This window comes from Nelumbo lutea, chromosome 1, assembly GCF_056320005.1.
Source record: "Nelumbo lutea isolate HS-2025 chromosome 1, American lotus-T2T, whole genome shotgun sequence".
Lineage (NCBI taxonomy): Eukaryota > Viridiplantae > Streptophyta > Magnoliopsida > Proteales > Nelumbonaceae > Nelumbo > Nelumbo lutea.
Window position 1 is genome coordinate 21,115,761 of NC_142684.1, and position 60,948 is coordinate 21,176,708.

The 60,948-nt window shown below is 38.0% G+C and overlaps 2 protein-coding genes across 9 annotated transcripts in view; one reads left to right on the forward strand and one right to left on the reverse strand.

The window, feature by feature from the left end:
• Nucleotides 1-955, forward strand: part of LOC148873882 (F-box family protein) — a 9,080-nt gene extending 8,125 nt beyond the window's left edge. For all 8 annotated transcript variants that reach the window (XM_088964369.1, XM_088964367.1, XM_088964368.1 and 5 more), the window contains one exon: nucleotides 383-955. In XM_088964369.1, coding sequence (XP_088820495.1) covers nucleotides 383-398 — 16 coding nt within the window. In that variant the 3' untranslated portion in view covers nucleotides 399-955. The remainder of the gene's footprint in view (nucleotides 1-382) is intronic.
• A 29,766-nt stretch (nucleotides 956-30,721) lies between these two features.
• Nucleotides 30,722-60,624, reverse strand: LOC148873883 (protein transport protein SEC23 E-like). Its single transcript, XM_088964373.1, has 12 exons — nucleotides 59,549-60,624; nucleotides 59,177-59,350; nucleotides 57,494-57,655; nucleotides 52,421-52,563; nucleotides 41,299-41,374; nucleotides 40,950-41,122; nucleotides 40,770-40,851; nucleotides 40,145-40,222; nucleotides 38,407-38,568; nucleotides 38,058-38,321; nucleotides 37,142-37,246; nucleotides 30,722-31,458 (listed from the first exon to the last, which is right to left on the reverse strand). The coding sequence occupies exons 1-12, from the start codon at nucleotides 60,293-60,295 to the stop codon at nucleotides 31,312-31,314; spliced, it is 2,313 nt and encodes a 770-aa protein (XP_088820499.1). The 5' UTR covers nucleotides 60,296-60,624; the 3' UTR covers nucleotides 30,722-31,311.
• Nucleotides 60,625-60,948: the final 324 nt, after the last annotated feature.

Below are 60,948 nucleotides of genomic sequence, written 5' to 3' on the forward strand. Positions count from 1 at the left end.
TGGGAAATATTCAAGAAATTAGCAACTAGCAACTTTTAAAATATTTTGAGAAAAATAATGAATGAAGTTTTTTCCGTTAACTTGCTGAAAATGCAACTCAATTATTTCAGCAAAGATGCGCTTTTAGTTTTCATGATTCCTTTTTCCTTCTATCTTAATTTTACTCAATAATCTCCTGTGTAATATTAGAAACTTGGATGTCTCCTATGATTTAACTTTTCCCATGAAAAATGATGCTGCATTTCTACAGATGAATTCGGTAATAGAATGTTTATGCATTGTCGCCCTTTCTAGTTTTTAAAAATAGTGCTAACATATTCCCTTCCTAATGCCAATTACCGTACTATCCTCTAAGGTGTAGATCATGCTTTTTCTATGACAGGCAGCAATATTCATAGGATCATATAGGCCAAGAAGGTAGAGTACAGATTCAGTGTTTCCTGTACAGTTTCTGTGTTGATTCCATTGGGAAGGAACTGCATTCTCAGAAGCTCATCAGAAGTTAATAGTTTCAAGGTACAACAGCGTTATACATTCTTTAAGAGTCTTATCAGTGCGATGATTGGGATGGAATGATATATTCTCCAAAGATCTCCTTCAGCAGCTGATGTTTCAAAGGTACAAAAACATCTTTCATCCCAAAAGTGACAATAATTGGATTCTTCCCTCAGTGACTCACAGTGACCAAGTACACTGCACTTCTACCACCGATGTCAAGCAAGTTTCCCAGAACTCGTTTCGTAGTTTTCTTCAAAGTTAGATATTCATGTATGGGTTTGATTTTGATGTCAGATAGTCCTTGGATTAAACCTTAAGGTATATACATGAAAAAATAAACACTGGATGCTTTTGTCCCCAATAGCAAAGGATCAGCTCATACTTGGTGTGATACTAATGGAAGAAAAAACCTATGTAATTTGATCTAAATAAAGTTTGGCATTGTATTTTTATTAAAGTTGTCCAATTTTGTAGAATTGCTTATTGGCTTCAAATGGACCCTTTGCTCTTGCTGAGGAAACTGACTGTTAGACAAGTACGAGTTTCGTATTTCTTTTTACATTGTTTCGTGACCTCAAGTACCTATTATTTGGGTCTTTAGCATTAAGGCAGCAACTAGGGTTTACCACAACTGAATTGCTTAAATCAATTCATTTCATCTAAACTTAAAATGCAGGAAACACTCTACTAAGTTACTTTGCCATGCTATCATGTATTAACAACTTGTGAACCGTAATCACAGTACTGGGTATCATATGAGAATCATTGAGGCTTTTAACAGCATCTGAATCTGTTATAGTTTGTAAGTGCTAACACTTTTTTTTCTTGGTTCAGTCTCCGTTTCAGCAGGCACTGGTTGCAAACTTGGATCTTCTACCCACAAAGACGCTATCCACATGGGGAACATCTCCCCATGAGTGGCAACTGAGATGTTCCCGATGTGTGGCTTTAGTGTTCTCTGCGTAGGCTTGTGGGTAGCAGATGCGGACTCAGTGGTTGCACTTTACTAACTAGTAAAAGAAAGGAAGTCTGGTACCAAACAAGATATGATTGTGCCATGGATCATGACTAAGCTAGCCCTACTATGAGTCATGACTAAGCTACTAAACAAATGACTCAGACCTGTTAATGCATCAATTTCTTTCTTTGCATCAAAGAAAAAAGAAATCTCATTGTACTTTTTCCTTGTTATACTCCATATCCAAGTTCTCTCGGCCTCTGGACAGGGTTAAACATCAGATCTTTCCAGGAGTGAGCTATCACTGTGGTGGAGATTCCAGACACTCAGGTTATTTTTGGTTTGAAGGAAAATGTAGGGAAAGGAAGGGAAAAATCAGCGTAAGGTTGTGTGGTTTGAAGGAAAAGGTAGGGAAACCTACAGTGAGCTATCACCGTGGCGGAGACGCTAGACACTAAGGTAATGTTTTCTTTGCTACCCTGACGAGAAGAGAGAGAATAATACCCTGACGAGAAGGCAGGATAGTCAAAGAGCAGAAGTTGCCAATGGTCCAAGTTCAATGTTCCAGAACAAGATAACTTCGTTGCGTGTAATGATGAAAGTATGAAACACGGTAGTTGGAACGTTTAAAAGCGGGAATACTCTCACAGTTGGACAACCTCCAATAACTCTTGACAAAGATCAAATCAAACACTCAACAGGCTCCACGTCTTAGAGTGTAAATAGATCAAATTTAAACCAAATCAATTAACATCCGAAGATTAGAAATTTTAATATTTTAATTCGATTATATATATATATATATATATATATATATATATAAGAATCATATTTCATTCAAATTAAGAAATTTGTATGAACACAGGGAGTAATCACAGTGACAAGCAAAAGAAGCGCATATACAAGTCCTTAGAAATGTGGATAAAGGAGAAACTGGAGACATTCGGAACTATAACCGCTAGAACTGTATTGTATCCACTGGAACTGTTACTGTTGGAATTGTGACTGTCTTAATTATAACCACCAAAGTAATGTAATCGCTGGTGAAATACACTCTGGAAATAACCATTAATGGTGAAAGCCAAAGAAGCGATAAAGGCCACCACCCAACACCAAATTCTTCAAGGAAGAGTCAATCTCTTGTATCAAAATCCCTGCATAAAAGAACAAAAGATAAAGGAGAAGAATGGGTGAGAGGAAAGAACGAGAAGTGGAACAAGAAAATCAAGGAGAGAGACGGGTGAGGGAAAGTAAGAAGCAGAGAAGAGGGGGAGAGGGAGAAGAAAAGAAAGGGGGTAGGGGTAACTCCCCGAGGGGAGTCACCCAAAAACGACCGAAGATGGAAAAAGGATGATGGAGGGTGGACAAAGAGAAATAACCAAGGAAACCCTGAGATGAAGACTCTTAGAGTAGAGAGAGAGAGAGAGAGAGAGAGAGAGAGAGAGAGAGAGAGGGAAACTCTAGAAACCCAGAGAGAGAAACTCTAGAAACCCATCTTGAATTTGGTTGAATTTCGATATTCATCGAATTGAATCAAATCATATCTGAATTCGATTCAATTATGCCCATCCAACTTGTTCATGTTGGCTTTAATCGAATGTGAAACTCCACTTAGATATTTAAGAATCAGAACTTCTATGATAAAAAGAAGGTTCTTAAAATCGAAACGGACAACAAATTATTTAGGGGTCCGGTTCCTAGGTCGAACAGTCCGACCGTATGTACCGAACGGATGGCCCATTCTGACAAAAGAAATAAAAAAATTAAAAAACATCCAAAAACCGTTGGATGGTTCAAACAGTTCGACCACCTGGGTCAACGGTTTGCTAACAAAATCGACGTTTTTTGGCCAAAAAGACAATTTTGGGGTAAAACGGAACTAGTCACCTAGTTTTTCCAATCTGACCATCCGGTTCAGTCCGGTTTTGAAAACCATGCATAAAAAAGACAATGTTGTTTTAAGGGTGAAACCTAGGTTCAAAATTTTGATACAATGCACATCAAATTAAAGAGCTTGTCGTACAGGAAATGATGGGCTTTTGGGTTGTTTTGTCTTTTTGAGGGGGTAGATAGGTCTAAGACCGACCCCTTACTAGGGGTGGAAACAAGTCGAGCTTTTCACGAGCTGCTCAAGCTCGGCTCAACTTGATTTCAATCAAGCTCGAGCCTAATTCATTGGCTTGATTATTAAACGAGCCGAGCTTGAGCCTACTAGAGCTCGATTCGTGAGGCTCACGAGCTGGCTCAAATATAGACTTATACATATATATATGCGATATTTAATATATGTATACAATATATAATAAAATTATAGAAAATAATGTATATATATAATAATAAAAAAAATATTATAATTATTAATTATTATAATTCTTAATTTTTTAAATATCAAATAAAAAATATTTATATATATAATTTTTTATTTTTATAAAATATTTTTTCTCAAGATTGAGCTTGAGCTTATGAATTTTTTACTTGAGCCGAGCTCGAGCTAAAACCTTGTAGAACAGTCTTGAGCCGAGCTCGAGCTTGGTACTATTCGGCTCGAATCCACCCCTACCCCTGACCACTCTTGGGAAAAAAAAAAAGCTAGAAAAGAAAGTTTATGTGTATCAGTTGCATGGATACTTTGAATTTGTGCCAGAATACATCCCTACAAGGGATGGATTAGCTTAATATACATCACTTGCCAACAAAATGTCTCAACACCCTTCCAACATGATCCAACACTGACATCAAACCATGAGACTGAACCTATGATGTATGAGATTGAGATGTGCGGTGTCAGATCATGTTTGGAGGGTATTGGAATGTAATTGTTTGCAGGTGATTCAGACTCAGATTAACCCTTACTGAATGCTGACCACTAGCTGAATCAATAGGGCAAGGATTAGCTAAACACAATGTCTATTGAGTGGGCTGTAATACCAATGATAGTGTTCCGCACCAGTAATAAAATACACGGGACCCACACCTTTCATAGATCAGTCCTTTCTGCGTCCGACTGTATTGACTCCGGGGCTTCAACTCATGCGTGTAACTCATTGCAGGGGTTCAAGGTAAGCAGAAGGTTGAGTGAAAGAGAAGTTACACTCCACTTGGGGACTATTGCAACTGTTGCAGCCGTGGCCATAGGAACCGTGGAATTACTATTTAGAGAAGGAACAATTGTACTAAAAGATTGTCTTTATGTACAAAATTTAAGGAGAAATTTGATTTCTGTCTCAAAACTGTGTGCAGATGGTTATTCTGTATTCTTTAGTAATACGATTACTATTAAAAGAAATAACATATTCATCGCATACGGGGAACTGGAGAACGGTCTCTATGTTCTACATCCTTCTCTGGAATCTAACATAACCGAAACTATGTCGGATGAAATCCCCAAGAAGAGAGTCTGTGATACAGTTAATCCCACGTGTCTGTGGCATTACCAACTTGGCCACATCAGTGTTGACCGAATCACTAGGTTGGTAAAGGATAGTCCTTTGGATTTTCTAACTGTAGAAGATCTTCCCACCTGTGAGCCTTGCATACAAGGCAAGATGACAAAACGGCCATTTAACAGTAAGCCTGAAAGATGTACAGGCACACTTGACCTAATACATACTGATGTATGTGGTCCCCTGAGTGTTAGGACACGAAATCAACACGTGTATTTCATCACCTTCACAGATGATTTTTCACGATATGGTTACGTGTACCTAATGAGACACAAGTCTGAATCCTTTGAAAAGTTCAAAAGAGTTTATACAAGAGGTCAAGAAATAGTTAGGGAGAGAAATTAAAGCCCTTCGATCAGATCGAGGTGGCGAGTATCTCTCTGACGAATTCAGGGACTACTTAAAGGACAATGGGATAGTATCACAATTAGCTCATCCTGCTACACCACAACTTAATGATGTTTCAAAGAGGAGGAATAAGACCTTATTGGATATGGTCTGGTCACTTCTCATACACTCAGACCCACATCCTTTTGGGGTTACGCATTAGAGACTGCGATTTACGTGCTGAATCGGGTTCCAACCAAATCAGTTTTGAATACTCCATATGAACTTTGGACTGGAAAGAAACCAAGTGTTAGACACTTGAAGATTTGGGGTTGTCTAGCACACGTTAAAAGAACGAGTGCAAACAAGTTGGAATCCAAGACCAGGCGTTGCCTGTTTGTAGGCTACCCAAAAGGCTCTATAGGTTACCTATTCTACGACCCAAGTGAGCAGAAAGTATTCTGCAGTCGAAATGCACAATTCTTGGAAACCGATTTTATCCTGGACACCCATCGTCAAGAAGTTGTTCTTGATGAGGAGAGCTCAGGAGCAGTGGGAGATGTCTCACAAGTTCCAGGTAATGACCAACCTAGAAGATCCACTCGGGTATCTAGGCCACCAGTCCGTTATGGTTATGACCAGGATAGTTACCTGGTGGAAACCTTGACTAGTGAGGAGGATCCCGTGACTTACGCGGAAGCTATGTTGGACATAGATTCCTAGAACTGGGTGGAGGCCATGAGAGCAGAGATGGACTCAATGGAGACCAATAGAGTATGGACTCTAGTAGAACCACCCTCCAGGGTAAAAATAATCGGTTGCAAATGGATTTACAAGAGGAAGAAGGGCCCCGATGGTAGGGTTGAGACCTTCAAAGCTCGTCTGGTGGCGAAAGGGTACACTCAGAAAGAGGGCATCGATTATGAGGAAACATTTTCGCCTGTGGCCATGCTTAAATCCCTTAGGATCCTGCTAGCTGTATCAGCATACTATGATTATGAGATTTGACAGATGGATGTCAAAACTGCATTCTTGAATGGAGATCTTACTAAAGATATCTATATGCAGCAACCGCAAGGCTTCATTGTTGCAGGTCAGGAAAACATTGTATGTAAACTTAATAGATCCATTTATGGACTTAAGCAAGCTTCTAGAAGTTGGAACATCCGTTTTGACTTTGCTGTCAAATCGTTTGACTTCGAGCAGAATCCGAATGAACCCTGTGTCTACAGGAAGTACAGTGGAGATAAGGTTACCTTCTTGGTTCTATATGTAGATGACGTTCTACTCATTGGGAATTACGTAGGAATGTTAACTACGGTGAAAGTATGGCTTTCACAGCAATTCTCCATGAAAGATCTTGGAGAAGCCTTCTATATACTGGGTCTTCGACTCTATAGAGATAGATCGAAGCGGATAATAGAATTATCCCAATCTGCTTACATTGACAAAATAGTCAAAAGATACAGCATGGAGAACTCCAAGAAAGGAAATGTTCCTTTCGGGCACGGAGTCACTCTCTCCAAGAAGATGTCTCCCAATACTTCTGAGGAGATTGATGGCATGAAAGACGTTCCTTATGCCTCTACCGTAGGAAGCATCATGTATGCCATGCTGTGCACTCGTCTTGACATTGCACTGGCAGTGAGTGTAGTAAGCAGATTTCAGGCCAACCCAGGGCAGGAGCACTGGACTGCTATGAAAAACATACTTAAGTACCTTTCAATGACAAAAGAGTTTTGTCTAGTATTCGATGGTAGCTCACTATAGATCCAAGGGTATACAGATGCCAATTTCCAGTTGGATCCAGATGATAGAAAGTCTACATCTGGATATGTTTTCACGATAGGATCGTGTGCCGTTTGCTGGAAAAGCAACAAATAGGGGTCCACTGCAGATTCCATGATCGAGGTCGAGTACATTGCCGCAAGTGAGGCTGCCAAAGAAGCCGTGTGGATGAAAAAGTTCATTCACGAGTTGGGAGTAGTTCCGTCCAGCACATCACCCATCCCATTGTTGTGTGACAACCATGGAGCCGTTGATCAGGCTAAGGAGCCACGAGCCCATTCGAAGTCGAAGCACATCGAGAGGAAGTACCACGTACTGTGGGAGATTGTTGATAGAGGGACATCCTAATTCAAAAGGTAGCGTCAGCGAAAAATGTAGCAGACCCATTGACAAAGCCACTATCACAGAAAGTGTTTAAGAAACACGTGGAAAGCATGGGACTCCGGCTTGTACCTGATTGGACCTAAGTGCAAGTGGGAGCTGTTAGATTGTTTTGTATGCCCTTAGCTTCAATCAAGATGATGTACTTTATGAGTTTATTGTAAATGAATAAAAGTGCATATTTGATTCATGTTCCCTTGGTATGTTGTTGTGTAATACCCTAAAACTGGACACTTAATGAGACTCGTGTTAGTTAGAATGTTTACTGCCAATGGGTCGGTTTGGGAAGACCTATCCTGACAAGGCTGGCACTGTGGTGCCACCAAGTCGGTTGGGGTGGCCTGCCTCAACTGCCAGGGTGAGACCCTACGCACATACAGTGTAGGATTAATTGAATCTATGAACTGGACTAGATTTTCAGTATTGCCCTAGACCTTGGAGATTGATGGGCAAAACTGGAAAGTTACACCCGACCCCTAGACTCGATTATGATACTGCACTAGGTGTCAGATTGGGCTGTCTTTGATATACCAATCAGTGAGATACTTAATGAGGGTCAAAACTTGGGTATGTTGGGACAGTCTGAGAATTCATCTGAGTGGGTGATCATAGTGACAGGATCGGCCCTTTTATCGGACAAAGATAATGATCGGGGATGCACTCTCACTGATGGAAACCAAGACTGCCGACAGCCGATTTCAATCGTTGAGATTTGTTTTGCAAAATATATTTTATATAAGATATGAAAGTATATATGTTATGGTTTCAAAATGATATGCAAAAGGTTTCAATTCCCGAGATCCATTTAACCAGAGAGTGCAACACTGTTCCTTGTAGCCGAGGGAGAGGTCCTCTCTTGTCGGGCAGTGTATGATCATTATGGGCTGAGAGGTTAAGTGTAAGACCATTGAGGATAATACCTGATGGGCTAATCTTGCATCTGCCCACAGTCCCTGGGTGTTACAAGGTAGCTTGGCCTAAGGACCACTTAGGGTAAGTGTTGGGCCCATAGAGCCCATGAGATGGGTTTCAGGGGGTGCATTGTCCATAACAGTGTATTCGGCCAAGCCTTGTAACAAAGGCTGGGCTGAACCCATGTGGCTAATGTGTAGATCAATGTTTGGGTCCCATGCCATACAAGGAAGCCCAACCGGGCAGTAGTTTGGAAGGCTAAGTGAATACATAACCTTAAATGGGCCTTAAGCCCATTTCAAACTGGGCTAATTTGATTAGTCACTTAAAGGGGCGAATTCTGAGATGGATCAACTAATAGGATTGGACCCAAACCCTATCCACTTAGAGAGTCCAAGATCCAAATAAGATTTAGATCTAGAAGCCTCCTAATTAGATTAGGAGATGGCTGATCTGATCTACAGATAAGATAAGGGTTATCCCTTATCACTTAAAGGGACTTCTAATCCAAATATGATTTGGATCACCAACTCCTAATGGGATTAGGAGCTGATCCCTTTAAGATTATAAAAGGAGGGGGGGCGACAGCCTTTAGTCATGCAATACACAACTCTTGTCTTCAGAACTAAAATCATAAGAAGAGAGAATTTCTGCTCCCTGCGAATACTCTCTTGCCGCCCCCTTCCTGCAGTCGCCGCCTCCAACAGTTCGATCTCCTACTCTACAGGAGTAATCAAGATTTGATCTTGATACCAATCTTTTGGGGAAAAGATTGATTGGAACTGTACTCACAAGCCATCCTATTGATTCTTAAAAAGGGTCAAGTTTTTCGGAAGAACACGACTGATTCTGCTCTATCCTGCACTGTGCCATCTTCAGTGGGAGCAGATTTTGGATTCTTCCTTGGGCGTGAACACCTCCATTGGGAGATACTGTTTCTCTGTATCAGGTACATCATCTCCTACTCCTTTTGGTTCAGATCTGGTTCAGTTTATGGTTCAAGAATGATCTTTGAAAATATGATTTTCTAAGTAGGGAATGCAATTCCTAGTAGAAGGGAGAGAAAAAATTTTGAAATTCGCCCCCTTATTCCGCAATCTTTGGGCATCCATCTGATGGATATCCTATCCCTTCACTCAGTCACTCATTCTTCTATTTATCTTGAACCCCTGTAGTGAGTTACACGCATGAATTGAAGCCCCGGAGTCAATACACCAGGAAGCAGAAGTGACCAACAAATTGGTATCTATGACAAAAGAATTACCTTTCTTCTTAGTCTCCAGAAATTGAGAACAGTTCCTCTTCCAGTGGTCGGCCTGTTTGTAGAAGTGACAGGCATCCGATGCCTTATCCTTTTTCTACTTCTTAGTCTTGCTAATTTTCTTCTAAGCCTTCCCTTTAGCCTTCCTCTTTCTCTTGCCTGATTTGCCACCTTCAACAAGAATGGCTATCGGCCCATCCTTCTTAATCATTTCATCAACCCTCTACAACATATTGTTAAGTTCCTGAATGCTAACATTTAGCTTATTCATGTTATAGTTCACGATAAACTGATTGAAGGAGGGAGGCAGGGAATTGAGGACAACATCAATTTTGGTGTCATGGTCTAGCCCTAACTCGAGAGCCTCCGGTTCATTAATACAACCCATCATCTTTAGACAATGGTCATGAACCTGTTGGTTCTCGGTCATCTGTGCGGTCATAAACAACTTTAAGGCTTTCTGACGAGTAGAAGGGTTCTGCTCCTCATACATAGTCTTTAGACTATCCAATATATCCTTAGACACTTCGATCTTATCGAACTGTCGCTGTATCGGATTATCCAAAGAGGCTATAATATAACATCGGGCAAGAGAATTTTTCTCCTCCCATTCTTGATACTCTCTTCGTCAGGTCTCAGAAGCCCTATTACCTGGACGATCCGGAGCAGGGTTTTTAACAATTTTGTCCAATTTCTTGGACATTAGGACCAGCATAAGGTTTTGGAATCCATCAGCATAGTTAGGGCCCTTGAGTTTGTTATCATCCAACAGTTTGGTTTAGTTTCCGTTTGCCATTTCTAGTAAAAGGCAAGGCAGATTTGTAAGTCCACAACCTAATTGATTCATGTCATCACATAGATATGGCTTTTAATCTATGTTCCATTTCCATTTTGGGCATCTCTGAGATTCCCTCCAACCTCAGTGACGGAGACAGTTGTGTCTCTAGAAATGTGAAAAATCACATAGGGTGCATGGAGCCAATTGTTTCAGCTGCATAACCCCACCACCTTTTCTATGAAGGATCTTATCCACTCAACTTATGAGTTTTCCCTTTCGCCTTTGTTAGACAAGGTTCATAGCTATTTTAGGATAAACCCTTATGTCCAGTAAGTGCTCATCCATCATGTTCGTGAACGCCAAGGTACCGTGAGAGAGACTTCCATTTTAGGATAGACCCCTTCCACATCGGTCTATGAAGCACTATCATCTCATGAAGCAATTCAGCCAACTGCATTAGCAGATGGATAGCCCAATTTTATGGTGCATCCCCACCCATCAATACATTAAACCTTCATACTAATGATGGAAGGCCTTTAGAGAGTTCATCATATGAATCTCCCTATCACATGCACTTATATTTTTAGGAGGGAACGAATAATTACGCCCTAGTTTAGTTTAGGTCAAACCAAAGTGGCTCCCACTGGCTTTCATAAAGCCAAATTTAGATGGGCCCTAAACAGCTAGGGTTCTACATAGTTCCTCTTGGGAAGGAAGCTGATGTGGGGCCCACCACACTGGCAGATCATCCGATGATCTTAAGGACACCATGGCAATGATGTACATTCATCCATGGTGTTCGTAAGAGCCACTATCATATCAACATGGGCCAAGTGCTTATGGCCCATGAACGTAGCACATCACACATCCACACATCACATGCATGAAATCCATAATTGATCCAATCAATTAAATAATTATGAAACCCATATGAAAAGCCCATTTAATTTCAAAATATTACCAATTAATATTATCTAGGTATATGGGTTGAACTGCAAAGAGTAGTTTGGCCCATATAGCATTTATGCTGAAGGGTTTTACATATGTGGGTTGAATTGCATCTTGCAATTAATCATCAACTCCTGGACCCATATATGAAATTTTAGGGCTGAGAACAGCCCCTATCGAACCATATATTCAACCCAACTAGTTTGGTCCAATCTGGTTCGAATGGGTCTAGGGTTTGATTTTTAATTCAAGATTCAATTCAAGAAGATGATCTGAAATTAAATTACTGATGCAAGACAATCAAGAATCAGTAGGAGGGTTGTTCGTAGACTGCTACCCTGCAAAACAAAGATTAGATCGCAGTATGCAGTTTCCAAAACTGCAAATCGCAAATGGATGAACCCAAATTTGCGAAATTTTCTCCTCTGTGTTTTCCGCTTTATCATCGAATGAAATAAAATAGAAAACCTATTTTTCTATTAATATTACATCATATTTAAATTCCTATACATTCCATCTAAAATTAAAAAATAATTAATTACAGACCAAGAATGAATAGAACAACAGGTGCGCAGATTTCTTGCGCCATTAAAGAATCCGATCTCCACCATACAAACAGCCCAAAAATCAAGAAAAATATATAGAACAGTTCTAAACATTAATCAGATTTGTAAAGATTTAATTTCAGATCAATCGCCCAAAAATTGGGAACCAATTTCCCAAAAAAAAGTTAACTGCACAAATCAGGTAGAACGTCTTCTGCCAATTTGCACAGATCCAGATCTGGTTTAATTTGGTTCAAGATTTGAACCTGGCTCTGATACCACTGAAGGTGACATGGTGTGACATGAAGCTGAATCAGTAGGATAGCTCTTCAGCAAGAACCGAATTCTTCAACGAGAATGTGATGGAGGGCTAATGAGCACGACTTCATATTGCCTCTTCTACAAATTGCCTTTTCTAGCAAAATGAATATCAAGAACCTTTCTTGATCACTCCCACTGGTGGAGATCGAATTGGGTAGGGATGGCAAGAACAGGAAGAAAAAGAGCAAAAGACAGGTGCAGTAAAACTGTGTGTTGTCTTCTCTCTTGATTCAACAGACAGTGAATTGTGTTTTGGAGGTCCGCCCTACTCTCCTATTTATAGCCTTAAAGAGAGGTTCTCCTAATCCTATTTGGAGTTTTCTAATCCAAATCTTATATTTAGATCTAGAATCACTTTAAGAGATAAGGATAATCCCTTATCTTATCTGCAGATAAAAATCAACCTTTCTAATCGAATTAGGAGTTTCCTAATCCAAATCTTTATTTGGATCTGGACTCTTTGAGTGGATAGGGATAATCCCTTATCCTATCAGCTGATCTAAATCCCAAAACTGCCCCTTATTTAATTAATCTTATTAAGCCAATTCAAATTGGGCTTTAAGCCCATTAAGTCTAAGTGCTCACTTAACCTCTTAACCTACTGCCTAGTTGGCTATCATTGTATGGCGTGGGACCTAAACATTGATCTACACATCAGCCACATGGGTTCAGCCCAGCCTTTGTTACAAGGCCTGGCCGAATTCACTATAAGAGACAATGAACCCCTGAGTCCATCACCAGGGCTCTTAATGGGCCCAACATTTACACTAAATGGTCTTTGGTTGAAACCACCTTATGAAAACCCAAGGACTGTGGGCAGATGCAAGATTAGCCATTCAGGTATTACCCTCAATGGTCTTACACTTAACATCTCAGCCCATAATGATCAAACACTGCCCGACAAAAGATGACCTCTCCCCCGACTGCAACAAACAATGCTACACTCTCTACTCACATGGATCCTAGGAATTAAAACATTTTGCAAACATTTTGAAACCATAAATATATGTATGTATATATTTATATAAATATATTTTGCAAAACAAATTTCAATGGTTGAAATCAAGTACCGACAGTTTAGGTTTCCATCAGAGAGAGTGCATCCCCGATCATTCACTTTGTCCGACAAAGGGTATGATCCTATTACTATGATCACCCACTCAGATGAATTCTCGGACTGTCCCAACATACCCAGGTTTTGACCCCCTCTAAGGATCTCACTGATTGGCATATCAAAGACAACCCAATCCAATATCTAGTGCAGTATCATAATCGAGTCTAGGGGTCACGTGTAGCATTCCAGTTTTGCCCATCTATCTCCAAGAAAACCCACATTGCATGTACCTCAGGTCTCACCCTGGCAGCTGAGACAAGCCACCCCAACCAACTTGGCGGCACATCAGTGTCAGCCTTGGCAGGATAAATCTCCCCAGATCTATCCAATAGCTGTGAAGATTCTAAACTAACACGAGTCTCATAAGTGTCCAGTTTAAGGGTATTACCCAGAAACACACCACAATGACATGAATCAATTATGTACTTTATTCATTTACAATAAATGTCTAAAAGGTACATCAATCTGATTGGAGCTAAAGGGCATAATTGTCTAACACTTAGCCATCCTTAGACACTCGTAGATCAGATTGTGAACTCTTTCAAATTCTTTGTTTCACTTTTTGGGCAAAGTTTCAACCTTCCTTCCACCAAATATAACCAGCTACTGCAACTACAAAACATAATAGAAGTTTTCCATACAATTAGTATTTGTTTTTATGGAGAAGAAAATACACCTGTATAACGCTACTTGAGCTTTGTCCACAACAAGTGGATGAAGTGGTGGTGTATACGGCAATAAAACTTTCATTGCTTCAAGGTTGAAGATGACAAATTTTTTTTTCTAATTAATCTAATCCCAGATTTAATCGAAGGATATGTTAGTCATTTTTCTTCCTCCATTAGAGATAATGATTTATAATAACATTAGGGGAGGTATAAGTCCAATTTGAAAAAATAGGGAATGTTTTAGTATTTAATTAGGTGAAATCTCAAGGGTGGTTATATATATATAAGGCTCGAATAGGCTTGCAAGCCTCACTAGGCTCGAGCTTGGCTTGATTAGCAACAAGCCTATATATTGGGAGTCAAGCTTGAATAGTTCATGAAAAGCTCGATTCATTTCCACCCCTAGGAAGAAAACACAAAAAGGGACTATCTAATCTAAATCGGGCTTAGACTTGGAGGCTTTTTTACAATTCCTTATGGTAGCACATTTCTTGTGCCTAGAAAACAAGTTGGGTGCCTACTTATATGTTATAACATGTTCAGCCTCTAACATTCTCTTGTACATTTAACACTAACATGAATGTTGCAAGAGAATCGTTTGGTTTACTAAGTCAAGTTCCTCCCGATTGAAACTAGTGTCTCACTGATCAAGGATCTTATCACTTCATCATCTAATCTGCACTAGGAAAAATGGCCTATCATTGACCTAGTAAGAACAGGAAAAAGATCTAGTGAGTGTTCCAACATATTGAAAATCAACATGTGACCTATCCTCCATCAACATGTGACTTATCACATGGCCATTGGACTTTTCAACATATTGAAAATCAACAAAATGAGGCCCTATGGCCACTCTTCCAACATCTCCCACTTGGCCAGTTAGGCCTAAAATGAATACTTGCCCATCAATCCCATTGATTCTGTGTTACATAATCTAAAACCACAATGAGTTTTGTGAATGGGTCAACAATCATATCTTTTATGGGCACATAGTCTACCAAGATCTCATTTTATTTATAGATATCATATAAATATTGGTATTAGAGATCAATGTGTTTTCCTTTAGAACTGATCTCACCATTCTTTCTTGTCTTGATAGCTTCTTGGTTATCATTGCATAACATCATAGGTCTAATTAATGCATAAGGAATCTTGATCGATTTCTTCTAAAAACCTTTTAATCCAAACTGCTTTTAAGGTTGTATAGCTACATGCAATAAATTCAGCTTTCATAGTGAATTTAGCAACAAAAATTTGTTTTCTATCCATCCATGAGACAACTCTTAAGAAGAATATGTACCCAATCGTGGATTTTCTATCATTTAGGTTAGCTACAAAATTAGCATCACCCAATTTGTTCTCTTTTTATCTTGATTCCAAGTACATAACTACCATCACCCATGTCTTTCATTTCAAAGTTGGTTTTTAACTGATTATTTGTTTCATTGACTGTGAATACATCATTACTAGAAATAAGAATATCATCCATGTATAATGAAATAATAACAAATTCACAATTTAAAGTATAAACGCAGTGGCCAAAAGGGTTAAGAATAAATCCAATTTTTGATATTGCATCGTGAAATATATAATACCACATTCTAGATGACTGTTTTAAACTATAAAATGATTTCTTCAATCGATATATTTTATCTTGTCCTTTGACCCCATAACTTTTGATTTGAGACATTTTTTCATTTAGTTTCCCATTAGAGAAAACAGTTTTTACATCCAGCTAGCACAATTCTAAATCAAAAAATACAACTAAAGGCATTATGATTATAATTAAAGTAAGCTTACAGGTGGGAAGTAGGTATCCCCGTAATCAATCCCTTCATTTGAGTATATCTTTTTTGCAATGAGTCTCACGGTTAGTATCCTTTTGCACGTTATGGATTTTCTATTTTTGGGTAAATCAACTAATTCCCAAACTTGATTTTTATTTATTGAGTCTAATTTTTTTATGGCTCCACAACATCTTCTTTCTCATATGCTTTTATAGCATCTTCAAAATCAAGAGGATCATGAAAACATTCTTCATTAAAATAAGTGTATTAATTCTTTAACCTTGATGAGAGATATCTTTACCTTTGAATTCTAGTTAAGGTGTCATTGTTGGACAAATTTTTTCTTATAGATGAGTATTCACCATCAACATTTTCTTTAACAATTTCAAACAGGTTTGACAATTCTTTATTGTCCTAAATTTGGTCTTCAAGAAACAAAGCATCTCTACTTTCTATTAATTTAATTGTTTTATCAGATTTGTGGTTAATAAATCTATACCCTTTACTGCTTTCATTGTATCCTATGAAGGTGCTTCTTTACTGATTTCATAATGTAACATATACACTAAATTGTCACATTTTGATATCACTCAGAATTAGTTTTTTATAAATCATTCTTTCATGAGGTGACATGCTACTCATCTAGGTTAGAATTTTATTTAAAATATAAACAATTATATCTAGGGCTTCTCCTCAAAAGTGTGCCCCTAAGCTTGAGTAAGACTGCATTGATTTCACCATATGTAGTAGGTTCTATTCCAACATTTCCACTCCATTCTATTGTGGTGTAAAGAACATGGTGAGCTGTTGTAATATCACATTTTGGTTGCAGAAGTCATTAAACAAGTTGAAGATGTATTCTCCACCTCTATCACTCCTAAGAGTTTTGTTTCTTTTTTCTAAATGATTTTACACCAATACTTTTTGTTTTTTAAACTTCTCTAATACATTAATTTTTTTTTAATTAGATACGCATATCCAAAGCTAGAAAGATCATCAATAAATGTCAGAAAATATCTCATGCCCTTATGACTTTTTAATTTCAAGTTCTACACACATCTGAATGAATAATTGCTAGTAACTCCTCTAATTTTTTTCCTTTCTTAAATGGTAGATTAGACATTTTCACTAAGGCATGGTTCACAATATTTAAAATTCATTTACATTTTGGGTATCCGCCCCTTAAAACTCATTTTCATCGTTTTGTCTTTATTTACGTGACAAAGTCTTAAACATCATATGTAGCTATCATCATTCACATGACAAGCACAATCAAGATAACTAGAATGATCATTGACTTTATCACTAATAGTTAATTGGTACAAGCCATTAGATTTAACTCCCAACAACAACACTCTTCCATATTTTAAATGGTAATATTTTCACCTATAAAATGTATATTAAATCCTTTATCATCCAATAAAGAAGCAAACAATAGATTCTTCCTAAAATTAGGTGCAAACAATACATCATTAAGAATTAGATTTGTACTCTTATTTCCCATAAATATTTGGTATAGGTGTTATTTCCATAAAGACTCTATGTTCTCCTAGTTTTAATTCCTTAAATTCTAGGAATATCCCCTTGGATCTGCAAATATGCCTAGAGGAACATGAATAAATCATGCAAATTAGAATCAATACAAAAGATTTAGAAACCACACAAACAATATCTTTCTTTTAACATTACTTTTTCTATTATTTAATTTGCTCTTACTACAACTAGGGCAATTAAATATAGTATAGCCTTGTTTTCCGCAATTAAAGCAACACTTACTCTTGGTTTTCTTGAATTCTTTAATAAAATGATCTTTTTATTAAATGACCATTAAGGAAGATGATTGTGATTTTTTTTTCTTTCACTCAACCTCAAAACAAAGCAGTGTGAGGAGGTTTTTAATATTTATTTCCCTTCCAAATAGATTGGCGCAGTATAGAAACAAAACACGTTGAAAAAGGCTTCAAATAAAAGAGCAGAAGTCGAACTACCAAAAAGAAGAATTCTCCACTGAATAATTAAGAGAAAATTCAATATCAAAAACTATCTTAGCCTTCTCCTAGATACTCTTTATATAGGCATACACCCTTATGACTCCTACAAGAAAGTTTCCTAATCTATGAAAACAATCCATAATAGAATCCTACAAAAATTCCTCAAAAAAAAAGTCTTAATTGAACAATCCTAATCTAAGAAAACACTCCATAATAGAATCCTAATAAAACTTTTCAAAAAGAAAGTCCTAATTGAATACAAATTCGAAATATCACTATAACGCTAACTTGGTAATTACAAATTAAGATAGAAACTCTGTTATGGCACAAATTTGGTAAAAACAAACTAAGATAGAAATTTAGTGGTGATGCTATATCGGTAAATATTTACTAAGTTGGGTCGGTGGCATCATCTCTGCTTCTTATGTGTCTTGGAATGGTCCCAACTTGCATAGAACTTATTAGCTTCATTTTGTGCTGCATCATCCTCTCCCTATATGTACTAAGATGGGTCTTTGAAACCAACTTTGTAAATGTTTACTCAATTGGTCTGAATCCCGTACTGCATCATTCTCCCCGGGTTGAAGAGATTCCGTCCTTAGATACATGCTACCATGTGAGAATCCTCCAACATTATGTCTTGTGTTTCATTTATGCTTCTCTATTTTCAACTTTCTAATAGACAGCTGGTGGTGTAACCCTCTAATACGAATTGGATTGTCTTCATTACATCTCTTAACTTCTAAAACACGGTTATTGATCTTTAAATAATTTAGTTCTCACTTTACTGACAATTTTAAACATTGCAAAGATGATTGTCGATATGGATCATCATAGACTTGTATGAAGAAAATCATGGTGAAGGATAACATATTCTTGTTGAGCAATGAATTCTTCATCATAGATTGGAGGTTTGTTCCAATCAACATGTTGTTCTTCAATAGATGTTGTTGAGGAAAATGGTTACACAAGATTTTCGTAACAATCCTCAACAATATTAAAACAACCAACAAAGTCATAAGTTTTGATTTTACCTTCTGACTCTGAAACTGATAACTCCTCCATGGAATTCCAGTCTATGAATTCATTTGAGGATATACCTCCATTAAACTTTGGGAACTCAAACTTGAGATCTGTTTCCCATCGCTATTGTTCACCACTTGCAATTACATCTAGTTTGGTTGTTTGCCAAGTAGAGAAACATCCATGAAACTTTGGGATCTCAATATTGATACTCGTTTCCCATTGTTTCTGACCACCACCCGCAAATACAGCCGACTTGGATGCTTGCCTTAATGATGAAAATGAACGAGCGGAAACACTTGCATTGGATTTGCTATCCCCTCACAACAATTTCAACTCCTAAGCAAGTGCCTCGACTTGTCTACTCAACTCTGCTATCTCTCCTTGCGTTTTGTTGTTGGGTTCCTGTTCCATGATGTAAGCTACTTGTTTTTTCTTATGATCCATAATCCGAAGAATGATCAAATATGAGCTCTGATGTGAAATGGCATAGTACAGAAATGAAACACATTGGGAAAAGCTTCAAAGAAAATAGCAGAAGTCGAACTACTACAAAGAATAATTCTTCATTGAATAATTAAGAGAAAAATCAATATCAAAAACTGTCTTAGCATTCCGTTAGCTACTCTTTATATAGGCATACACCTTTATGATTCCTACAAGAAAGTTTCCTAATCTATGAAAATACTACATAATAGAATCCTACTAAAACTCCTCAAAAAGAAAGTCTTAATTGAACAATCCTAATCTAAGAAAACAATCCATAATAGAATCGTAATAAAACTTTTCAAAAAGAAAGTCCTAATTGAATACAAATTCGAAATCTCGCTATAACGCTAACTTGGTAATTATGAACTAAGATAGAAAGTCTGCGATGGCACAAATTTGGTAAAAATGAACTAAGATAGGAATTATGTGATAATGCTATATCGGTAAATATTTACTAAGTTGGGTCGGTGGTGTCATTTCTACTTCTTATGTGTCTTGGAATGGTAACAACTTGCATAGAACTTATTAGCTTCATTTTGTGCTCATCATCCTCTCCCTATAGGAACTAAGATGGCTCTTCGAAAACCAACTATGTAAATGCTTACTCAGTTGGTCCGAATCCTATACTACATCAAGGTTGTAACTACAATATTCCAAGAAGATTCCTAGCTATTTAGAATGGTTGATACTTGAATTTTCATAGGAATGGAGTTGTCTACAATTGTCAATTCTTTGGCAATTACATTCATTCTATTCACATTATCAATAACAAAATCATCATCTTTCATTTCACAACCATATTATTTTTCAATTAGTAGTTGAATATAGGTTCCAATTATCTTTCCATAAGTTTCATTAATTACTTCAAACATATCCTCATCATTTTTATATTCTTAAAAAATTTCTATGTCAGGTTTCGTGAAAGTTAATAGGTAAGTTCTAGCTTTCTTGTTATCCTTTTCCCATTTATTGTATTCTCGTACAACATGCAAAGCATCATCATCAAAAGGTTTAGAAGAAACTAGTTTATCTAATACATAATCAACATTTTCCATCCAAGATCCTCCTAATCGATCCATTACTAAGCTCTTGAGATAAAGCACATTTTGAAAAAATAAAAATGGGAATGAGAAATGCTTCATTGTTTAGAAGATTCAACCGTTTAGTTCTCTAAAACTCCCAATGTTTCTTTTAACCCAATTGCATCAGAAATGCTTTGTTGTTTAGAAGATTCAACCGTTTAGTTCTCTGAAACTCCCAATGTTTCTTTTAACCCAATTGCATCAGAAATTTATGCTTTTGTTTAGATTTAATCAGTTTTCAATAGCACGCCACATCAACAGCTTTTGCACCACAGCTTCAAATGCTCCTTAGAAGCACACAGTCTCGATTATGAAAGGATAAAACATTAAACATCACAAGGAGATCCAATAAAATAAAATATGCAGTAAATAATTAATTTAAGCAAGAATAAAAGAGATTCCTTAAATGATCTGGGAAAAATAAAAGCAACTATAAACTAAATCAGATTAGGAAAAAAAAAAGATCTTTAGTACACGATTTGTTTCTTGTATTGGTAATTGGTTCCTTGCTCTAATCTTCCACGCTTGTTAGATTAGTGTTCTAGAGATGGTTTTGGCTGAAAACCCTAAACTTATTTAGGGTTCCTCGCCATAAAAATTAAAAAAAAAATCAGTTCAATCTCCCAATGAACAGTAGTATGCAATAGAAAGGAGGTAGGTCGGTGCAGATCACTTTGTTAAGGCACTATTGATACTAAAGATCTTAATGTCCCAATAATCGTTGTTTTTTTAGATAAAAGGAACCTTTAAAAACATTAGGGATACATAATTAGCCCCCTATTACATGAGATAAAAAGAGAGTTAAGAGTTGTAGTGGGGTAAGATGTTGAAACAAAAGACCTACGTAATCTAGCTAGTCTTGCTATTATGGGCTTTAGTAACTCTAGCCCTACCAATACATAAGTTTTATACTAACAAAATATGAAAGAAGTTTAACACATGGTTTTCAAAACCGGACCAAACCGGACAGTCGGACTAGAAAAATTAGGAACCAGTCAGGTGTTTGGTTCCGTTTTTCACCAAAATCGGTTTTTTGTCAAAAAAACATTGATTTGGTCAACAAATCGCTGACCCGGGTGGTTGAACCTTTCAACAATTTTGATCATTTTTTTTGTCAGAACGAACTGACCTGTGGAAGCATAATTTGTACCTGGATCCCAGGATCCATCCACTATCACTATCAAATATTGCACGGTATCCAACACAGTGAGATCCATTGGAGTCTCTCCTAATCTGAACCTTGCTGACTTTGAGAGTTCAGTCCTTGTAATTTGTAGTATGAGTTTGCCAAATTAATGACTTTTAAAGGGACGGGTTTTCCTTGTCTGAACATGGCTTCATTCCTGATGCCTGGTCAGGTCAGTGGTTTGTTGTCCATCTGAGTTTAGTTTCAGTCGCTTCTCCACAAAGAGAACACTAAATGTCAATGATTAGTATGCAACTCCATGTTTTTGATTTGATTTTCACAGCATTGTGTAAAAATTTCCACATTAAGAGTTGACATCGAAAAGGGGCTCTAATCGACCAGTTCCTTGTCCATCTGATGCTTGGTGTCGAAGATTGTTCAAAACCCTGTGTGAATATCTTCCATGCTGATTTGACAGTGAAATCTCCATTGTTCATTGCCTTCCAGAGCATTAGGTCTTCTATTATAGAGCCATTAACTGGTATACTTGTTATTTCTGCCACTATTTCTTCATCAAATAATTCCTATAGAAACTCAAGATTCCAATTCCCATCGTCTGAGATAAAATTACTAACCTTATGTGATCTTTGGGGGTTGACTCCTCTTAGTTTGGGTATGTTGTCTGGAAATCCAGGGATCCATAGGTCTGTTGTGGCCTTAATTCAATCTCCCTTTCCAGCTCTCCAACATAAAGAAGACTTGATTTCTGCCAGCATTTTTAAGAAGCATTTCCACCACCAGGAGTCTGATGATTTTTTCTTGCATCCGAATATACTTTTTTTTTTTAAGTTTTTGCTTCTGACTTGTTGTATCCAGAGCTCCCCATCTCCTCTCAAAAACTTCCAAATCTGCTTAGTGAAGAGAGCTTTATTTAGAGCTCCTGAGGACCGCAAACCCAGTCCTCCTTTTTTGCTTCTACATATCAAATTCCAGCTTATATTATGTCCCCCCAATCTGTCTTTGCTGTTGTACCACCAAAAATTCCTTTGCATTCTATCTAACTCCTTACATAAAGCCATTTGGAAGGAGAGTGTTCATTATGTACATTGGAACACTTTGAGCAACAACCTTGATTAATGTCAACCGACCTACTTGTGATAAGAGTCTAACTTGCCATGTGGCCAGTCTCTTCTCTATCTTGTCAAGGATTTCACGATGAGTAGATACTTTACTCCTTCCTTCTGACAGTCAGCCTCCCAAATATTTTGAGTTGGAAATCATTATTTTCATACCCATTACTCTACTAAGTAATTTTTAGTGGACCATGTGAGTGTTGTTGCTGAATAGTATGCCTGATTTACCATAATTAATATGCTGCCCTGAAATCCTTTCAAATGACTTGAGGGTTTTCTTTACATTGAGAAGAGTTTCTGGATCCGCTCTGCAAAGAATGAGACAGTTGTCTGCAAACAACAAATGAGTGATCGGTTGAGTGTTCTTTGCAATCTTTACTCCATGGATCTTCCCACTCTGTTCTTCCTTGTTTAGTAAATCTGAGAGCACCTGCATTCCTATAATGAAAAAATATGGTGAAAAGGGATCTCCTTGTTGGAGTCCTCTTTTTGTTGTGAAGTGTTCATAAGAGCTCCCACTTAATTTAATGGAGGAGGTAGTGGAAATACACTACTAGATCAAAGGCCTTTTCCATGTCAATTTTTAGAGTTAGTCTATTTGGTCTTGCCTTTTTTGGATTTTAATTTATGGATAACCTCTCTTGCCATTATGATATTATTCACTATATCTCTCCCCTCAATGAATGTTGCCTAATTCACTTGAACTATATTTTTTAGAATGGGTTTCATTCTGTTGGCTAGCACTTTGGCAATGATTTTGTATAACACATTGTTTAGGCTGATGGGCCGAAAATGTTCAACTAACTCTGGACCAGTTTTTTTCGAATAAAAACTAGATTTGAATGATTTAATTGTTTTAGGATCCTCCTACTTCAAAAAAAAATTTGAACAATTGCAGTAATGTCATCACTTACCAGATTCCAATAATGTTGGGAGAAGAAAGCAGCTCTCTTAACCTCTTCTTTTTTAGGGATGTTAAGAAGAGATCTTTTTTCTTCCTCGGAGATGTTCTTGAACTACAATTCATCTAGACAGTTTTGGTCTGAGGACTCCACTAAGCCACCGATTTCAAGAATTAAGCTTTTGAAACAATCTGCAATTTTGTCTGGGCCAGTAATCCATTCACCTTGTTTATTCCTCAACCATTCAATACTGTTCCATCTCAAACTTTGTCAGTTAATGGAAGAACTTAGTATTCCTATCCCCATCCTTGAGCCAAAGTTTTCTAGATTTTAACCTCCACATTTGTTCTTCATACCTCAACCATTTGTTGTACTGTGATTCCAGATCTTTGAGTTTGTTGAGTTTGTGGGGATTTTCTGGAGATAGTTGCTCTACAGAGATTTGGGATTCCAAGTTTTTCAAGTTATTGGTGATATCACCAAAAACTTGCTTATTCCAAAGACTAATTTTCTTTTTAATGGCTTTTAATTTACTTACTACCTTGTAGGCCTTTGAACCATTCACTGTACCCTCCCAAGACTTTTGGATTATCTCATTACAGCTTTCATGTTCTGTCCACATTGGCAAGAAATGGAAAGATTTTTTCCCACCTTTTTGTTCGGAGTTTGTAACTAAGAGTAGAGTATTATGGTCTGAGTTGATTACAAGTAAAACATGGAGCTTGGCTTTCTGAAACCAATTTAACCATTGTGTCTTGGCATAGGCTCTATCTAATCTTTCTCTTACTCTTCTCCTACCAGCTTGATTATTGGACCATGTAAAGAAGGGCCCTAAGCATCTGAGGCCTGAGAGACCAAAATGATCCACAAAACTTCTCAGAGACTAGGAGACATGTACTCGGATACTAGATCCCACATAATATGAGTAGGATGTGATGTCATCAAAGTCTCCAATCATGATCCAAGGGGTATTTAGTAAACAGGTTTTGGTCAATGTAAGCGATTACTAGAAAGCATCTTTGTCCCCTCTACTTGGCTGCCTATACAATAACATGATGTTCCAGGTCATATTTTGGGGGTTAGATTCAACTATTAATTCTATATGTCTAGAAGAGAAATCCATTACCTTAATTGCTAACCCATTCTTCCAACCACAGAGAAGTCCTCCACTTAATCCTTGAGAGCTTATGGTTTTGAAGTTGTAGTAGTATGATCTTTTACAGAGGGTTGTTGAGTCATCTACACTCGTTTTGATCTCAGATAGGAAAATAATGTCCAGGTTCCATGTTTTGCACCAGTTCTTTAAAGTTCTATGAGTTTCCCTTCCTTCCCCCTTTATATTCCAAGATAGGATCCACATGTTGTACTTTAGAACAAAATATTGAGAACTAAAATAAAACAAACATAAATACTGGATTTTTATTATAATTAAAATGGATAACAATGAAGTCAGATTCTAACTTCTGTTGGATCTCCTTTTGTTGATGCATACTTTGGTCCATTTCAATATTTTTGGATTTTCCAGATGAATCTGGAGAGTGGGGATCCTTACTCTTGAGAGCCAAGATCCAACTCTTTATATATGATCCCTTTGAGGTGTCATCATTACTCAAAAAGTCCTCTTGGCGTAGCTTTCTCAGATAAATCATTTCTTTTCAAATAGTCCATTGTCAAAACCTTGTAGCGGGGTGGCCTTCCCCATCTTTTTCACCATTGGGGATATTAATTATACCATTGCCACTTGTGACAGTCAAAAAGATCTAGGTCTTTTCTTCCGTGATTTGCACTGACCGCACGTCTTGCTTCTACACATCCTTCGAAGACTTTCTTCTTCTTCTTTCCAGTTGAATCTTGAGTCGACTTAGGGCATGTTTGTTTTCTTTGAAGTCTGACATCTGAAAGTACAATAATTACATTAAGAGGTATATTGGTATTGGTGAATTTTTCTTTCCTCTGAACTCTGAATGAAGAGAATGTTGTTCTGAATTCTAAAAATGATCAAATATCCATTTTGACCCCATATATGAGAGTTTTGTTTGCCTTTTTGGGAGTATCATAGGAAAACAAAAAATTGTATGATTGCACTTTAAGAGATAAGAAGAAATAAACAATAATTTTTCTCTTAAAGTTAAAAGATTCCTCTTAGAAGATAAAAGTTAAGAGGAAACAAACAGGCCCTTAGTCTACTTTTGGTTCAAAGACTCGCAACATCCTGTGGGGTTGTTTTTTGTGTGATCACCGGTTCTTGGCCATGAACTCTCATTTCCCGGGGAGGACCTTCTAATAATCGTGGCATCTTTTCCATTGGTTTATCCTCCGAGTCTTTGCACTGACCGCATGTTGTAGGTGCACGCTGATAATCTAGGAACTTCAACAGCTTCTCGAACTTGAACTTCGCCCTTAACCAGTCGCTCGGAGCATCCAACTTCCAGTCCTTTAGCTCTTTAAGGTTCTCTTCATGGGAAGCTCTAACTGGGAGTTGCCTACATCTTTTCCAAGAGTGGCCCAGTATCCACAGAATATGCATAACTTGGTGAAGCTCTCATACGTGAACCTGAAAAGAGACCTTCATAGAAAATAACCCTGAAAAGAGACCTTCGTAGAAAAAACCCAAGAGTTGCTCTACCTACCCCTTGCAGGTTTGCCCGGCAATATAGGTTCGTTGGATTCCAAACTCTTCCAGGTGCATTGGCAAAGAGTTTACAATTGTGGTTTGAGATGTGGCTTCAAGGAACATTCAGTAGTTGCACCCAAACCTTTTGATGCCATATTTTTACCCTTTTCTCCCGTAACTCCATCTTTCCATTCAGGTATTAGCACTCAAGACTTTTGCAAGTCTTCTCTTTTGTCGAAGATGAAGACCCACCCTCCATTGTGCCTGTAGGATTCCATGATTTTTTAACGAAATCTTTGATGTTCTCCTCGTTAACTTGGATTCGAGGGAACACGTAGGGTTCTGGACACAACCTGGCCTCCAAAGCTTCATTTACTGGCTCTATATTTATTTCGTATACAGAGCCTGTTAAAGTTGCATGTTGCGCCAGCTCTTCTCCCAACGTAGCTATCTATTTATCCAGTAATGCCTTTTACGTATTCTCTTCCGTTGTGGTTCCTCAACTTGGTTTTTCTGCCATGATATATCAGTGAAGTAAATAACCTAGATCCGTCGTAGGAAGCTCACAGTGGTGAAAACTAAAAGTCTCTTCGATGAGAAAAGAGTTCGGATCCACCTGAGGATGCTAACAACTATGAGACCAGATGCCTCTAAACAATAGCAGCAGTATGTGAGTTCAGTAGTTGAAAAGAGAAGGCCATGGTTTCACCTCAAGAGAAAGTTATACCATATCTTTCCCATTGGTCGTTGCTGAAAAACGCTACACGATGTCTAGGGCTATGGGGTAAAAACGCGAGACTGCGAGAGAGAGAAAAAAAAAAAATTGATGTGATGAAAAGATGAGAGAAAAAAAATTGTAGGCAATTTTCTTGTATTGAAAATGAGTGAACGATGTTAGTTCAAGTGGAGAGGAAGGTGTTTCCATCCCCTGCAATCGGTGGTGAAGAGGGGCATTTGGCTGACAGAGTTAAGCCCCTCTAGATTAAGACAAATGTCTAATTAATCAAGTATCTTATCACTTAATCATTGTTTATACTAGACTTCCATTGACCTAGTAAGAGCAGGAAACTTATCACATGGTCATTGGATTTTCCAAGTTGAGGATCATAAAATGAGAGCCTATGGCCACTCTTCCAATAATTCAATGGTTCTGTTGGGTGAAGGTGAGAGAAGGGAAAATTGATAGTTATGAACAGCTTAAAAGGGAGAGATTTATGTCCTGCCCCTAGCATCAGAAGGCTATAGCTAATCCTTTTCCATCATTGTTTCCTAACTAACAATTTAGGGGCCTCCTTTTTTTTGGATTTTGAGAAGGGGGAGTTGGTCAATGGCAAAGAAACCCATGTTAATTTTTTAGATTTATGTGGGGACCAAGGAAAGTTTGTTTTCCTTGGTATCACTTACCCATCTCCTAGGTGGATAAATAATTTTCCCTTCTTGAATGGGACAAAAATGCCCCTTTTAGTAATGGATTTTATGGCTAACATGGTCATTGTCTTATTTACATGGGAAATAAAAAGAACATGGGTAAATGCATTTACTAGTAATTTACCGAAAAGCGAACAGGGCTTTAGGGGGCATTCGTTTTTGGGATTTTGAGAGGGGGACCAAGAAACCCATGTTCTTTTTTCAGATTTATGTAGAAACCAAGGAAAGTTTATTTTCCTACGTATCGGGTGTGTAAATTAACTTTCCCATCTTGGGAAAGTTGCCAACAATTGGATGGGACAAAAAAGCCCCTTTTGATAATGGAGTTTTTATGGCTAAAATGGTCATTATTTTATTTACCTAAAAAATAAAAGAAAATGGGACTTTGATAAATGATTTTTTATTGAAATAATCCATTTTCTAAAGCATTCTACTTTGAGATTTGACTACGTGAATAGACAAGCATTGGGGAAATGTAAATGGTCTTTTTATAGTCCATTTCAGAATTGTTTAATTAATTCCCCAAATGTATTTATCCCGACCCCCTATAAACACCATCCCCCATGAATTGGGAATCCCCCCCCCCCCACACACACACCTGAACGATAGAATTATGAATTTTTAGGGGGACTGAGACATTTCAACTTTCAAGAATCAAATGGACTAGTAGGGTTTAAAATTTAAATACTGTAGTGCATCGTTTGACCAAGAGTGGTCTTTATGGTGATGCCCCCCTCCACCCCTTTTTCTTTTGAAGCAATTCCCTTCTTGACTTTCTGATATTTTAGTTGTCAGGTCTAGTTCTTTTGCAAGGAACATGAGACTGTGAGAGGGGTAGGCCAATAGGACAGAGAACTGTAGGGTCTTTGGATAATGTATTTTTCCTTCCATAAACCTTATGGTCGTTTCACCAGATAAGAGGTTCCTTTTTTCTAAGTAGACAAATCACTTTTCCCATAGAGGGGGAGAAACTACCCAAATTGTTGGGGCACTAAAATGCCCCTGCCACTTTGCTAGCACACAAAAGGCAGGGCACAATTTGGTTGGTTTCATTGACTTGTGATTGGGTTTGAGAGTCAAGAATTCTTGAGACCATAAGACTTCTTGAGGGTGTCACTTTGCTGGTGGTGGTTTTCTAGAGAAGAAGAGCAGCAATTGATTGGAGAAGAACAGCAGGTAAGCCCATTAGTTCCCTTCACCCAAGAAAGGAAAAGAAAAATAGAAAAAAGCTTTCAAGAGCCAAATTGGAGAAAATAACATCAAGTTTCCTCTCAATAGAGCAAATATTGGTAGCAGGAACTTCTATAGTTATCAAGACCGTGTCAAAGCAACAAAGGACAATAGAGGATCGCCTACCTATTTTGTACATAGCGACAGCGTTAACAAAGACTTTTAAACCTGAAGAACTTATCAACATTATAATCTCTTCTTCCATCTTTTCCTTTCGTTTCTGTTTTTTTCTTTTCATGAATACATTGATTTTCTATATTTTTATATAAAATGTATACTTTATAGATAATTATCGACAAAATATAGCTATTGGTTGTTATAGAACTTAGGTAGGGATGAACTAATGGGTAGGTTGTCCTGAAACCATATGGAGCCAACCTTGAACCGACCCTACTCAAACTGTTACTAGGTAGGATCTGGTTCCAAATTCTTGGAGCCAATCCCCACCCAGGCCATTTTCAAGGTCTATCAGTTTATCTTACCCAAACTGGCCTGAAAAATCAACTTTTGTAAAAGTAGCCTTAAATTAAACTTGCCTTGAAATAAATCCCAATTTGGCTCTTGACAATTCTTGAACTATATTATTATTAGAGTAAATTGCTGAAACCTCCCCTGAAGTTTGGTGATTGCAATTACTTCCCCTAAATTTTCTTACATAGTTGCAAATAGACCCCCTCTGGTAGAATTTTCTAAAGAAATGCATAAAAATGTTCAAAATACCCATGCAATTTCTTTTAACAAAAAGGTTTGTTTTCCAAATTTTCTTTTCATATGAATCACTACCCCCAATCCTTTCAATCTCTTTTTTCTGAAATTGATTTATTTTCCACATTTGCGCTTCATATCAATCACTCTAAGGTAAAGCTGCAACTTTAAATTCTTTGTTTTTGTTGTTTATAAAGTTTGTATTGTTTTTTTATAAAAAAAAAAAGCCTCAATAGTAACTACATGGATATTTTAGACATTTTCATGCCTTTTTTAAAAGATTCTACCAGAAGGGATCTACTTGCAACTGTACTAGAAAGTTCAAGGGAGATGATTGCAATTACTAAACTTCAGGGGAGGTTTCAGCAACCATGTATTGATAGTAGTAGTAGTAGTAGTAATAGTAATAGTAAATTTAAAGAATAATCCCAGAATCCACTTGCAACCGTGTATTGAGAATATCTCCATACGTAAATTTTTTTAATTGATAGGGAGATATTCCCAATGCACAGCTGCAAGTGGCTGTGAGTAGTGTAAACACCGTTTTGTGAGGACTGAATCCCATCTCTCAATAAGCACCCATATGTTACTTTGTTCAAAGCAAAATAAAGAATCGCAATCTACGAATTCACATCTCCGCCCCACAGCACATCCCCACCGTATATTGAGAGCATCTCCCGATGATGACATCGTCGGTTCTAGTACCATCATCGGGAGATGCACCCAATACACGGCGAGGATGTGCTGTGGGGCATTGTGGGGCGGAGATGTGGTCTCGCTATCTACTGCCAAGTGAAGTGCCAAGTCTAACCCGAGTTCTAATCCTCAGCATCTCTACTCATGAGTCATTGAATCGTAATACTAGGCCTTTCCTTAAATGGTGTTTATGCAATTGTTGGATAATGGGCGCATGGAAAGACATTTCATGGGTCCCACCGTTTCTAAGGCACCAAAAACAGAGTTGAATATAGATGTTACTTGGCATTACTCCAATGAAAAGAAATTATGCCCCTCATCAGGCTCAGTTTGGAAGAAGTGCAAATACAAATATGTACAATGCAAAACCCTGTATTTTGTATTATTTTGTACATATGTGTACTGTATATTTGTGTTTGTACTCCTCCCAAACTGAGCATCAAGAAAAAGAAATAATAGAGAACTTGGTCCAAAAATGAAGAGAATAAACTAAAGACCCAAATTGAGCCAAACCCTAAACTAATTGCAAAAGATAATTTCTTAACCACGTCAAATAAATTGGATCAGAAGCCATTTATGAAGAATGAATAGCATTCTCAACAAGTGAGACAGAGAGGTATTCAAATGCAGCATTTCCACTTGGACAGTTTGAATTGAAATGCCATGAGAGACAAAATTAGATAGATGTACAGAGAATGGAGCAAGGGGGAGAAATAGAAACTAGAAAGAAATGGGAGAATATTGAACTTATGGACCTAAGAGCTTAAGCCCCATGTGTGAACTTAATTCAGATACACTAAAACATGTTTCCTCATTTGCTGGCTTACAAAAAGAAGAGAAAGAAACAACCAATTTGATATCCGCATCTGACTAGTCCTGCTGCTGAGGCAGCAAGACTTCTAACTTGCACCATATGCTCCTTCCTTTCAAAACAATCTGCTTTGTGTTGATCTTATTCTTCCAAGGAAAGCCAATGCCACCTCTCAAAACCCAAAAAAGAGGAAAAAAATTATATGCATTCCTTATTTTCAAAAATGTAGGCTGGCCTCTGATTTGAAGAACAAGAGAAAGAAAGGAAAAACAAATCGAGTGGTTTGAATATGCAATTCAGCCACATCATGGAATAAAACATAAGTATCAACACCTCAAAATCTCTTGTACGATCAAGACTGCACAGCTAGCCTCTGAAGATGCTCAATGAACACTTGGAGGCTTACATCGTCTGTGAATATCACATCTGATCCAGGAGCTATATCATGAGCTGAGTTGTATGTAGCTGATGGGTTCAATTTCGCAAGTAAAAATCTTGCCTGTAAAAAGAATTTCATTGAAAACAAATACGAGGAATAGTTCTTTGTTAATGCCAGACAAAATCTACAAAGCATGGTTAGTATCATCATTAGGATCGACTCTCTCTTTGCAATTCAAATGGAAAAAGAAAAAGTACAGTTAACTTTTTTATGCCAGGGAAGCAAGCACAAGCATTCACGCAAACATATATGAAGAAAAAGTCATAGTTACTGGTCTATATAAAATACCAGAAGACCATTAAAAACTTGGAATTCGCATTGACACCCCACAGCCCATCCCAGCCATGTATTGGGAAGTGGGAACATCTCCCCATGACAAGTTCGAGAGATGTCCCCAGTGCACACTGAGATGTGCATGTGGGGTGCCTGTGGCCTGTGAGCACGCTCTGGGACGCCAAACTGAACTCAAAAACTTGAAGGATCAAATACCATTGTGCCTAATTACAAAGGAACTTTCTTATGGATAAGAATCAAATGATTATTTTGAACATTACCATTTCCTACATGAAAACATCTAAAACACCAAACGAGCAAACCATCCAATTAATAGGGGATATAGGGAACAAAGTTCTTTTCAGTCCTTGAAAGAATAACTCCATAAAAAGCCTTTGCAACTCCTCTCAATTTAACAAGGAAAAGAATAGGGCAAACTCATATATATAGTAAGCTTTATCAAGGCCAAACAAGGATGTTCCATTACCTTCATTTGGTAATAAGACCATTTTATCTCAAGCAGCTCAGATTGATGTTGACAGATCAGGGCCGAGACACTTATGGGCCCATTTTTCTTTTGTTTATTATCAGTCATGTTTTTAGTGTAGTTATTGGGCCTAAGCCCACTAGTTGTTTTTTTCTTTTAAGTTGTGGTCCCTTTGTTATAACTGCCCTATTAAGGGCAAATTAGTCATGACAAACAATGTTTTACATCAGTTAAGTATAAAAACAAAGAGAAGAGGCAGTTAGATAATCTTTTGCCTCACTTCTCATTGTTCTCACACTTCCTCTCTTCTGTCTTGCTCTTTCTCTTTGCTGTTTATTCTTTTCTTGTTTATACAGCAATTTACTTTTATTTTCTGAATTTCTACTCGGTATCAGAGCCACTCTTTAGAGGATCTTTGACTAGATCCATGCAGCCCTATATCAGCCAACTGCATAGAAGAATAAAAGCCTACTTCCTGGAATTTTTGGTGGATTTCAGACTCCAGGTGAGTAATCTTGGATTGGTCGTCAAAATCAGGAAGAACTGGAGAGAGAATAAGAATCTTAGTTGCAATAGGACTCTTTGTTTTTGACCTGGAGGGAGGCAATCAGGATTTTTTGGGTCTCTAGGAGAATCCTGTGAAGGGTGGCTTAGTTTCTAGCTGTTTCTAGGGCTCCTAGTGAGATCAACGGCCTTTTCTCTTGCTTCTATTTCTATCAGCTTCCAGAAAAGAAGAAATCTCTCTGGGTAAGTGTTTTTTGTTTTCATATGTTTTATTTCATTGTCTAAAACAGATTGGCTGGGTTGTGGAGTTTTTTGGACAATCCATGTGGTGGTTTTCCTTCTCGATAAGGTTCTCAGACCCCCCCCCCCCGTAAGGTTTCTGTGTTACAGTTTTTGTGCTCAGTATCACATCAATCTGGCTAGGAGTCTTCCTACACTTCTTTTTGGGTGTTTTGGATTATTTGAAATAGTACAGATGCTAGTGGGACTGAACAAAAATCAATTGTTGATCCCAGGATGGGTTTAGATGGTACTGATAACCTTTAGAATGTTGCTTTTATTACTACAGCAAAAATCAGATGGTACTATACCTAGAATGGGCACAATCAGCACCTATGGTTATTGGTGCTCGGCATAAATTGGGATATATCATGGGGGAGAAAAGGAAACCAGAAGTTACCAATCCCTCTTGTGCTAGTTGGATACAAGAGAATTACATGGTCATGACATGGTTGTGTAATTATATGCTTTCCTATATTAAGTATTAACAAGAATTTCTTATGGGAAAATACTGCAAAAAAGATTTGGGATTGAGCTTCCAAGACCTATTCTCAGAATCAAAGTGTAGCTAAAGCCTATCAATTAAGGAATCTAGTGATTAATGCCTAAGAGGGAGACAACCTCTTTCAGTGTATTTCTTCTCACTGAAGAACTTATGGTAAGAAATAGATCGTTTGGAGATGGTGGAGTGGGAAAGCACTAAAGATGTTGCAACATATCAAAAGTTAGTTGAAAAGAACCAGGTGTTTGAGTTCTTGACTAGTTTGAACCCAAAGTATGATGTTGCTAGGTACCACATTTTGTCTCGTGATAGTGTGACTCTCTCACAAGCATATGCCTTTGTTTCTGAAGAGGACAGTAGGAAGAATGTTATGTTGAAGGGACAAATGATAGAAGCTTTTACTATGATCAATACTATAAAACCAAGACCTAGTGGAGGCAAGGGGGGGGGGTGGTGGTGGTGGTGGTGAAAACAAGGAGGATGAGAACATTTTTAGTGGCCATTGCAAGAAGCCTAAGCATACAAGAGATACATGTTGGAAACTTCATCCTCACTTGATCCCAGTCAAAGCTTAGAAACAAGAAAGGGAATGCAAATTCAGCAATAACAAAAATGAGCCTTCCGGACCCTTCCTCAGTATCACTAAGTCTATTGCCACCGCAGCTGCAGTTAGAGCAAAATTGGAGAAATATGGGCACTATCTTGGTCAGCAAGATACAACTAGTGGTAGTGTGTTAACAAGAGGACAACAAGGTAAAAAGCTTTGTAGAACCGGACAATCGACATCCTTTGCACATGCAAACAGTTCATATGCTACTGCCAATCTTGCTTCCACTTTAAGTAAGGAGGATCCTCCCTTGATTACAGATTCAGAAGCCCCAGAACATATGACTAGTCTATCTACCATTTTCTCTTCATGTCAGTTATGTTTTAGTAGGGATAGAGTCTCTACTGCAAATGGCTCACATATCCCCCCCTACTGCCAATCTTGCTTCCACTTTAAGTAAGGAGGGACCTCCCTTGAATACAGATTCAGAAGCCCCAGAACATATGACTAGTCTATCTACCATTTTCTCTTCATGTCAGTTATGTTTTAGTAGGGATAGAGCTCTACTGCAAATGGCTCACATACCCCCCCCCCAACAAGAAAAGGCATTGTTAAAGTGTCTAGCACGGTAACACCATTACTTTACATTTTGTCTTGCATGTTCCTAAGTTACATACTAAACTTTTATCTAAGAGTAGTTTGATAAAAATTTTGAATTGTTTTGTGACCTTTCTTCCTGATCGTTGTCTTTCGAGATCTAGAGTCAAGGAGAACGATTAGGAGTGGTCATGATGTGAATGGAATCAGGAATCTACATTGTAGATGTGCTTCCCAATTATCAAAGTCACCATGTGAGCAACAGTAGTAGTGGGTCAGCGTCTATGAGTCAAATTATGCTATGGAATAACTGTTTAAGACAATTGTCTTTTAGGTCTCTTACTTTTTAGTTTCCAACGTTATTCATTTAAGTCTATTGAGGTGTCTAGTCTAGAATGTGAGTTTTTTTTTTTTTTTGATAAACGATGTGAAAGTTGTCAACTTGCTAAACGTTGTATACATTCTTCTGCTTCAAGTAATTAAATAAGTGTTTCTGCTGTTGACCTTGTTCATAATGATGTTTGGGATCCCTACTTTGTTCCCTCTATGGGAGGTTATCAATATTTCCCTTTGTTTGCAGATGACCATACTTGGTTCTCTTGGATTCATCATATGGTTCTCACACTGTTTGGAGTGAAAACAAAATTTTTTAGATCAGATAATGCAAAAGAGTACATTCAAAAGGATTTAGCAACTTATTTGTTGGAACATGGGGTTATTCACCGAAGTAGTTGTGTATATTCTTCTCAGTAGAATGGAGTACCAGAAAGGAAGAACCAACATATACTTAAGGTGGCACGAAGTATCATGATATATGCATATGTTCTGGTTTGATTTTTAGGTGATTTTGTGTATATTGTTGTCTTCTTGATTGACTTCATGCCTTCATGTATTCTTGGATTTAAGACCCTGTATGGTCTTCTTTTTCTTGAGGGGGAGCTGTTTCATATTCACTCGAGGGTTTTTGGATGTACTTGTTTTTTCCACGTACTTGGTCCACATCGTAATAAGCTTGATCTTAAATCTAAGAAGTGTGTCTTCCTTGGGTATGCTAAAAACCAAAAGGGGTACTATTGATAATTTGCTATGATCCAATGTCAAGGAGTCGGTACGTTACCATGGATGTTACTTTCTTTGAGTCCACTCCTTTGTTCTCTGATGTTGTTCCTCAAGGGGGGTATTTTGGGGATGAGCATCTTGTTCCCCTTCCAATTCCCATCTTCTTCATTGCCCATTCCAACTCCTATTTCCTTGTGATCCACTATGCGTTGTCCCACACTTTTTCAAGCACCAAAGCATGAGGGTTGATTCTAATGCTCCTCATGCACCAATAGAAGAACCCATGCCACTTCCAATTTGAGGCTTCAGATTCACCAAATACAGATCCAGGTATGCCTTCTTTCACCCATTGATCATAAGCACAAAATTAGTGCGTTAGATGGTGAATTAGTTAAAGATATAGGGAGGTATCAGAGATTGATGGGCAAACTATTATATCTTTGTATGACATGTCCAGATAGGATCCTTGCTTACTTAAAGAAGCATCTTAGCAAAGGTGTGTTATTTGCTAACCAGAAACATATTAAACTAGAGCCATATACAAATGTAGATTGGATAAGATGCCTAGATGATAGGAGATCCACATCCAGCTTTCTAGTATAGATTGGAGGGAGTTCGGTTTTATTGAAAAGTAAGAAATAGACAGTGGTGGCTAGATCAAATGCAGAAGCATACAAGGTTCATGGCTCATGGTGTTTCAGAACTCCTCTAGCCCAGGTCTTTATTAAGTGAGATTAGAATTAATGCAAAACAATCTATGATGCTGTATCGTGACAATCAAGCTGTTATTAACATTGCACACAATCTAATTCAGCATGATAACCAAGCACATCAAGGTTGATATACACTTTATTAGGGAAAGAGTGTCCTCAAGAGAGGTGTGCTTACCATATATCACATCAGAGTTGCAACTGGCATATAACTTCACCAAAAGGATTGCGAAAAACAAGCTGGAACATGGCTTACACAAGTTGGGAATGATTGACATTTACTCCCCAACTTGAGGGGGAGTGTTGATAGATCAGGGCTGAGACATTTATTGGCCCACTTTTCTTTTGTTTATTATTAGTTATGTTTTTAGTGTAGTTATTGGGCCGAAGCCCACTAGTTGTTGTTCCTTTTTTTTTTTAAGTTGTGGTCCCTTTGTTATAGCCCCCTATTAAGGGCAAATTAGTCATTGAATAACAATGTTTTACATCAATTAAGTATAAATACAAAGAGAAGAGGCGGCTAGATATTCTTTTGCCTCTTTCTCATTGTTCTCTCACTTCCTCTCTTCTTTCTCTTTGCTGTTCATTCTTTTCAATTTACTTTTACTTCCTGAATTTCTACTACTGAAAAGGCACTCAAATATTTCACTGACAGAAAGGGCACAGAATAATGATTCAACTTCAGGTTTTCATCAAGATTGGGGTCATGTTTTTATATTTGAATCATCAACCATCAGAGACAGTGCTTGCATTTAAAGGGATGCATTCAATGCAAAACAACTGACCTGGGAGCCATGCTGATCACAAACCACCAATCGTGGGATAGGGAATCGATCCCGGATTATCATTTGGGCATCATCATGAGGAGCCTGTAATAGCTGGGCAAAGGCCTGAAGAAAGAAATAAACACATATACGGAAATTATTACATAAAAATAATGTACATAAGCTTAAAAAAAGCATCAGGAATAATAGAACCCTGTCCTTGCACAAATGTCAAAAATACATTCAAATTGTGCAAGTAACCACTTCATAGAGTACAGAGAGTCAAAGACATGTAAGAACCAGCATCTGCAATAAGACCTACAAATATTAAATGTGGCGAAGAAGGCTCACACACACCCATATGCAAGAATAACAGGACGAGAAAGCTAATAGTAAGAGGATATATTAAGTACGACTTACATCTATGGTGCACTCAAGGGGCCATTACTTGGTGTAATGGTAAAACCTCATGCTGTCAAGCATGAGAACACAGGTTTGAGTCTCAGAACAGCCAATTTGAGCAAAAAAAAAACACAAAGGTTAGGACTGTATCCAGCTCACCCCTCCAAAGACCCCAGATAACAGGGCCAGCATTGGGCAATGGCCTTTATATGTCTATGGTGCACTCAAGGCAGTCATTCTTAAAGAAGTTTCATGCTTTCACTCTAATCAATTTAAATTTGTGATGACAAGGATTAGAGTATCAGTATAAAAAACATCAACTGCAGAACATTGTTCCATGTGGGAGATACACCAGCACCAATAAACACACATAAACAGAGACACAAATTTCACAATGCTTAGGTATCATACACATAAATCAGGATGATCAAATATTCAAAGCCACTGGATTTCAATGCCTTTGAATGAGGACCTAGATCGAGCATCTTCGTAAGATCTAAAGCAAGAACTTGACAAGAATGATACAGATACTAACCCGGTGTTCTGGCTGATTCTGGTAACCAGCATTTCGCCACTGAGCTATTGTCATTCCATGGAAAATAACTACACTGAAATATGCATCCAGCAAGAGAATTTGCTCAGATGAAATAGAAGCTACATCCAACAATGCAGGCTTAGGTAGTGAATGGAATGAATATGCAATCAATGACGGCTGTATCATGACCACGGAGTTGAGGATATTCTCCCGATTTAACAACATACGAAAATAGGCAGTCTCATCTGGACTATTGTTAAAAACCTGCAAATAAGTAAAATAAATGAATATTCAAATAAAAAGATAAGGAAAAACTTAGCTCCCAGTCCTGAATACCATAATTCAATACCTGTACAAATTGTGACCGCCGTAGATTAAACATAAATTGAGGAAATAATGAGAAACTAGTGTTCAATGTAAATGAAGAAGGATCATCCTTCCTGTAGTCACCAAATCTGGAACATAGACGGATGAGGGATCTATCCAACCATCTCGTTGCATCAAACTCTTCCTGAGTGAAAAAGTAATAAAAAAAGGTTAATCATTTAAGGTGTGATAACTTACACTCAACTAATAAGATAAACAAGCAAGAAGATATATATAATTCCTGCTCTATCATCTCCATTGTCTGGCTACTTAAACCAAACAAAAAAAAAAAAAAAAACAGAAATTTTATTCTGATGAACCAATAAGAAAACACTAGATGAATCACTGTGCAGACAAAAATTTAATTAAGAAAAAGAAAAGGCTTCAGCATTTAGATTTGGGATTTCAATCATGTCAGAATAAATGTACTCATGCCTTTAACCAAAATATAGAAATACCAAGTACAGATGTTTATAATATTTTCATGAAGTTATAAATGTACTCAGGTGCGCTATAGGCATTTAGCTTTCAAAAATCCTGTTTAGCCGGGCAAAATCAAGTACAAATGTTTATAATATTTTCATGGAGTTATATGCACGGACAGAGGGGTGTTTCCACTTCAGTATCCTATCTTTCCTATGCAGTAACTATGTGCTTAAAACTTTTAATAAACATCTTAATCTCCAGAAACCCAATGCAAAAAAAAAAAAAAAGAAAAAAAGAAAGAAAAATCAAGTACAAACACTGACTTAAAACATCGCAATAAGCATTGTTTGATTGCTGCAGCCGTTTTCCAAGGATTTAAGTCCAGGTGAATGGTGTCCCATTTTTAGAAGTCTAAATGTCTGGGAGGTGGGGCAGTGGATGGAACTGATGCAAATGTTCGGCAATTTCATGCCTAATCAGTCAAGAAGAGATAAAGGGGTACGGTTGCTGAAAAAGTTAGGATTATTTTCAGTCAGATCTTTCTACAACAGATTGAATGAAAATGAAGGGGAGTTGGAAAGCTTTCCAGAGGCCAGAGTGTGGAATATTGCCCCTCCTAAAGTTGCCTTTTTGATGTAGGTTGCAGCTATGTGGAAGTGTTTAAAAGCAGATGTTTTGGCAAGAAAAGGATTGACGGTGGAACCCAGCAGATGTATGTGTAGGAAGCTTCCGAAGATCTGAATCATCTTCTTATTCATTGCAGATTGGCTAGAAGTTTATGGGCAAGACTACTAGGTCTATTTGAAGCTCAGATTTGTTTCCCAAAAAATTCTGGCTGCCTAAATATGGAGTTGGCAGCTGAAAGGTTTATGTAAAGAAGGTAAGGTGACATGAGAAGTAGGGCCTGCAACAGTGGAGTGGATTATATGGATGAAAAGAAATTGGAGGCTGTCTGAAGACAAACATGGCTCAGAAGATGCCCTGCTGAAAGAATTTTAGGGTAAATCGTATTCTTGGATCGAACACACAAACATTTTAGGAACAAACCTTATAGTTCTTTTTTCAAGTACAGGTCTCTTTTTGTATCTATGCACACAGGATAGAAATGTATAGAAAAGACTTGGACCACTGCACAGTGCCTCGTTGTGCCGCATGGTATATTTTGCTTTTACTTTGAGTAATACAATACTTTACCTTTCTCTCAAAAGAAAAACACCATGTATAATGCTACACTAGATGATAAATGGTGAAAAACCTGGTTTTCAATGACAGGATCTGTGAAATCTTGAGAATACCTCCATCTCCATTTTCAAAGAAGTCAATCTTGCCATTACAACAGCAGCAGTCTCTTGATCAAATCCATCAACAAATTCCTGCAAAATTTAATCACACTCCATCCATGTCAGGAATTAAATTTGTAATACCTCCAAAGTCAAATTCAAGAAGAATAATGATATCACAAAATACAATTCTGATCTGTCAAAAACGTGAATATGATAACAGTTGATGGATAGGTAGAGGAAACAAGATCTTAATGTCAGATGGCCATAAACCGCAAGAGAATAAAAACTTAACCTTCATAACATCCAAGCAAGTACAAAAAAAGGCACTTAACAAGAAATTTGTTATAATTACATTGATTTTAGTTGCATGGCTTTGTACTTAGAACAATCAGCTTTTCAAGGCATCAGAACTTGAAAATTCCTTATTGATAGTGTTCAATTATGTCTTTGTTAAAAACCATTGATTTTAAGCTGGCATAGGACATTGCAGCTACAAGCCAACAAAATGTATTGTTAATTTGTTATAAAGATGCCAAGTTTGGGGTATGTTCCACAGGGCAAAGATTAAATAAGGTCAAGACGCATGGTTCCCAAGTTAATGTGTCAATCCAAAAAAAGGAGGGTGTCTTGCACTGACCTCTGTATTAACAGCACCATCTACCCACTTCCTTGTAACAGTTGTAACCCTGAACCTTGTTTGTCCTTCAGGATTCTGATAACTGCAGAGAAACCATTATAACCAAGCTTACACTGAAAGCAATATAACTAGAGGAAATTAAAAGGAAAAGAAGCCACCTAATAGAATATAGATTCTTACTTTGTTAGAAACTGTAAATATAACTGTGGATTTGAAGTTCCCGGAGGGTTTGATCGCTCACTAGGTGAAATGTCAAAGAAGACTGTGAAACACGTCCTCTTATCAAGGCCACACATCTTCCAAGATGTCGTATTCCCTTGACCAATGACAGTATCAGCACAACAAGGTCCTTTCTGCAAGACTTAAGATAATAAGTACAAAGCGCTAAAAAAGGGAAAAGGTGGGGAAGCCAGAATGGAAAAAAAAAATACAATTTTTGGAGGGAAAAAAAAAAAAAACTGGACAAGCCCATCCATATTTAACATTTTCAAATAGCAAAAGATATTGGTGGAACATCTTATGAGACAACCTTCTCCATAGACGTGCATGGTCCAATAATTCCCTGAATTTTGATATCCTTTGAACAATTGATCTCGAGAGTCCCACTGTAAAATTAGTATAAATATTTTGTTATTTGTACAGATGAAGAACTATATTAAAGATAAATATTTTCCAACATTAGAAGAAAATAGCCAACTCAATAAAGTCTCAGTCCCAACCATATGTGGTCAGCTGGATCTTAGAGAATCAGCACCTAAAGTAGCAAAAATTCTTTGTTTTGTCCCATTCATATCATGCACAACAGATACACAAGCATACTGAGAACATGGGGGCTTTGGGAATATTAACAGTGGCAAATCCGCACAAAATTCAGTTTTCACCACTATTGATGCTAGAACAACTTTTTGGGATGAAAGAATTCAAATCTATTAAAGATGGAAAGGGCATAAAACAAAATAGCAACAGCACAAAAAGAATGGGGCTGACAAGGTAACAAGATGGATACATTTTTTTGAGAAGAGGTAAAGTATATTTCATGAATAAACAGAAAGCCCCTGTACAACTAGAGGCTGTAGAATGGGAATGTACAATATACACATCTCAAAACCCTACACCACCACCCCTTGACTGTTAACAAAAAGATTTTTATATACAAAAAAAAAAGAGTTGTAGTTTCTTCCTTTGAATTTTTCATGTATAACAACCCAAGAGTACAATTTTCCCAAGATCTTCTGGTATAATGCTTTAGTTTAACTTCTCTTCCCTTGACATAGCATTTCTTTCTTGCAAAATCGTCCAGAGAAATGCTGTTGGTACTGTATTCCCATGATTATTCTTATTTTGTTCAACCCTTCCAGTCTCCAACCCTTCAAGAACCCTTCTATTGAAGCAGGAAAGCAACTCTTAACAGTAAATATCTTCATGATTCATCATCATCATCATCCAGCTTTATCCCAAATACATGGGGCCAGCCACATTAATCCTGTTCGCCAATTTCATTCTGTTTAATGCCATATCCATTGTAAAATTATTAGTACTCAAATCACTTTCGCTACCTCAACTCATGTCCTTTTTGGTCTACCCCTACCTCTTGCAACAGATCACTTCTTCTAATGGGTGCCATCAAAGGTCTTCTATGCACATGACCATATCTTAGTCTACATTTTCTCATTTTATCATCTATAGGAGCTACTAGCCTACTCCTAGGCTCCTTACAATGATTTAATTTAAATCAGATTGTATAAGAGAATTCACCATGAAGTAAGAGGTGAACAGCCAACTCCATATGCTCTTCACATAATGCACATTCAGCCCTGCCCACCACCATCCCCCTCTTCATCAGATTATCCCTAGTTAGTATCTTATTCAAGCAAGCAGACCAAACAAAAATGGCCACTTTTGAAGGCACATTTCTGCACCAAATAACACTAACAGGAAAGACACTGGTCTCTTGCCTTGTCATCTGATTATTAAAGGATCTCACAGACAAAAGGCCAGATCTTTCCCAATTCTACACTCTCATGTCCTCCCTACTAGAGTCAACCCGAGCACTATATGAAGCCTGCATTAGCTCCATCAAAGGTTTGACTTCCCAATCATTTAGTTGCCTCCTAAACTGAGGAGTCCATACCCTGACTCCATTATTTTCAGAAATTTAGTCAACCACACAAGCTTCTTTGTCCACTACAAACTCGTAAAGGGATGGGTAGATTTCCTGCAAAGGTCTGTCTCCACACCAGAAATCCTTCCAAAACAGCACTCTTACTTTTTTATCAATAACAGAACCATTTCATTAAAAAATAATGAACAAATACAGCTCTCTTAATTCTCCCCCAAAGAAGTAGAAAGATTACAACATAGCCCAAAACAACTGCTTCCTTCCCACCCCTTGTTTGGCAAGTGTATCAACAAATGAGTTAGCAGACATTTTTACCCAATGCAATCTCACTTCCATACCCTGAGTCAGCCACTTAAAAAATCTTCGTTCATTAATGTATTGCCACATGCCATAATCCTCCTTCCCTAACCATCCTATAACCACTTTTGAATCTCATTCAATTATCAACCTGCTTACACTTAATTCCTTAGCCCTTTTTGTGCCCTCCACCACAGCCATAATTTCAGCTCGGAGTGAGTCCCCTACTCTAAATGGACCTGAAAATAGAGCAATAACTACATCTTCCTCCATCCTAAAAACTCCCCCAATCCTTGAAGGCCCAGGTTACCTTCACTACTGACATCAAAGTTCAAGTTAATGAAACCTGAACATGGCAGAACCCACAAAGGATAAGAGGCACTACTACTTGAGGCTGAGACTGCCCTTTCCTTCAAATTATTCATCAAAGCAACTATAGGAATATCATCAAATAGATCCACTGATTTCACCCAATGAACCACCCTAGCAGTGATCACCTCAATAATTGTCCCTCTACTTCACTCCTTTCAGCAAAAATTCTTTGGTTCCTTTCCTCCCAAACCGTCCAAACATTACAAAACGCAGCTCTCGTGCATCTCCACAGCATTCTTTCCCTCTTCTTTGTCCAGCTAGGCAGCTACCAGCGGAACAGTCAAAGAGGCTTTGCACATTGGGTGGGGGTGTCCACTTGCGACCAAACAAAAAGAAAAACCAATCCCAAATAGATGAAACAAAGGGGTGGGAAATTAAAAAGCGGTAGCAAGAGTCACCATTGACTTTACAGAGAATACACCAGTTAGGAGTTAAACACCAAGAAGGTTTTTTTTTCTTTGAAATAGATCGCAAGTGTTGGTTCTTTCCAAGAAAATTTCCCAGAAAAAAGTCCCAACCCTGGAACCAATTTACCCTAAGCTTCCTTAACGGGAAGAGGTTGCCTAGAACTATCAGAAGGCTGAACTGAGGCTTTGAAAAAAGAGGCACAGGTAAAAGAATTAGAAGGAGAAAGAGTCCAAATCCGAGAGTACAATTTAGAAGGATACAAGAAAACCCTTTGTAGGATTTGAATCAATGCCAAGCCATTGTCCAAATCCAAGTCTCTGATTCCCTGCTTATGCCCTAAGTCCTATTCGAGCTTATGACCCAAAACAAAGGAAGACAAGAAAGTAGAGACAGGCTCATTTTTAGTGATGAACTCCCCACCCACACATGTACAGAAATTATACCTGACAAAGGTAGGAATGAATGAAGGATAGCATGAATGGATTTCCAAGGCAATGCATCCTACGTCCCAACCCTCAACCACCAGCCCATGGATGCTTAAGATAACCTTCGTCCACAATTTATCCTTGTCCATTGGCAATCTCCATGGCCATTTTCTTAACAATGCCATATTCCTATTTTGGATGTTCCCAATTCCTAAGCTACCAAAACTCCTACTTCTACTTACAACTTCCCATCTAAGCTTATGGTCCTCCTTAGGTTCCCACAAAAAAAAAAAAAAAAAAACTCTCTCATTAACTTCTCCAGACTCCTACAACCTTAACTGGAATCTTGAACACCAAGAGGAAGTAGACGAGCAAGTTGGCCAAAGTCGATTTGGCTAAAGTAATTCTTCCACTCAAAGAAAGTTTCTCTTCCAAGAAGCTAATCTCTTGGTAAACATGTCCACCAACGGGTTCCAGAAACTTACATTTCTCAGGTTATCTCCCAAGGGTAATACCGTAATACCAAATAATCCATTGGCCACTGGGAGACTTCACAGCCCAAAATAATTGCACACTCTGACACCTCTCTTTCATCCATACCGATCCCCACGATACAGCTCTTTGACTATCAAATTTGACATCTCCTCAAACAATTGAACCACCCACTTCAAATTTCTCACCCATCTAAGATCATCTCCCTCACAAAATAATAGTGTTGTCAGAAAATTGTAGGTGGGTGATAGGCAGTCTATCCCTTCACACTCTCCAACCTCTCACTAGTTCCCTCAAATCTGTTCTCTAGATTAACTGTCCCAGGACATCAGCCGCTAAAGTGAAGAAAAAAGGGGAGAGACCGAGAGAGGATCCTCATGTCTAATTCCTCTAGTCACTAGAAAGTGGTCCACAACTGCCCCATTTACCAAGATTGAATGGTGGCATGTATTAATACAACCCTAAATCCACTCACACCACTTATCTCTAAAGCCATAGTTTCTCATTACTTCCAACAAAAAGTCTTTGTCCACCAGATCATAGGCTTTCTCCAAATCAAGATTATAGACTACTAACCCTTTTTTCAGTTCTTTTCAACTCCTCCACACTCTCATTAGCAATTAGAATTTGATCAATGATCTACCTATTCTTAACAAAAGCCCCTTGATTAGGGGAGATAATAGAAAGAAGCATTGATCTAAATATCCAAGAAAGCACCTTTGCAATGATTCTATAAAGGCTATTAACCAAGTTGATGAGTCCAAAATCTCTACGATGATTTGCCCCTACTTTATTTGGTATCAAGGCAATGAAGGTGGAATTCAGTCCTAGGTAAAAAGCATATTGGAAACCCTTAGAATATCATCTTTTAGAGTGTTCCAACAATCTTAGTAAAAAGCCATTGTGAACCCATTCAGACCTGGTGCTTTAGTTCTATCCATTGAAAAAACTGCTCTGTTGATTTCTTCCATATCAAAACTCCTTTCTAACCAACTCTTATGGTCTCCCGACAATCTTGGCCAATCCAACCCTTCTAGACTTGATCTCTCAGTAAAGGGTCTTCTAAAGATCGACTTGAAATGATTCACAAAAGCTCATTCATCAAGAAAAAAAAAGATTCAAAAAAGCTCCAGCGATTTCACTTTATTGATCAATTGTTCCACAGCTTCCAATTCTAGCATAGAAATGAAATTCTTTTCTTCCTATCATTTGCTAAAGCATGGAAGAATTTGATATTTCTATCCAATTCTCAACTTTTGTCTCCAACTAGTTTCTTCTTTGAGCAAGATATCTCCAACTAGTTGCTTAATGCCCATCTCTCTTGCTTATCATTAATTAATTACCTCGTGCTTTCTCTCTTCTAGTCTCCCAAATTGCCGAATATTCCAATCCTTTATTTTAGCTTTCAAATCTTTTATCTTATGATGCAACCTCATGCCCTCCCATTTAACCCTTGGATTACTCTTTGCCCACCAATCCTTAACTTTTTCTTTAAAAACTGGGTCACAAAGCCACATTCTCAAACCAAAAAGGAGTCAGACCCCCTCCCCTTAGATCATCCTTAGACAGGGAAATTGATTGATGATTAGAACTTACAAGTCATTCTAGTCAAGGCCCTCGAGCCCAAAACTCCCCAATGGTCCTCCCAATCCACTATAAATAAAAATCTATCAAAATTATAATAAATTGGGTTAGTTTGCAAGTTGGGCCACATAAAGTTGTTACTCAAGAGGGGCAGTTCCTTGAGCTCAAAAGAATTTATAAAGCATTAAATTTCTCCATGCTAGTGGTAATTCTTTGCCTCGCTTTGTTGGTTTCCTCAACAAAACTTATCACATTAAAGTTCCCGCCTATACACCACAGTCCTTCCCACAATCCCCATATATCTTCTAATTCTTCCCACATTTCATTCCTCTCCCAATATCCATGGGGACCATAAATGTTTGTCAAAACCCATTCAAATCCATCATTCACATGTCAGAATTTGATTGAAACTGTAAATTTCCCTACCAGTTCCTCCACTCCTTGCACCACATCCTTCTTCCAAAGAACCACTGTTCCTCCCAAAGACCCCCATGGAGAGACATAGCCAAGTTTATACCCCTACCCCTCCAAACACTCCTAGTCCATCTATCATCAAAAACCAACAATTTAGATTCTTGAAAACTCAACTCTCTTTTCCTAATCTTCACTTCATTTTTCTTCTACCTTTGAAAGGTTTTCAACTCATTTGGATCCTTTAGTTTACACCCAAGCTTTCCCACAAAATCAGCCACTAGGTCTTCTATACTCTTTTCGCACTCATTTTATCTTCTCTAGAAATGGGAACTGAGTCCTCCGTACTACTCTCTTGATCGGTAATCTCCTCTTTCTCCAACTCCTTCCTCTTCAAATCCTCCAAAGACTGTTCAATTAAGTCCCAAATTCTTCTCCCCCTTTCCTCCTCAAATAAGGACCCATTCTCTCTTCCTCTTATATCCTTCTCAACACCTAGAGCTAGCGGCTGCAAACATAGAACCTGTCAATACCCAAAACCAAATTCACAACCATACCTAGGGAAGCATTGAAGAGGGATCTGTTGCTTTTCCTTGTGCAGTAGAATGGGGGATCACAATCTTTCCAAGATGGGTCTACTATGAATAGTTCAATATTAAGGACAGTGTTTTAAAAGCGCAAGGCACAAAAAAAGGCGCGGGAGTCAATTTGCACTAAAGCGCAAGGCGAGGTGCGTGCCTTTTTAAGCAAGGCACAAAAAATTAAAAAAAAAAAAAGCTAGAAAATCAAAAATAATTGCGAAAAATGCAAAATAAATAAATATATATATATTAAACATAATATTAATAAAAATATAGACTTAAATTTTAAAATAAATGTTTTAAAAACCTATTATCTAAAATTAAAATACATAAATATAGCATGTAAAGCATATTCAAATGAGAACTTAAAAATAAAATCAAATATATAAAACATTTTCAAGCATAAAAAACCAACAATCTCATTTTTCCTCAGCTGCATTACTTCAAGTAGCTAATGTGATGTAAAACATACTACACTCCTGATTCTACAAGCCGCCTTTGTACCACGCCCCTCGAGGCAAGCCCAAACAAGTCCATGTTAGGTCTTAAATTCTTAGTTCTCACACAAAAAATAATGATTTTATAGTTTTAATTGTTTTTTAAGAAGATATTTTATTAGGATGAATGAATGAACAACGTTACCAAATAGGGGGTCTGGGGGCGTGGCACGGGGGTCCGGGGGCCCAGCTGCTAGACACAAAAAAAGCAAAAAAACATCAAATTTTCAAAACGCACATGCCTGGGCTGAGGCGCAAGGCGCACAAGGCATGCACCTTTTGTGAGGGCTGCACCTAGGATCTGGCTCGCCTGTGCGCCGAGGCATGCCTCAGGCACGCCTTTTAAATCACTGATTAAGGATGCACATTGTGACCTGTTTCCAATACTTTGTAACTCACCCTTTTCTGGATTGTTCTCATTGAGCCTCTAGTAACCCTCTACAACCTCCTTATAGACACCCCGCAAAGAGTTTCTATCCAGAATTAGCTCTTCTAAGTGGGCCTAAGGTTTACCTCCCCAACAACCAAAGCATCCTCAACCTTGTTCAAGTCACGTCCAACTAACACAAAACTCCAAATAGGGATTGTTCCCACTATCTTTGTTTCACCACCAAACAGTTCAGAAATATGAAAGTTTTCTTCCAAATCTTTCGCCCCTTCATTTGTTCCCAAGCCGCCCATCAACGACACTATATCAAACCTAGAGACTTCCTCATCTGACAAGTCACAATCAACCCATCCTCCATCCACCAACTTTTTCTCCACTGAACTAGCCTTGGTCTATCTTGGATTAGGGCAATCCTCTTCTGATCTACCAGGGCCCTTCTCTCTCGTTTCCCTTGGAATCCATTGCATGGCTTGTTTCTACCCAGATTTAGCATCAGGGTTCCTTGTAGCATGTAATGATGACGACGATAGACCTAAACTGTCATCCCCAGACCATCCTTTGCACCCACAACTCATGCAACTATTTAATGAGTCACATCACATGAGCCTAAGGCATTTGATTTATATCAACCAGCCATGCTCTAGGCATGCCCCAAAACTGGTTCGAAAAGAGCCACTGGTTGAGTCTTCAAAGGTCCCTTTGGCCCCCACCCTAGGTCTAACCAAGCGTTAAGTTTCACCACCTCCACAAAGGTCTAACCAAGCTCCAAGCAAGCCATAAGATTGGCTTGCTTCTCCAGGTTCCCATCCTAAGTTTCTTACACCATACTTGGCTTGAATAGTTTCCCTCCACAAACCTCCACTTTGCCCACTAAACCTCCAAAAGCATTTTTCCAATAATGCTAATTTAATTCCTTCACTCTTCTCATCCCCAAACACCCAACTTTTTTGGTCTACATACTTTTCCCCAACTTACTAGGTGATAATTCTTCTCTTTCTTCCAGCCCATGCATTTCTAACAACCATGCCTTCAACTGCTCAACAAACCCCAACTCTTCAAGCCACAAACTTTCAAATGCAAATGGGAATGGCCTGGAAGGAATTCCACCACCATCTAAACAAATTGGTGCATGATCTGAAAGGGGCCATGGTAAAAACTGCAAAGATACTTGAGAAAACTTCTCTTCCCAGTCGTTGACACCACAAACCTATCTAGTTTTACCAATAGTAGCCTCCTCCTGTTTGTTAGTCCATGTGTATTTGGCCCCTAATAGGGGAAGATCAACCACCTCCCACCTCCTTGTAAATTCAGCAAATCAAATCATCTCATTACTCTACTACTACTTGCTCCCCTTTTTCTCATATGTAAACCTTACATCATTAATTTTTTTATAGATAACATCATTAAAATTTCCCCCCACCACCCATGGATTTTCCCATCTCTCTCTAAGCCCATCCAGTTATGCTCAAAACAGATCCCTTAACCTATTTTCATTTTGTCCATACACAACAGCCAACACCCATTCCCACCCATACCCCAATTGTTTGAACAATATTAATACAAAGAACTGCCCAATCTCCTTGTCCTTTAACTCCATTATGCTAGTGACCCAAATTACAACAAATGCCACCTGCAGTACCTCTAGCTAGTACATATTCCCATTGGCAATCTCTCCCCCATGCACTTCTAACAACAGATGCTTCAATCACCTTTATCTTAGTTTTTAGTTTCCTAAAAACATAAGACAGCCAAATCCCACTTCTCTATGCATAAACTGGATACCACCCTCCTTCCCGAGTTCAAACCCCTTATATTCCACCATACTATTTTCAATCTTTTGCTTTAGTGTTTCACCCCTCTGAAACAACCCCGGTCCTTCTACCACTTTCCCTCCCGGTGTTACAAGCCCAGCTCTATCATCCAATCCTCAAGACAGCAGAAATAAATCCCTTTCTGCACTCCTCCCTTTTTTTCCTCCCTCCTCAATGACCTCCTTTCAATCTTCATGAGGGAGGCCTTTGTCTCCTCCATACCTTTGAGGGACGCCTCTAGAAATTCACCAAAATTGATCATTTTACACATGACCCAAGATGGTTCAACTCAAGGTTCAAAATATCGATATGCCGGTAGAGGCGTATCAGGCAGTATCGGTAGTTTTTTTTAGTTTTTTTTCAAATCCGGTTCAGAGGGGCCGGTTTAAGGTCCATACACCCCCTGAACCGGTCAAAATCCCTATACACCCTCTCTAAGAGCATATCGGGAAGCTCCCGATACGATACGTATCGTTCGATACAGGCCAATACATATATTTTGAACCTTGGTTCAACTTATGCTTCCCTATTATAATTCATCGTTGTGAGATTCCCCTATGTTTTGTTACAGTGGCAATCCCTCCTCAGTTGTGTACCTATTAGTGGCCAATCTCCAGTTGGCACCACTGCTAGAGGTGCTACCTCAAGCTCTTCACCTTACACAATCGCCAACTCTTCCACAGCTTGCTCCTGTAACTCCACCAGTGTCAATTCCATCTCTCCATTGTATTTAACTCCACCCTTTCCCGCCCCCTCATTATTTGCCATACCTTGCTCCATCTTCCTGTTCTTCACAGCATCATTTGAGATTACCACTAGTTTCCTTGTTTTGTTGCACCCCTCTCTTCATTTTCCCCTGTTACTATGAGCATCTTGAACCCTGTTACTATGAGCATCCTCAAGCTCACAAGGGTCTTCACTTTACTTGGCTAAGCCTCCAAAAAGTATCACTTAAAATAATACTACCACAGAAATGGCTTGCCCTATAATTTTGGTCATGTACTTATTTCACATTGACAGAATGGAAATTTATGATTTTACTCTACATAGGAAAGATTCTTATATCCACACCTTGTTCAGATTTGTATTACATAAATAAGTGCTGTATAATATGAAAAAACAAGCATTAGAAAGATTCTTGTATTCACACTTTGTTCAGATCAGTGTTTTAAAAGGCATGGGAGGCACTCCCAAAATGCCCTGAGGCGTATGCCAGAGGCGCTGACACCTCTGAGGCATACGCCTCATGCGCTTTTTTCATGAGGTGTGCTAGAGGCGTACGCCTCATGCACATCTGATATAAAAGGACAAAAAAAATGAAAAAAGAAGAAAAATGAAAGGAAAGGAAAGGAAAAGAAAAGAAAGGGAAGGGAAAGAAAAAGAAAGAGAAGAAAAAAAAAAAGAGAAAAGGAATGGGAAGGGAAGAAAAGATAAGGGGAAAGAAAAACTGAGATCCCCCCTTTCAACTAATGTTATGCATCTTTATTCTTCTTAACATAAAAGATTTTTATTAAAAATAAAGAAAAAATGAGATCCCCCTTCCTCTTCATCCTCCTCCTAACCCCCCTCCTCTTAAGGAGGCTTACGCCTCTTGCGTTCTGAACTATGCCTCACGCCTCTAGGTAGTGGAACGCCTCGCATCACGCCTCCGCATTTTAAAACATTGGTTCAGATTTGTATAGTATAAATTAGTGTTGTATATAATATGAAAGAACTAGCATAAACAGTCAGACAATGAATCTAGGAACAAGAAGTTGATCTACATTGTCATGATGAAGCATGATGCACACATTTTTACTTGATTCAGTGTTACCAATTCTCTCCCCCCAAAAGCTCTTGCATGATCTAACTAATAACCTAAAAGTATACTTTTCAGTATAACAATATCAAATATTGGAACTAACTATTGACTCATCCTCCAAACTCCCTAATAAGATCAAAATCCAAGTACAATTAGAACAATTTAGGAAAGACATGTACAATCAAAAGATAAAAGATACTAAGGAATTGTTCAATAACAGCACAAGTTGCTGAAATGAAAGACTTCTTACTTTGTTTTTAGTTGTTAAAAGAATTACATAATACAATTTTCAAGGGTATAGTGAGTTACCCAACTTCAGTTTCAGTCATTAAGGACCCCTCAACCTCCTTATAAACTTAAGCAATAAGCTTTTCAGCTTAGCATCTTCAGCTGTTATCAAACAGCCCCTGAATATTGTACAGCACATCTACAAGGTGAAAAAAGGAAAAAAAAATGGCAACTCACTTGAAGCAAAGGCCAAGAGCCTCTTCACCATCCTCAAATATGCGTTTGAATGAGTCTCTAAATACAGTATGACCAAAACTTTCAGATAGAACAATGAGCCCGCCAGTTCTTTCAATGGCAACTTTCATTTCTGCAATCCCAACCTGAAAATTCATCATAAAATGAAGCAAAAACATGATTCTGCATCACATCCATGGAATGAAATTATATTTACTAAACAAAACTAATAATCTTGCTTTGTTAAATAAATATTTTTCCACAAAAAAAACATAAAGCAAAAAGACGTTTAAAACAATTAAAAACAAGGAACCTGCAGGCTTATTGTTTCTTATAAGCTCCTAAAGTACAAAGCTTAACTGCACTTTCCAGTGAAATCTGTTGGTAGCCAATGTATAACTCTATTCAGTATCTCAGATCTTTCTCTGTGAAATCTGTTTTTTTAGTTTCTTTTGGATAAGCAACAGCAAAAGTTTTCAAACTATTTTTTCCATGTTTAACCCAAATTTGGCTAATGCATCAGCTTGTGAATTCGCTGATCTAGGAACCCATCTGAATGAGTTGTTCAGGTTGTGTCCCATAGCCTGCACTTGTCTGATCAGGGTTCCATATCTCCAAGGAATTTCATCCTCATGTCTTATCCAGCTAAAAATGACTTGGTAGTTTCCTATTATGATTTCTGTACACCCATGTGATGCTGCAAGTTTCTCTGTGAAATCTGTTCCCCCATTCTAGCTATATTTCTGATGCTAGAGCATTCCCAGGGAAAAAAAAAAAAAAAAAAAAACCTTGGTTCTCAAACCGTGCCCTTAGATTTTTTTCTTTTTCTTCATTTTCTTATTAGCATGGGAAGTGGGGCTTTTTTCTGATCAATCTGGGAAGTGGGGTGTGAAGAAATTAATTCATTTAATTCACTGTAAACGAAGTAGAGGGAGCAATCCTACATCGCTTTGCACATTTACAACAAGTGCCTTGGAGAAGGAGAAACTATTGGTCATCTCTTTATATAAATTAGAAAATTATAGCATTTCTTGGAGCTTGTTGGGCCTGAACAGGTCACTCCTCAAGGTAGTTCTCAGACAGATACAATATCAAGGAGGCAGTCTGATGCAGGAGTAAATAAGTCAAAACTGGAATTTTCCAAGTGTTTTATGTATTTTTGTATTTCTAGACAGTACAGGCATTTTTGTCATCTAACATATTTTCTAAGAACTAGGAGCAAAAAAGGGCATGGATTGTAGTAAGAAATTATTTAAAGGTTCATGATCCATGATTGGCAGGTACCTTGGTCATATTACATACTGTTTGTGACGTCAAGCCTAAAAGATTTGATTTTTCTAGTCATAAACTTGGTTGTGTTTAAAATTTCAGTCATTGGTTAAATGCCTTAGATGGATAATGCATCATTTGATTCCAAGACTTGAAGCATCCAAACTCCAGTGGGGAGTAGTGAGCCAGATAAAAGTTAGTGGAAAGAATGTGCTGATGGTTTTTTTATTTTGAGAGAAGAAAGTAACGTGCTGATTTTTTTTTTATTATCAGCAACAGGAAAAATCAATTTATAAATATAAACAGGAATTATACAATTTTACATGTTGAAAGCATAGTCATGCCATTCCTCCCTGAAAACATACATAAGATTATAAATTTTCCCAAAATGATCAACCCCTATGCACCCCTTGTTTAGCTAAAGTATCAGCTTCATTGTTAGCAGATCTTGAAACCAATTGAATTTTCACCTGCATATTTCCTATCATCCATGCAAGTTTTTTCAATTCATCTCCATATTTCAAAGAGCTTTTTCCCCATTTTTTAGCCAACTAATTATCACTTTACTGTCTCCTTCAATTACAAGCTTCCCAATGTTCAACTCACTAGCCTGCTGAACCCCTTGTAAGATTGCCATCAGTTCAATTCAACCCTCGTAGAATCTCCAACACCAATTGAACCCAATAACCCAAGTATATTGCTCTCACCCTCCCATCTCATCCTAATAACTCCTACCCCTGAAGGTCACAGGTTCCCCAAGCTACTTCCATAAAAGCTCAGCTTCCAAAAACCTTTCTCTGAGGGTTCCCAATTGAATCTCCCTTCAATAATGTGCTGATGGTAAATTCATGGTCAAATCTTTGTATGGTAGACTGATAAGAAACTTGGGTGAAAGAGAAAATATTAATAGGGTATGGAGCATTCCCTTTGCTCCATGATATGGGGCTTTGACAGTACCCTTGCATTTATAAATCAAATAGGAGAAAATTAAGAGACTTTAATAACTCTCATTGTCTCCCTTTTAGTCTTTTAGCCATCTCCTCTTCATTTAACATGTCAATTACTTGCCATATTTAATATCAACTCCAAAGATTTTGTGTTTTCACTACCTTGAAAAGCTGACCAACATGAGAAGATTTCTTTGAAATACAAGGGACCATGTTAACTCTAAACAGCCAAAAGAAAAGCCCCATGGAAAGTTAGTATACAAGAACCCAAAGCAAAGATGAAAGACATCTTCCTCATGATCTTCATACAAATAGCACCCGTTAACAAGCTAAAAACCTCTACTTTTAAATACAAGAGACCCACATGTTAATCCTAAACTGACAAAATAAGAAGCTCCATGGTAACTTGGTATATAAAAGCACCCAAAGCAAATATGAAAGATATCCTCCTCATGATCTTCACATAACAACACCTGTTAGCAAGCAAAAAAACTCTACATTTTAAATGACACTATGTGAGAATACTGTCCAAGGCCACTAACCACACAAAAGCTTCAACTCTTGGTGGGATTGGATTTTTTGGATAAGTCTCTTGGAGGAATTGGATCGCCCCAAGCCTTGCACTTTTTTCCCAATCATTTTGTCTACATTTAAATCCCTAAGCATACCCAACACAACATCCTTAACGATATACCGACATGATCTGAAGAATGCTAAATTAAATTCATCTGGACCTGATGCTTTATCTCTATTCATAGACTCAACAACCTCCTCTTCCTCAAAATCACTTTCCAACTGCATCTTCATTGAGCCATCAATCCTGTCCAATTCTATCTCCCCTAGGACTATGAGGCAAATTCTCCTTTCTGATGCCTTTGTAAAAAAAACTGCAAACCCCCTCCCCAATCTTCTTTTGATTATCCACCACTCCTATCTAATGCTACAATTTCTACTTCGTCTTGCCCTAGCAGTAGCATGGGAAAAAAACAAAAGATATGTTCCATTACCAACAGAGAAAGCTTTTGCATCAAATTAATGACAGAATAGATGAGCGAAGAAGAAAAGAAGGTTTTAGAGCAATTAGACAAAGCCTGTCATCCATCAAAAGATCTTGAAGGTGAAAGGATGATGTACAAGAAACCAAGATTGAAGAAGGGGAAGAGACTTGGCTATCACCCTCATGATTTTCCACCAATATTTCTATAATGAGATGTCATCATTGTTAAAGATTTGTATTCCAAATTACAACCTTTTGATATAGACATGTCTGAACCTCATTAAGTATTGATTGATGAACCAGAAGAAATGATTGATCAAACAAAGAGAAGAAATTAGTAAATGAAAATAACAGCTCAATGCATGGAGATTAATAAGGTAAAAATGGCCCTTCTTATCTAGATGAAGTTTCCATAGCATGATTTAACAGAGCTGATGAAGTCAATGTAAACCTTTCTGTTCTAATTACAGGATTAATTGTCTATACTTGATGGCTGAGCAGACAAGGATGCATGTTTTGGATTTAATGCAAGAAAATTGAAGGATAAAGCTAAAGACCACAAATATTTAAGTTATCTTATCCAATGCACCCATCAAGAAGAATCCAGTACATGAGCCAAATCTTGGGAAAAACTTTTCTTTATTAATTAAGAAATAGCTGACCAAGTCATCCATAAGAGAAGGGTATTTTCCTTTGCACCAGGAGAAAATGAGGCTGGAGAATCTTTCTATGTTCTACTGGTCTGAAGTAGAACTGAGAACAACTGATAATTAAGAAATTGCTGACCAAGTCATCCATAAGAGAAGGGTATTTTCCTTTGCACCAGGAGAAAATGAGACTGAAGAATCTTTCTATGTTCTACTGGTCTGAAGTAGAACTGAGAACAACAAATAATAAAAAGCTTCTCTATGCTGATTTCTAATTTGCATGAGCTTTTCTGGCAGGACTACATTTTTTAAACCTAGAAGTCCTTAAAGTCTTTAAAGATGATTGTTGATGCCTTAGAAAAATTATAGATGGATGTTTTCAGTTAAAAGTCTAGTTTCATAAGGTCAATTGAGAATTTAAAGTGTTTCAAACCCTTTCATTTTTTTTGAGAAAAAACCTGGCATATGTATGCATTAAGAGTCCTGAGGAATCTTTAAAAATCAATCTAACTTCAAACTTGAATGTTGATGTAAGTCAAGACTCAAGAGTGGTGTCCATCGATTTGTCTAATACAATGCACATTTTATTTGTCCCCCGTCCAAAGAACAGAAAGTCACTGTGCTTTCTTAAAACTTCACACAACTTTTCAAACTGCCATGCATCATAAAAACCACCTCACCTCATTTATGTATCAATCTTGATAATAATGCCTTACTTCGTCTATTCTATTTTTGGTCTTATACTTCTCAATTGCATGAAATTTGACTCCAGTTCATACCACTGTGAATGAATCAAAGAGCAAATATGTCAAGAAAAAAATGAATACGCAAATAAAACAGATACCGCCTATAGTTCTTTCTTCTGACATAAAAAATAAAAAACAATTGATTACATTCAAGTTCATGCCATCCTTCACAAACTTAATGATTTGCAGTACCCATATCCACAAACAAACTTCATGATAGACTGTACCTACATTCATAACATATGGTGTTCTAATTCTAGTTCAATTAATATGAAGGGAAAATAGGGATATATGCTGTTTTTCGACCATGTAAATTGCTTTAGTTTCAACTGTTTCTTTATTGGTCTTTAATTTCAACTGAAGATCGATAGAGATATGGATTCCTTTTATTTACATGAACATTTGCACAGAAACTAAAGACAACATATCATAGGAAGCCAACTTGGAGAGGAAAAAGGACTGGTCCAAACCTGATCAAGTGCAGAAGCAAACAGATCTAAAACATGGCCCTGACTAAAAAGCTGCTTGGAAAGACTTTCATAAAAGCTCACAGCTTTATGAAAATGTGGTGCTGCATCTTTATCAAGATCTTTATGAGAACGCACTGGTTCAGATAAATCTTTTGATACAATCTGTAAATAACACATCAACATCCAAAATACTTTTCATAAATAAAAGTGAAGAAAAAGGTCTGATGAGAAGCAAGCAACCTTGAAGAATAAGGAAGTAATTCAATTATCCAAAAAAAAAGAAGTAATTCAACAATTTGATGAATACAATCATATGTTTCAGTTCAGAACAGACTTTTTATTAGAGGAAAAATTCTATCAGGTATCAGAAAAATAATTCAAGAATTTGCTGGATTAGCTGTCTAATCTGTTAGATGAAATCTAACATATCAGGTTTCATATGTTAGATGAAACCTATTTAATAGTCGATCTAGATCCTCTGTAAATGAGAGACAGGGAAATAGGGAGAATGCACCTAATAACTTTCATAATGAGGACACCTACATTATAGCACAGCTCTTTTTTATCTTTTTTTAACATCATACAGCTCTTGAATATGTCAGTAGTTTAAGGTCATCAGAAATTTCCTAACTGTATTAGAAAGTAATGAATGGTGGGTGTATCAAAGCAACCTTAGCTTACCATATTGAGATAGGCAAGACCAAGGAAATCATCTTTTCTGTTTTTTTTACTTGCTTCGGTTTTTCTTCATTGAAAAATATGTATGGAACATGATTTTCCATCACTTTTTATATGAAAGATACATTAAATGGAGAAGCTAAAGGTTGCAATATTAAGTAAAAAATGAACAAAGATAAGGAATAGCAACATTCTTTCCTTATACTCAGGACCAGTGGGAGCTGGAGATTCTACAAGGGCAGAGATAGTAGCAGCAGTACTAGGAATACAGCTTGCCAACCAACTCAGAGTGGAGAATTTGGTATTGAGGGAGACTCAAAGGTGGTTGTGTGTTGGTTGGCAAACCTAGATACTGTTAATTGGGATTATAGGGATATCCTAAGAAGAGTTCATTGGCTTACAAGAAACATGTCAGTTAATTTTCAGTGGGTTAGCAGATCAGCAAATGTTTCGGCTGATTCTCTTGCTAAAGAAGGGGTCTCAAGGGTTTCTTTGTACTGGGCTACTTTGTAAACTGATTTCTGTTTAGTGTGAGTGCTTCGCTTTCATCCTTAAAGAGGAGGTCACATCTCGTGCCTCTTCTTAGGCTGTTTGTATGCTTACTGTTTCTCTATTAATAACAACTTCATTCATTTATCAAAAAAAAAATGAACAAAGATCAAATATTAAGTGCTTAAGGTCAAAGTAATAATTGTATAGTATCTATTGTTGACAATATATGATGTATAGTTACTATAGTTTCAATTTTACAAACCAATGGATTATCCATTTACTAAAAACAATTTACAAACCAACACATCATCACTCAAGTTAAACTTAATAGCAATCTAACATCATTTTACGCTAGAATTAGAGATTTTTGTCATAATATAAATTCAAGATCAAGCAGAGAAATTCTTAGCTTGGAGTTGAAAAAAAAATTATATTCCAATCAATTGGAACATCACTTAAGTGGTGAAAGAAATTTATTTGGTAAAAGATCCTAAGAAGAGTGAAAATTCTTACCGCACCCGGGCCTTCAGTGCATGGGCCACCCACCAGAGCTACAATGCGAGCACCGGTGCCAGGTGAGCACGCCCCCAATAGACCTGCTGCAACACTTAGAGCTACACCCGTGCACCGCAACGCCCTATTACCAGGTTGAACCGGCCATTGATCCGTTTGCAATTCATCTAATAGCTGATATTTTGATCAGAAATTAAAAAATTAAATTTTAATAAATTCGGTAGACAGATCAATCTTCACTGAAAACAAATTCCGAATCCTCCCAGATCTCCAACAACAAAAACCTCCGCCCGGCAAAGAACATAGTTATAAATCTAAAATAGCAAGCAGATCAAAATAAAACAAGCAAATTGAATGACAACCAAAACTAACCATGTCAAGAGTATATTCGCATTCTGAAGCGGGAAGCAGAAATCGATTAACTACGCTGGAATTGGGCACTCCATTCTGAACGGCCTTCGGATACCCAGGGGCAGCCCTGTGCGCCGAAGCACCAAGGCCCAGATGATCCAAAACTTGTTCCTTGGAGATTTCCTTGCTACCACGGAAGATGTAAACCTTGGAAAGATCCGAGAACCCAAGTTCGTGAACCTGGACCTGAGTCCCGAACGAAATGAACCCAATGAGGGCGTTCTCGGGCAACAACCCAAGTGCCTGCTTGAGCGCGGATTTCACGAATCCTAGCTCCTCCTCGATGACGCTAGTGTCTAGAACGAAGAGGAAAACCGGTGGCAGTGGCTGAGCTGCAGGCGCGGCGGGGTTGCCGGAGACGGTGTACTCGACGGTGGTGTATTGAGGGTAGAGCTCGGCAGGCACATTGGACTCAGAGATCATGGAGTAATGGGGAGGGAAATGGTTGCGCTGGAAGCAAAAGGGACAGATCCAGATTTTGGCGTTGAAGTCGACGCGGCAGTAGGGATTGAGGACGCCGGCGCAGGTCTTGCATCGGAGAGGGAGGTAAGGGAGGGTGGGGATGTCGGGGTGGGACCGGATCGGAGTGATCGCAGCGGCGATCGGGATCACGCACTTGCTCGCTTCCACCTTCGTTCTCGGCCACACATTCCATGTCATTCGTACTCCATCGATTCCCTCCGGGTCCGACGCTGCCATCTCCGACATCTCCTTCTCTCTCTTCTCTTCTTCTTCTCTGGTTGTTCTGAACGTGATTAGAGCGAATTAGGGCTTCTGATATTTTTCTTCTTTTTTATTTTTTATTTTTATTTTTTTGTGAATTTTCCCTTGTTTCAGACAGCGATCGAGAGACGGCCAGATGGGCGACCCCTTGACGGAGGAGGAGAAAGGGGTCACCACCGGGTAAGAGAGAGAAAAAAGAATAGGAGGAGGAAGGAGAGAGAGAAAGAGACAGAGACAGAGAGAGAGTGTGTGGAATTTATTTGAATTCTGGGTATTGCTATGGTGGAAAATGCGAAATTTGACCCAGAAATCCTACGGTTAACATTGGGCGACTATTACTTGTGGGACCCGTTGAAGCATCGATGGTGTTGCACCATGGACGTTTGTGGCAGTTAGTCATCCAGGTTCCGGCTTCTACGGTATGTCATTCAGTTCAGCCACTCGAGCACTAATAAAATGGAAATGCTGTCTCTCCCTTGCTCGGAATCGGAAATTTGGACTTTGGAATTTGGGATAGAGGGTGATCATTCTTTCCCGGCCCAGCCCGTAAATTTATGGGCTTGGGCTTAGGTTTTTGTCCTCAAGTCCGATTAGGGCCAAGTCAGTATTAAGCCCGGAAATTGGTAGTCTATGTACCC

Bases quoted from the DNA above. Each gene is read 5' to 3' on its own strand.
- LOC148873883 (XM_088964373.1), bottom strand. From the start codon at position 60,295: ATGTCGGAGATGGCAGCGTCGGACCCGGAGGGAATCGATGGAGTACGA. The intron at 52,564-57,493 runs GTTTGGACCAGT...ATGAATTTTCAG, and splicing joins TTGCTTCTGCACTTGATCAG to GTTGGGATTGCAGAAATGAA. The intron at 41,123-41,298 runs GTTGTCTCATAA...TAAGTCTTGCAG, and splicing joins CATGCACGTCTATGGAGAAG to AAAGGACCTTGTTGTGCTGA.